Source organism: Sarcophilus harrisii, chromosome X (assembly GCF_902635505.1).
Source record: "Sarcophilus harrisii chromosome X, mSarHar1.11, whole genome shotgun sequence".
Classification (NCBI taxonomy): Eukaryota; Metazoa; Chordata; class Mammalia; order Dasyuromorphia; family Dasyuridae; genus Sarcophilus; species Sarcophilus harrisii.
The window spans coordinates 13,877,585-13,949,673 of record NC_045432.1 but is presented as its reverse complement, the minus strand read 5'-3'; positions in this window follow the sequence as shown (position 1 = coordinate 13,949,673).

Sequence of the window (72,089 nt, the reverse complement as noted above, 5' to 3'; positions counted from 1 at the left end):
GAGCAAAGTCAAGTAAGCACAACCAGGAAAACATCGTACATTATAACAACAATATTGAAAGGATGATCAACTATGAAGGACAATTCCTCGGATTAAGACAATGATCCAAGCCAAAGGAGGAAAATGGAGAAAATACTGTGAGGAAAATGTTATCCATCTCTAGAGAAAGAACTGATGAAGTCTTAATGAATATTGGAACACAATTTAAAAAAAAAACTTAAAAAAACCCAATTATCTGGGATAAGATTTGGCTCTCCACTTTTCTTTGGTGTTCTCACCCTTCCTGAGACGTCAAGGAGGGTTTGACCACCTGTGTTCTACTTGAAGCAAGGGATACTTACAGTAAAATACATTTACATATAGTACTTATAGTTAGCACTTGCTCAGTGTGATGTGATGATATAATGGTTCTCTAGTTGGCACATGATTAGTGTGCTGGAATGATGTAATCATACTGAGGTATTTAAGGCTTGGGAGGACTGGAAATAGAGACACTATGTCTTTGACCATCCTCGTGAGTCCCTGCCTCCTTTACTCCTCCACTAAGACCAAGGCTGGTCCCTAGATCCTCTGGAGAGCTAGTATGAATGGTATGTTTTGGCACCCAAATTTGGGGGCTCTAGAAAGAACACTACAGCCTGGCATATAGCAAATGCTTAATACATGTTGATTGACTAATTGGTCATGATATTAAGCAACAATAGCTGCAAATATTAATGCAAAAAATGATGAAATATATGAATTCCCTCAAAAATCTGGCAACATTTCCAAAAGATAACAAATGGCAATCAAGTTGGTAGCATGTTAGGTGATATGCCCTCAACCCCTCCCAAAATAATCCATGTAATTGAATATAAATTGGTATATTACCTTTAATGATACAAATTTCTTTTATTTTTTTTGTTAAAGCTTTTTTATTTTTCAAAACATATGCATGGAAAATTCTTTAACATTAGCCTTTGAAAAACCTTGTGTTTCAATTTGCCCTCCCTTCCTCCATGCCATCCCCTAGATGGCAAGTAGTCCAATATATGTTAAACATGGTAGAAATATATGTTAAATCCAATATATGCATATATATTTATGCAATTATTGTGCTGCACAAGAAAATCAAATCAAACCAGTAAAAAAGAAGAAGAAAATGCAAGCAAGCAACAACAAAAAGAATGAAAATGTTATGTTTGAATCATATTCAGTTCCCACAGTCCTCTCTCTGGGTGTAGATGGCTGTCTTCATCACTAAACAATTGAAACTGGTTTAAATCATCTCATTATTGAAGAGAGTCACGTCCATCAAAATTGATCATCATGTAATTTGTTGTTGCTGTGTATAATGATCTCCTGGTTCTGCTCATTTCACTCAGCATCTGTTCATGTAAAGTCTCTCCAGGCCTCTCTGAAATCATCCTGTTTGTTGTTTCTTATAGAACAATAATATTCCATAACACTCATATATCATAATTTATTCAGCCATTCTCTAACTAATGGGCATCCACTCAGTTTTCTAGTTCCTTGCCACTAGAAAAAGGGCTGCCACAAACATTTGTACACATGTGGGTCCTTTCCCCTTTTTATGTTCTTTTTGGGATACAGATCCAGTAGAAACACTGCTGGATCAAAGGATATGCACAGTTTGATAGCTCTTTTGGCGTGGTTCCATATTGCTCTCCAGAATGGTTGGATCCGTTCATAGTTCCAGCAAAAATGTATCAGTGTCCCAGTTTTCCCACATCCCCTCCAACATTTATCATTATGTTTTCCTGTCATCTGAGCCAATCTGAGAGGTGTGAAGTGCTATCTCAGAGTTTTCTTAATTTGCATTTCTCTGATCAATAGTAATTTAGAGAACCTTTTTCATAGAACTAAAAATAGATTCAATTTCTTTATTTGAAAATTGTCTTCATATCTGTTGACTATTTTTCAATGAAAGAATGACTTGAATCCCTAGAAATTTGAGAAAATTCTCTCTGTATTTTAGAAATGAGGCCTTTATCAGATCCTTAAAATTTTTTTTTATTATAGCTTTTTATTTGCAAAATATATGCATGGGTAATTTTTCATCATTAACAATTGCAAAACCTTTTGTTCCAACTCACCCCCCCCCACCTCCTCCCCTAGAAGGCAGGTAGACCAATACATGTTAAATATGTTAAAGCATATGTTAAACACAATAAATGTATACATATCCATAGTTATTTTGCTGCACAAGAAAAATCGGACTTAGAAATAAGGTAAAAATTACCTGAGAAAGAAATCAAAAATGCAAGCAGACAAAAACAGAAGGAGTAGAAATGCTATGTTGTGGTTCACACTTATTTCCCATAGTTCTTTCCCTGGGTGTAGCAGGTTCTCTTCATTATTGAACAAATGGAACTGATTTACTTCATCTCATTGTTGAAGAGTGCCAAGTCCATCAGAATTGATCATCATATAGTATTGTTGTTGAAGTGTATAATGCTCTCCTGGTTCTGCTCATTTCACTCAGCATCAGTTCATGTAAGTCTCTCCAGGCCTTTCTGAAATGATCCTGCTGGTCATTTCTTACAGAAAAAAAATCATATTTCATAACATTCATATACCACAATTTATTCAGCCATTCTCCAATTGATGGGCATCCATTCAGTTTCCAGTTTCTGGCCACTACTAAAAGGGCTGCCACAAACATTTTTGCACATACAGGTCCCTTTCCTTTCTTTAATATCTCTTTGGGATATAAGCCCAGTAGTAACACCGCTGGATCAAAGGGTATGTACAGTTTGACAACTTTTTGAGCATAGTTCCAAATTGTTCTCCAGAATGGTTGGATGCATTCACAATTCCACCAACAATGTACTAGTGTCCCAGTTTTCCCACATTCCCTCCAACATTCAGCATTATTGTTTCCTGTCATCTTAACCAATCTGAGAGATGTGTAGTGGTATCTCAGAGTTATCTTATTTTGCATTTCTCTGATTAATTATGATTTGGAGCATCTTTTCATATGGCTAGAAATAGTTTCCATTTCTTCATTTGAAAATTGTCTGTTCATATCCTTTGACCATTTGTCAATTGGAGAATGACTATCAAGTCTTATAAATTAGAGTCAATTCTCTATATACTTTGGAAATGAGGCCTTTATCAGATCCTTTGAATGTAAAAATGTTTTCCCAGTTTGTTGCCTCCCTTCTAATATTGTCTGCATTAGTTTTGTTTTTAACAAAAAGTTTTAAATTTGATATAATCAAAATTTTCTATTTTGTGATCAATAATGATCTCTAGTTCTTCTTTGGTCACAAATTACTTTCTCCTCTACAGATCTGAGAGGTAAATTATCCTATGTTCTTCTAATTTGTTTATAATATCATTCTTTATGTCTCGATCATGAAACCATTTCAGCGTTATCTTGGTAGATGATATTAGGTGTGGGTCAGTGCCTAGTTTCTGCCATACTAGTTTCCAATTTTCCCAACAGTTTTTGTCAAATAGTGAATTCTTATCCCAAAAGCTGCCATCTTTGAGTCTGTCAAATACTAGATTGTTATACTCATTGGCTATTTTATTCTGTGATCCTAAACTATTCTACTTATCAATTAGTCTATTTCTTAGCCATTACCCAATGATTTTGATGACCACTGCTTTATAAAACAGTTTTAGGTCTGGTACAGCTAGGTCACCTTTATTTGCTTTTTCCCCCATTATTTCCCTCGTAATTCTTGAGCTTTTGTTCTTCCAGATGAATTCTGTTGTTATTTTTTCTAGGTTAATAAAATAGTTTCTTGGGTGTTTGATTGGTTTAGTTTAGAATAATAGATTAGTTTAGGTAGTATTGTTGTAATGATGCAAATTTCACCCAGAAATTTAACTGCTACAAATAAATTACCATAATGAAACAAAAAAGCCCTACCATTTAAATCAGTAAATAGTTGGGTTTTTTGTCAAGTAGAGACATAGTGGCAAAAGACAGCACCTATTTAAAATTTAAATTTGCTTGCCGAATTCTATGGGAAAAGATTACAGAGATGATCAAAAGCAGTATTAACTCACAAAAGAGAGAGACATAGTGGATAGTAAAGCAAGTTTTGGAAAGCTTATGGAGAAAACCAACTAAGCAAAATCATCCCAATACAAATCATTTAAGAATGAAATTATTGGGAATAAAAGAAATAGAAAAAAGATGGAAAAATATGCCATGATTTTTTTGTTATAAACTCTTCACTATCAAGGAAATTGAAGTCATCATTATTATTATTTAGTCATATGAGGTTTTCTTGGTAAAGATACTGGAGTGATTTGCCATCTTCTTCTCTAACTCATTTTACAGGTGAGGAAACTAAGGCAAAAAAAGGTTAAGTGACTTGCCTATGGTCACACAGCTATTAAGTGACTATGACCAGATTTAAATTTATGAAGATGAGTCTTTCCGACTTCAGGTCCAGCTCTATCTACTCTATCTACTATACCACTTACATCATAATCCCTAATGGGATTATAGTAGATTTAGAAATGGTACTAAAGAGAATAAATAAGAGAAAGGCATCTAGATTATATCAAATGCTGTTGCTGCTGCTGCTGTTGTTATTGTTGTTGTTGTATTCAAACTCTGCATGACCCTGTGGACCATACTGTCCCTGGGGTTTTCTTGGCAAAGATACTTGAGTGGTTGGCCATTTCCTTTTCCAGTGGATTAAGGCAAAGTTAAATGACTTTCCCAAAAATCACACAGCTAGTAAGTGTGTGAGGCCAGAATTGAATTTAGGTCTTCCTGACTCCAGACCCAGGACTCTATCCACTGCAGTGCCACCTACTTCCTATATTAACTGTACATGGAGAAAATCCATGCTGAAAGCAACACAATTGTGCCAGTGTTGAAGGATTAGTTCATAAGGTATCCGTGGTAGGGAAGTTACCAAGTATGGAGGGAAAAAAAGATAAGACACTTCCCCCAAAAGAGGACTAAGAAGATATGAACAACTGTACTTTGTGTGTCCTTTCTTCATCTACATGCTGTAACAAGGACTCAGAACTACTCTTTCTGGTTCTAACCAACCAAGGTTTTGGCTCCAGACTCTTGTCATGTGTATATTAATCAAAATTAAATGACACATTCTGGATGATAAAGAGTTTCTTTATTGACTGCTGAGCTTAAAGAGTTGATACCGCAAGCCATCATTTAAAAGGAGAGACACAATTAATATTGATGTAAAAATTTTAAGTAAAATGTTAACAACAATATTACCACAATATATCACAAAGAAAAAGAAATGGAAGGTGTTGGAATCTTTACAAAGTGTTAAGCCATTAGAGTTGATAGAGACAATAATTATCTAATTTGGCATGGTTCAATATGATTGATTTGATCTTAGAAGGAGATATTTTGGGCCAGAACTTGAAACAAGGTACTAAGTACAACTGATAGAAAGGATGCTTGTGTTCACACCTTTAGAGAGCTCATAAGTATCTAAGTAATCAATGGAGTTCACACATTTGGGAGAATTCAGGGTTTAGAAAGAGATATCTGAATTCACACCTCCCTTAGGGCCAGAGAGTATGCTGGGAGATATCCCACAATCCCACTCTCAGAGAAGTAGCATAAATACAGCTCCAGTAAGCCACTCAAGAGAGTTTTTCTGGGGAACATCGACTGGGGTCGGAGACAGAGCACTCTGGGAGATACAGAAGTCTACTTGCCTCAGTTGGAGATTGAGAAGCCACAAGTCGGAGTTGAGCTGGAGACAATAAAGGACAAAGCTGCAAGATCTCTTGGAACCAAGCAGAGAGATAGGCCTCTGAGCTAACTGGGCTATATTGAAGGACACAATAAAAGTTCAGATCTTCTATCAGCTGGTTGCAATTTTGGAGTAATTATTTATTTCAACTGAGACTAAGGCTGCCTCCAGAAAACCTCTCCGAGAAACCTGCTTTCTCTCAGAGAGAACTCTTATTTTAAAGAAAAAAAAAACACCACAGGAAGGTACAAGCATAGGGAAAGGGGAAATAAAACTATCACATTTTGCTTATGGCATGATTTTTATCTAGACAATCCTAAGGAGTTGACTAAACAATAAATATCAAAAGAAACAATGAAAAAAATGAAAAGAAAGGGAGCCTATTAAGTAGTACTACTAGGGATACTACTAGGGTAGTACCAGATATCACCCTATAGCTTCAAGTGTCAAAATAATTTGGTACTGGATAAGAAATAGAATGGTTGATCAGTGGAACAGATTAGGTATATAATAGACAAAAGCAAATGAGCTCAACAATCTCATGTTTGATGAATCCAAAGATCTCAGCTATTGGAGCAAAAACTCATATATGACCAAAAAAGTACTGAGAATACTGGCAGACGCTAAGCATAGACGTTATCCCAACTCCCGACTCCCGACTCCCGACTCTAACCCTAAATGCACCTCCCGACTCCCAACTCTAAACCTCATGCCATAAAGCAAGATAAGCTCAAAATGGGTACCTGGTATACATAAAGGTAATATCATAAGCAAATTGGTGGAACAAGAAAGAAATAATCTATTGGATCTATGGATAGAGAAACAGTTTATGACCAAATAAAAGATAAAGAGATTCACGAGGGGTAAAATGAATAATTTTGATTATATAAAATTAAAAAGTTTAATTAATTACTAAATTTTTTTAAAAAATTAAAAAGTTTAATTACAAAATTGTTAAAAAGAAAGTTTTTAATAAATAATTTCCAGAGAAAGAAATCAAAGTTATCAACATCCTTCTTTACAATGCTTTAAATAAGTCATGTCCAGGGTGGAGCCAAGATGGCAGAGACGACACACATTTCTTTCTGACCTTCTCCTACAACTCTAAGACTAATTAGCAAATCCAGCCTCTGAATTAGCTGTAGACTGGCAGAACCCACAAATGTTGGGACTGCAACAAATAACCAGCAGAAGATAATTTCAAAGATCGCCAGGAAAAGGTCTGTTTCAATTGGAAATGGGAGGGAGGCAGCCAACACAAGCAGCTGAGCACAAATACCAACTCAGAAAGTGCAGAGTAGTCGGGGCAGTACACACTCCATAGGGTGATGCAATCTCTATGTGGCGATGCAGACTCCACGTGGCAGAGAATCTACAAGGAGGAAACAGACCAGAAAAGGTCCATTTCAATCAGAAACAGGATGGAGGCAGTCAAGCACAAGCAGCTGAGCACAAATGCCAGTGCAGACAATGCAGAGTCCCAGGGGTTGTGTGAACTCTACTGGGTGGTATAGACTCCATATGGGGGAGAATCTACAGAGAGGAATCTACAGTAGCAGTGTTGACTACTCTGTCCTGGCTGCAAATCAGTAGATCAGCAGAGAAGTTAGAAAATATCCAACACAAACACAAAGGTAAATAGTGAACCCTGAAACACCAGAATCTCACAGGACCTGGCCACACCCACCCAGCACTGGGAGTGAGTCAGCACTGACCCAGTGCAGCCGCAGCCATTTATAAAGAAGCTGCTGCTTGTAGAGGATGCTTGGAAAATTTCCCCTGCCCTAAAAGGAGACCTTAACTTTCTTAAAAATGAGTTAAAAAGTAAAAAAAAAAATTTCCCCTGCCCTAAAAGGAGACCTTAACTTTTTAAAAAATGAGTAAAAAAAAATAGACAGTTTTATGATGAAAGAGAAGAACAGATACCAAACCCTGATTAGACTAAAGGCAGATTGTCTCCAGATAAAGCCCAAAAGGTGATATAATCTGGTCCCCATCACATAAGACTCTCCTAGAAGAAATTTTAAAGGATCTTAAAAGAGAGCTAGAAGAAAAATGTGGAAAAATGAAAACTTTGCAAGAGGGTTTGGAAAAGGCATATAACTCATTAAATGATAGATCTGATAAAATGGAAAAAGAAAACAATTCCCAGAAAACAGAATTTGTGAAATAGAAAAAGAAAATAACTCCTTAAAAACAGAATTTGTAAAATGGAAAAAATGCCATAGAACAAAACAACTAATTTAAAAATTTAATTGGACAAATACAAAAAGAAGTAAAAAAAAAGTAAATGAAGAAAATAATTCACTAAAATTCAGAACTGAACAAATGAAAATGAATGACTCAATGAGACAACAATCAGTCAAGCAAAACCAAAAAAATGGAAAAAAAAAGTAAAATACCTAATTGGGAAAACAATTGACCTGGAAAATAGATCTAGGATAGACAATATAAGGATTATTGGACTCCCTGAAATCCATGATGAAAAAAAGAGCCTAGACACTATTTTTCAGGAAATCATCAAAGAGAACTGCTCAGATGTCATAAATCAGAAGGTAAAATTACCATTTTGAAAAATTCACCAAACACCTCCTAAAAGAGACCCCAAAATTAAAGCCCCAAGTAATATCGTGACTAAATTTCAGAACTATTGAATCAAGGAAAAAATATTACAAGCAGCCAGAAAGAAACAATTCAAATACCAAGGAACTATAATAAGAATTACTCAGGACCTAGCAGCTTCCACTTTAAAGGATAGAAAGGCCTGGAATCTAATATTCCAGAAGGTGAAGGAACTTGGAATGCAGCCAAGAATAAATTACCCTGCTAAACTGAGCATTTTCTTTCAGGGAAGAAGATGGACATTCAGCGATACTGGTGAATTCCATTGATTTTTGATGAAAAGACCAGAGCTAAACAAAAAATTTGACCTCAAAATAAGAACCCAAGAGAAGCATAAAAAGGTAAAAAGAAAAAAAAACTCTTGAGAACTATTTCTGTGATGGATATACATAAAGAATATATGTATATTCTGATTTTACTGTTATAATATAAAAAAGAAACTAGAGGTGGAAAGGGGATTGTAACGGAAGAAAAGGGGAAAGTGGAGGTAAAATGAGGGAAATTGTATCTCAGGAAGAGACAAAGAAAACCTATTATAATTGAAGGAAAGGAGGGAGGGTGCGAGACTTACATGAATCTGTACAAAATGAAATGAGCAGAACCAGGAGATCATTATACACAGCAACAACAAGATTATATAATTAACAATTCTGACAGACATGTCTCTCTTCATCGAGATGATTCAAACCAGTTCCACTTGTGCAGTGATAAAGAGAACCATCTACACTCAGAAAGAGAACCATGGGAACAGAGGGTGGACCATAATATAGCATTCTCACTCTCTCTGTTGTTATTTGCTTGCATTTTCTTCTCAGTTTTTTTCCTTCTTTCTTGATCTGATTTTCTTGTGCAACCAGATAACTGCATAAATATGCATACACATATTGGATCTAACATGTATTTCAACATTTTTAACATGTGTTGAACTACCTGACAGCTAGGGGAAGGGGGGGAAGAAGGGGAAAATTTGCAACAAAAGGTTATGCAAGGATCAGTGTTGGAAAAATTACCCATGCATATGCTTTGTAAATAAAAAGCTTTAATAAAAAAACAAGGGAGGGTGAGGAATATTGTGTGAAGCTTATTCTCATCAGATTTGGCTCAAAAAAAGAATATTAGATATATTTGATTTCACCAAGAAACTTCTCTCATCTTATAAAAAAGTGGGAGAGGAAAGGCAAAAAGGTAAGGGGTAGGCTAAAAAGAAGGGAAAATAGAAATAATAGGTATAAGAAAGGGGGAAGGTGTCTAAAGGGGGAGAACTGCTTGAGACAAGTAGTGCTCATAAGTAAAATACTGGAGAGGAGAGAAAGGGGAAAAGGAAAGAGAAAAGTATAATTTGGGGTTAATATGATGGTAGGAAATGCAGAATTACTAGTTTTAACTGTAAATGTGAATGGGGTGAACTCTATCATAAAATGTAAGTGGTTACCAGACTGGATTAAAAGTCAGAATCCTACAATATGTTGTTTAGAAGAAACACATTTAAAGCATAGTGATATACACAGAGTAAAGGTAAAAGTCTGGAGCAGAATCTATTATGCTTCAGGTGAAGTAAAAAAAAGGCAGGAGTAGCCATTCTGATCTCAGATCAAGCAAAAGCAAAAATTGATCCAATTAAAAGAGATAAAGAAGGAAACTATATCTTGCTAAAAGGTATCATAGATAATGAACAATATCAGTGTTAAACATATATGCACCAAGTGGTGTAGCATCTTAATTCCTAAAGAAGAAGTTAAGAGAGTTGCAAGAAGAAATAGAGAGCAAAACTATAATAGTAGGAGAGCTCAATATTCCTCTCTCAGAACTAGATAAATCACAAAATAAATAAGAAAGAAGTTAAAGAAGTAAATAGAATACTAGAAAAGCTAGATATGACAGATCTTTGGAGAAAATTGAATGGAGACAGAAAGGATTACACTTTCTTCTCGGCAGTTCATGGAACCTATACAAAAATTGACCATATATTAGTACATAAAGACCTCAAAATCAAATGCAGAAAGGCAAAAATAGTAAATGCATTTTTTTTCAGATCACAATGCAATAAAATTTACATTCAATAAAAGGCCAAGGGAAAATAGACCAAAAAGTATTTGTAAACTAAATAATCTGATCCTAAAGAATGAATGGGTGAAACAGCAAATCATAGACACAATCAATAATTTCATCCAAGAGAATGACAATAATGAGATAGCATACCAAAATTTGTGGAATGCAGCCAAAGAGGTTATTAGGAGAAATTTTATATCTCTAGATGCTTACTTGCATAAAATAGAGAAAGGAAGATCAATGAATTGGGCTTGTAACTAAAAAAGCTAGAAAAAGAACAAATTAAAACCCCCCAATCAAATACCAAATTTGAAATTCTAAACATAAAAGGAGAGATCAATAAAATTGTAACTTAAAAAAATGATTGAAATAATAAATAAAACTAAGAGTTAATTTTATGATAAAACCAAACAAAATAGATAAACCTTTAGTTAATTTGATTAGAAAAAGGAAAGAGGAAAATCAAATTGTTAGTCTCAAAAATGAAAAGGGAGAACTTTCCACCAATGAAGAGGAAATTAGAGTAATAATTAGGAGTTACTTTGCCCAACTTTATACTAATAAATTTGACAACCTAAGTGAAATGGAGGAATACCTACAAAAAATATAGATTGCCAAGACTAACAGAAGAGGAAATAAATTATTTAAATAATCCCATTTTAGAAAAAGAAATAGAACGAACTATTAATCAACTCCCTAAAAAAAAAATCCCCAGGACCAGATGGATTTACCTGTGAATTCTACCAAACATGTAAAGAACAATTAACTCAATACTATATAAATTATTTGAAAAAATAGTTTATATGAAGGACTCCTACAAAATTCCTTCTATGACACAGACATGGTACTGATTCCTAAATCAGGTAGGATGAAACAGAAAAAGAAAATTATAGACCAATCTCCCTAATGAATATTGATGCAAAAAATTTAAATGAAATATTAGCAAAGAGATTACAGATAATCATCCCCAGAATATCACATCATGACCAAGTAGGATTTATACCAGGAATGCAGGGCTGGTTCAATATTAGAAAAACCAAATTACCAAACACCATACAATTATGCAAGTGATACACACTCTCTGTTGTTATTTGCTTGTATTTTGTTTTCTTTCTTTTCCTTCCTTCTTGATCTGATTTTTCTTGTGTAGCAAGATAACTATATAAATATGTGCACATATATTGGATTTAACATGTATTTCAACATATATTGGACTGCCTGTTAGCTAGGGGAGGGGGGAGGGGGAAAGAAGGGAATGTTTGGAACAAAAGGTTTTGCAAGGGTCAGTGTTGAAAAAATTAACTATGCATGTGCTTTGTAAATAAAAAAAAATTTTAATGCTGTAAATAAGCAATAAATAGAGAAACGCAAATTACAACAACTCTGAGGTACCACTTTATACCTTTCATATAGGTTCAAGATGATAAAAAAAAGAAAATGACAGATATTTGGGGGTAATGTGAGAAAATAGTTATTCTTGTTCACTATTACTGGAACTTTAAAGTAGTCCAGACATTTGGAAAGCAATTTGAAACTCTAGACAAAAGACTTAAATTGTGTGTCCCACATCATTCTCCAATTGATAAATGGTTAAAGGATGTTCAATTGTCTGAAGAGACAATTTTCCGATGAAGAAATTAAAGCCATTTTTAGTCATATGAAAAAATCCTCCATCACAGCTCTGTCATACCAGTTCACACCTATCAGATTAGCTAAGATGAAAGGAAAAGATAATGATAAATGCTGGAAGGGATGTAGGAAAACTAGGACACTAATGCATTGTTCATGGAGTTGTGAATTAATCCAACCATTCTGGAGAGTAATTTGCAACTATGCTCAAAGGGCTATAAAACTGTGTATATCCTTTGCTCCAGCAGTGTCTCTACTGAGTCTGTATCCCAAATAGATCATAAAAGAGGGAAAAGGACCCACATGTACAAAAATGTTTGTAGTAGCTCTTTTTGTAATGGCAAGCAATCAGAAATTGAGTGAATTTCCATCAATTGGGAAATGGCTGAATAAATTATGGTATATGAACGTAATGAGATATTATTTTTCTATGAAAATTGATGGATAGGTTGACTTCAGAAAATCCTGGAAAAAGTTACATGAACTGATGCTGAGTAAAGTAAGCAGAACCAGGAGAACATTGTAGAGTGAGATTATGTGATAATCAACTATGATAGATATGGCTCTTAGCAATAAATTGGGAAAACATTTTTATACTTAAGGGTTCTGATAAAGGCCTCATTTCTAAAATAATAGAGAATTGACTCAAATTTATAAGAATTCAATCCATTCTTCAACTAATAAATGGTCAAAGGATATCAACAGACAACTTTCAGATGAAGAAATTGAAACTATTTTTAGTTATATGAAAAGGTGCTCTAAATCACTATTGATCAGTATTTCTGTACATCACTAACAAAGTCCAACAGCAAGAAATATAAAGAGAAATTCCATTTAAAATAACAGTTGATAGTATAAAACATTTTGGAATCTATCTGCCAAAGGAAAATCAGAAAGTATATCAACAAAACTACAAAACACTTTTCACACAAATAAAGTCATATCTAAACTATTGGAAAAATGACAAGTGCTCTTGATATAACATCAAGCAAATATAATAAAAATGACAATACTACCTAAACTAATCTATTTATTTAGTGTTATACCAATCAAACTCCCAAGAAACTATTTTACTAACTTAGAAAAAATAACAACAAAATTCATCTGGAAGAACAAAAGCTCAAGAATTACAAGGGAAATAATGGGGAAAAAAAGCAAATAAAGGTGACCTAGCTGTACCAGACCTAAAACTGTATTATAAAGCAGTGGTCATCAAAACCATTGGGTACTGGCTAAGAAATAGAGTAGTTGATCAGTGGAATAGATTAGCTTCACAGGACAAAATTGTTAATGACCACAGTAATCTAGTGTTTGACAAACCCAAAGACCACAGCTTTGGGGATAAGAATTCACTATTTGACAAAAACTGCTGGGAAAACTGAAAACTAGTATGGCAGAAACTAGGCATTGACCCACACCTAACACTTATACCAAGATAGGTCGAAATGGGTTCATGATCGAGACATAAAGAATGATATTATAAATTAATTAGAAAAACATAGGATAGTTTACCTCTCACATCTGTGGAGGAGAAAGAAATTTGTGACCAAAGCAGAACTGGAGATGTTATTGATTATAAAAGAGATAATTTTGATTATACCAAAGTTTTTGTACAAACAAAACTAATGCAGACAAGATTAAAAGGGAAGTAATAAACTGGGAAAACATTTTTACATTCAAAGGTTCTGATAAAGGCCTCATTTCTAAAATATATAGAGAATTGACCCAAATTTATAAGAAATCAAGCCATTCTCCAATTAATAAATGGTCAAAGGATATGAACAGACAATTTTCAGATGAAGAAATTAAAACTACTTCTAGTTATATGAAAAGATGCTCTAAATCACTATTGATCAGAGAAATGCAAATTAAGACAACTCTGAGATACCGCTACATTCCTCTCAGATTGGCTAAGGTGACAGGAAAAGATAATGACAAATGTTGAAGAGGATGTGGGAACTTGGAAACTTATACATTGTTGGTGAAGTTGTAAAGGGATCCAACCTTTCTGGAGACTTATTTGGAACTATGCCCAAAGGGCTATCAAACTGTGCATACCTTTTGATCCAGCAGTGTTTCGGGACTTATATCCCAAAGAGATCTTAAAGGAGGAAACAAGACCCACATGTGCAAAAATGTTTGTGGCAGTCTTTTTTGTACAAAGTAGCAAGAAAATGGAAACTGAATGGATGCCCATGAGTTGGAGAATGGCTGAATAAATTATGGTATATGAGTGTTATGGAATATTATTGTTATGTAAGAAACAATCAGCAGAATGATTCCAGAGAAGCCTGGAGAGACTTACATGAACAGATGCTAAGTGAAATGAGCAGAACCAGGAGATCATTGTACACGGCAACAACAAGGTCCTATAATGATCAATTCTGATGGACATGGCATCACATGGACATGTGATGATTCAAACCAGTTCCAATTATTTAGTGATGATGAGAGCCATATACATCCAGAGAGAGGACTGTGGGAACTGAGTGTGGTTCACAACATAACATTTTCATACTTTTTGTTGTTGTTTGCTTGCATTATATTTTGCTTCTCCTTTTTATACTGGTTTAATTTGACTTTTCTTGCGCAGTATGATAATTGTATAAATATGTATGCATACATTGGATTTAACATATATTTCTACCATGTTTAACATATATTGGGCTATTTGCCATCTTGGGGAGAGTGTGGGGGAAGGGAGAGAAAATTGGAACAAAGGTTTTGCAAGGGCTAATATTAAAGAATTGTCCACACATATGTTTTGAAAAATACAAAGCTTTAATGAAGAAAAAATAATTTTAAAAAATTAAGTTCCTTCCAGTGCTAACATTTGGTGTTCTTTTTTCTAAGATCTCTTACTCTTAAAAAAAAAGTATTACTCCAATGTTTATTATTGAATAGAGACAACTCAGATTCCTTAAAGGCCCAGAATTGGATAGGAAAAAAACCAAACTGGATTGCACTTAGAAAACTCTGTGTCTTTTCTTGACCAAGGAACACATCCTTTAATTCCCAATATTCTTATGTAATGCCACAGTTTGTAAAGAATAAAAACTGGAGGGTAATAGAAAGGGGCAGGGTATATTTAAGTAGTCTATAGAATATAACCAATGAAGACATCTGGGCAAGAAATGGTGAAAGACACTACCAAGAAATGGCTGATAAGAAAAAGAGGCCAGTTATGTCACAAGACAAAGTAATCTTGTTATTATATAAATATATATATATATATAAATACATATAAAAATATATGAATTATATATTATATAAGTGTACCCCCAGATATGACTCTCTGTGTTGGTAGCAATATCCTAACCCTTGCATCCATACAAGTTAGGCTAAGTTTTCTTTAAAAGACTATCCTTGGAGTGAAATGAGCAGGAACAGGAGATCATTATATACTTCAACAACAATACTTTATGATGATCAATTCTGATGGATGTGGCTCTCTTCAACAATTAGATGAACCTAATCAGTTCCATTTGTTCAATAATGAATAGAACCAGCTACACCCAGTGAAAGAACTCTGGGAAATGTATGAACCACAACATAGCATTTCCCCTCCCTGTTTTTGTCTGCCTACACTTTTTGATTTCCTTCACAGGTTAATTGTACATTATTTCAAAGTCCGATTCTTCTTGCACAGCAAAATAACTTTATGGACATATATACATATATTGTATTTAACATATACTTTAGCATATTTAATATGTATTGGTCTGCCTACTATCTGAGGGAGGGGGTGGGGCGAAGAAGGGGAAAAATTGGAAACAAAAGGTTTTGCAATTGTCAATGATGAAAAATTACCCATGCATATATCTTGTAAATAAAAAAGCTATAATAAAAAAATATTAACAGGAAAAAAAGACTATTCTTGATTCACTTCCTGAGTGATATCATGCCTGAGTAAAAGAGGTGGGGAGATAAGGGGTCTCAGATGATTGCCTGGTAAATTAGCTGATAGGCTGGTCATGCCTCATTCTGCTGAATCAACTTCAGGTGTCCTCAATGGAGATCCTTGTTGAATATCCTTTTCCTGTTTTGGCTACGTAAATTTCCTTTTCTTAACTATTATGAGTGAATGAATGAGTAAAATAAGAAATAAATATGAATGAATAATAGAAGATAGATAGATAGATAAGATAGATAGATAGATAGATAGATAGATAGATAGATAGATGGATAGATAGGATATTATGGCCAGATTCTCCAGGTGTTATGATGCGATTCCACTAACGAATGGTAAAGGAAAGGTCCTTCTGTACCCCACTTCCATGCCCCATGTTGCCTGGGCCTCAACTAGGGAGACTTTTTCCAGGGGTTCCTGTCTGCTTTTTAATGCACACTTGTGAGTGATTTTTATGGTTAGCTTTTCTTTTGTGTGTAGGAATAAAATATCTGTCTCATATTCAATTCATATTGTACATTGAATCCTTTTAAAAAAAAATCTTCTTTTGGAGTGCCCCACAGACTTGTGAGCTATGTGCTAATTTACTATAATTAAATATCATCCTGGGGTTGTTAGGGTGAGAATTTAATGAGCATGAGAAAAGAGATCCCCCTCTTACCAGACAAAGCTCTACGAAAATGAAACTGGTCCAAATTACATGGGTAGGTACAAGGCAGAGAAGGGTATTATACCCCAGCCCTTGTAAGCCCAGGTCAAGGGCACATAAATAAAAATACTAAACAAACAAATTGATAGATAAATGCTAAATTCAACATTTATGAGAATAATATGCACATAAATTGGAGACATCGTTGATGAGATATGGAAAAGAGGCTTTCACTAATAATATTCCACAGTGGACTGCATTTTTACTATCCTATGAGCGATTGAAAGATGCTGAAAATACAAAATCCTGCTGTGCCTATCCTTTCTGGGCTATAAATGAAGATATCTAACTTAATAGACACAAGCATTTAGGCTTATTCTCGTGAAGCCATCAAAATTACTAAAGATTTTTCAAATGATACAACAATAGAGACAACTTTGGTATTCCTTTGACCATAAATATTAGGTGAGACGCAAAAGAGGAAGATGTATGATCACCAAATGTGATCTCCCTTGTGACTGAAGAAATCCATCTCTAAATCTGAGTGAAAGAGAAATGAAACCAAAGAGACATCAAATAAGGTTTCCTAAACACAGAATGGTGACCTTATGGGAGACCATGGACAAAAGTCACAAAAGATCATGGGCATGAATAGGTTGTGGCCTTCATCACTGTAAGGAGATTCCATTACAATAAGGTCATAAATCCATTTCAGTATTGCAGATACCAATACCCTTCCAGGCCAAATAGTTTGCACCTCCTATCTGGAGTCTGGACCAGTGGACTATTAATTGTAAGAGAGCTAAAAGAGACCTCGACAGAGTCCCCTGCTCTTTCCAAAACCAAATTTGAGAGTTCTCTAAGACAATAGTGCAAATAAACAGAAAGTTGGAAAATAGGCCACACCATAGAGGAATTTACTAAAGTGAAATTCTTAAAGAGAAAATTGAAGAGGTCTTTGGAACGCTATCAGACTATAAAGTGTTAGGCAGGGGCAATTCCCTGTTAATCATGGCATGTTCCGGCTGTTGTTCAGGGACTACTGATCACCACTGAGAAGGAAAAAAGTGGTGAAATAGGTTCAAACTTCAGAGAGCAAAGATAGGGCTAAACAGCATATGGCTGTTATGATCACTTTGAGAAATATTGTTTCACACATTCAAGTGTCTCCCTTACACAAGAAGTGTTAAGGAAAGTTGTGCATCCTGCTGCGTACAGCATGAAAAGGAAGAAATTGAAAGAGGGAAGACATTAATATGGGTTGGAAAAGCCTTTCTATAGAAGATAAGATTTTAGTTGCAACTTAAAGGAAGCCAGGTATGTGCTTCTACAACACATGGCAGTAATGATGACAAAGATAAAGAAAGTACCTGGATTAGGCCAACTCTACACAAAGATTTAAGCTGGAGGTGACGACATTTCAAACTGGAAGACCATGAATTTGGTTGGTTTTAAAAAATATATTTGGGTAACTGAATTTCAAAGTAGTTGATTTCCTCTGTAATCTTATGTATTTTATTTTATGCATCTAAAAATGAGATTCTGAGAATGACTCCACATTTTCATCAAACTAATTGTCAGAGGAGTCCAGCACACAAACAGACTAAGATTTCCCCACCCACACATTAAAAGAACTTTTCCAACAAGAGAATTTTATGTGATTGCTTAGGGACCTCTCCAAACTTTAATTTCTAACTGAATACAAATAAATACCTGGAAGGAGATTTCCATAAAAGGAGGCAAAAAGTTTAGGCAATGATTGCTGGATTGAAAGGGAAGACAAATGTGATGTATTACTTGTTGGCAGGTCTCTAATGAAGGTGGAGAGGGTCCATTACCATTTTAAAACCAGGTTTGTCAAGTCTTTTTCTCCCATTGAAAGTAATTACAAATTGGCCTCGGGAGGAGTAATGGGTAACGGAACCAGAGTCTGTTCCATTGCTAATTTCTCTGGTGGCATTACTGGCGAGGCAGTTCTACCTCAAAATATTTCTAAAAATATCAGTGATATAATTATACAAGACCCTAAGAACATTTCTGGGTGAGCTTCAAAATTCCAAGCAGGGGAAATAACTTTGATTTCATGGCAAAATCAGGTGACATTTAAGTTAAATGGCAAAGGATTTTTCAGTGTTCAATACAATAAAAGCCATTGCGGGAAGATAAAATACTCAAATGGGCCTTTGATCTCATTGTTGTGGACATTCTCTCCACTGATGCAGATCACAGAGGACAGAAAAGAAGGGAGGAAAGAATAAGCAATTAAGTGCCTACTGTTTATCCAGGTACTGTGTTAAATGCTTTAGAGTTACTATCTCATTTGATCCTTAGAAGAACCCTATAAGTTAAGTGTTATTATGTTCCCCTTTATTGTTGGTATTTTAAAATGTGGGGCTTTGTTTTTGGAAGAAATTTGGAGTCATTAAAAAAACTTTGTAGATTCCAAAAGATACTACAACCAGATCTCTTCCTGCTGCCTCCTTCTGGGTCCCCCAGACAAAAATATCAATGGAAAAATTGTAAAAGGCTGTCCATTCAATAGCATGTGATAATCTGGGCAATAGATTTTGCCCATCTAGCTGTTTTTTCCCCTTTGTGGATGGTCAAGTCATCTCTCTCGAGTGGTTATGAATCTGCAATCTTTGGAGACTTGATGCATCCAATCCAATGTTTAATGTGATTGCTCAGGGGCCCACACTAATGGGAATATCTGAAAGATCACATTTTTGTGGGGGATTTTTTGTTTTTTTATTATAGCTTTTTTTTTAATTTTTAAAAATAATTATAACTTTTTATTGACAGAACCCATGCCTGGGTAATTTTTTACAACATTATCCCTTGCACTCACTTCTGTTCCAACTTTTCCCCTCCCTTCCTCCACCCCCTCCTCTAGATGGCAGGCAGTCTTGTACATGTTAATATGTCACAGTATTTCCTAGATACAATATATATGTGCAGAACCGAACAGTTCTCTTGTTGCACAGGGAGAATTGGATTCAGAAGGTAAAAATAACCCGGGAAGAAAAACCAAAATGCAAACAGTTTACATTCATTTCCCAGTGTTCTTTCTTTGGGTGGAGCTGCTTCTGTCCATCATTGATCAATTGAAAGTGAGTTAGATCTTCTCTTTGTCGAAGAAATCCACTTCCATCAGTATACATCCTCATACAGTATCGTTGATCTACTTTTTTTTAACATCAGTGAGAAAAGTGTATCGGTCAGCAGTTGATGTTCCTTTGATCACCTATTTTAGTCTTAATAAGATCCAAGATTTTGCTATGAGACTCTATTATCTTTTCTCTCTCAATACTCTCAAAATGTTGTCATCTCCAATTTAGATTTTCTTTATTTAGAGTCAGTCTAATTCAGATGCTTTCTCTATCTTTGTCAACATTATTACCATTTTGACCTTTTCATAAGCACATTTACCTGGCTTCCTTTAAGTTGTAATGAAAATCTCATCTTCTATAGAAAGCCTTTCCCAACTCCTCTTAATAGAAATACTTTTCTCTTTTAGTTACTTCTTTTTCATCCTGTTTCATCTGTTTATACATATTTGCTTGTTTGCTGTCCTGATTAGATTAGGAGCTTCTTGTGGCTAGGGACTGTCTTTTGCCCTTTTTTATCCCCAGTGTTTAGCACGATGCCTATTACATAGTAGACATTTAGTTTGTGAACTAACTTCATGTTAAAATCCAAGAATAGTATATCAAGTTTCACTTAATAGTAAAAAAAAAACTGTACTTTAAAAATCTTTGCAATAATCAAATCAATACTATCATTGTGACTGCCCAATGGCTTCTCTTACCAAGCTAGATTACTTCTATGAACCCCACTTTCTTAATGTGATCTGTAGCCCTCTGCATAGTTTATATTTTATATTATGTTTTATATCTGTCTATATGTTGTTTTCTTCAAATGGAAAATAAGCTCCATGAGGTATGAGAAGAAATGGACCCCAGATCTCAGAAATGAGGAACCATGCCAGAATGGGATTTTGAGCAGGAACACAATGAATCTTAGTGCCCTTCTTTGTGTGGAGTTAAGAAAAAAACCCAGCTTTGGGTGGAAGCAAGGCCATTTCTTGACCATTATCTAGGGATGCTAAAATATAGGAGATGCTATCATTAGTGCCCTGAGCAGATACTGAGTGTCTCTCCCAGACAAGTTTCTGCTGGGGCAGGTGTCCTAAGGCCAGAGATGTGAAAAGTAGCTATTGCTTGATTCCAATTTTACTGAGTTTGGTTCCTTTACAGAGGCCAGCCAGAGTTACTTTGTGCATGTTCAAGGCTTCTGGGGCAGAGGTCCCTTCTTCTGCCTTTTTATGTTTCAGAAAATGAATGGCAAGGCCATTTGCAGATCTAGTTAGGATTGCCAATCAAGAAACTAATGAGGAACTAGTTCTTGCCCTATATTATGCCCTACTGCTCTCTAATCCTAATAAATGCTTATTGACTGATTAACTTTAAGAAACAGTAGTGAAGAACAAAAGAAAATGAGGGTGATTATATCCAATTAGGGCATTGTACCAATTGCAAGTGTGATTTCCATTTCTTTGCTGAAGGATTGTTAAACAACAGAGAGAAAAGATGTTTCTATCTCTGTCTCTTTGCCTCTGACTATGTTTATCAGTCCCTTTTCCCAGACACCAATGTGAAGATGGGAGGTTCAACATCTTCTTGAAGATTCTCCTCCAGCCAAAAGAGGGAAGGAGACATTGAGAAGGAGACCTAGAAAAGGCCAAGGCCTCTACTTCTTCTCCAGGGAATGTCCTTATTGCTCCAGTCTTTCAGATGGGCTTCTACCTAGCTTGGTAATTTGTAGATATCCCTTGGGAAATAATCAGGTTTCCTTAGCCTATCCAATACTATGTGTCTGCAGTATCCCAGGTCAAAGAACTTTTTGTGCTTAGTCAAAATTCTAAAGTCACATGGGGTGGAGGGGAATGGCTTCTACTGACTTGTTTGGCTGGCTCTTGCTGCTATCCAAAGTGATCTCACCTCTACTTGAAATTCACCTGCTTCTTAGCTTTTGTTATGGAAAGAGGAGGACTCTTTCATAAGTGATGTTGTTGATGGTGGTCAATGAATCACCTGACCTCAGTTCAATACCTGTTTTCTCATTGTTTTTCTCTATATAGTAATAAAATAATTTTCATATGCATTGTCAGTTGAAGACATATTTTAAGTAAGACATGAGTAGCAGCCAGTTTCTGTGTATTTTTGGTGACTAAGGCATAAAAAACAGTACAATCCTAAGATACATTGGAAATGTCATCTCTAATTTTTGGTAAGGAAGAAATTGATCTTTGCCAAATCCAAATCCCCCAGAATGTTGTTTTTTTGGATTTAGAGCATGGTAATATGTCAATCTTTTTATATTATTTTTTTCAAATCTCATCCCTTCTCTTCCGGAGACTGTAATTTTTTTTTCATAAGCAATTTAGTCTACTCAACTGATCTTTAAGGAACAAAATTAACAAAAAGCTTTGTGAAACAGAGACATTATATTGAAGGTCCATCTATACCTCTAAAAATGCCTGCCAAGCAATTGGCCACGGTGATCATAAATCCATCACTGTAAAACCTGGGAGAGACCAAAGCAGCTTCCTGAGAAAACAGGTTTATTAGACTTTTCATTCAGACAAGAAAGAAAAGAAGAAAGAAAACACACTTCAATCTAGATCCAGACCCTCCTTGCCAAGGTCTTAAGCTACAAGGGAGTTTTTCACCTGATGGGACTCTGTATCTTGCTTCTTTATTGAGAATGACCCCTATGATTTTAGCTATGCTAAAATGGGAACTGAACTCAGTACAATTTAACAATTCAACTCAATACTTACTAAGCACCTACTGTGTGTAAAGTCTACTAAAAGGCATTTTTAGATTCAGGATTTTCCTTATAATTGGTTGGCATACCTGAGGATATTTTGAGGATTTATTTAACAGGGGAAAGAATATTGATACCACAAGACCCAAGTTAGAAAGTCAATAGGTGTGTATATGTTGTCTCAAATCTGAATAGAAAAAGAAATTAAAACTTAGAGAGAAATATAAGAAATTCCTGAAAAATGTTCTTTTCAGTACATGCTGAAGCACTGAAAATTCAACTCACAGATGGGTAGATAAGGATATTTTTCACTTTTTTTTTCATATAATTAACCTCCAATATTGCTAGTCTTGGCACAAAAGCCTCCCTGTGCAGGTGGAAACGAGGGGAAAGGATTTTCCCTTCTGTGGTTTTTGCCTCATGACAGATCCTGGAAGATGAACAAAGAATGGCCTTGGGAGAAGTGGGACCCTTAGACAAACATGATCTCCAAAACCTTCCATCCCCTGTTACAAGCAGGAAGCTGAAGCTGATTGATTTGTTCCCACTTTTAAAGTAGGAGTCATCCGATGGTTCCGTGTTCAGGTTGAGTAGGACAGTCTTCTTCCAGCAATGAAAAGAATAAACTTGTGTGAATTGATATTTCCTAACTTTTTTCATCCTTTATTATGCAAAATTACTCTTGCTTTTAGATTGTATAAATATTCATATTTTGTTGGCAAAAAATTAACATGTCTTCAGCATTTCTTGTGAAAATAACCTATGTAATTACCTATCTATCTAGGTGCTTTTTCTTGCTCGCTCTCTCTTCCCCCTTCCCTTTTCCCTTTCCCTCTCCCTCTCCCTCTCTGCTTCATTTCTCTCTCTCTCTCTCTCTCTCTCTCTCCTCGCTCTCTTCTCTCTCTCACACACAAAACATCTTTTCACTTCTCTTAATTTTAATTTTTCCTTGTAGTTTTGTATTAATTATAATCTTGATTCTAACAAGTATTGGTGCTTTGATTCTTCTCTCTCTCTCTCTCTCTCTCTCTCTCTCTCTCTCTCTCCCTCCAACTCTGTGTCTCCCCTTCCCTCCTTCTCTCTCAATCTCTCTGTCTCTGTCTCTACCTATATATTTCCTCCTGTCCACCCCCTGCCACTTTCAATAAGGAGTGGAGTGGGACTGCATTGCAAGTTCAGACCACGGGGTGAGCAAATGCCCAGAGGCAGAAAAAGTTGCAACAACTTGAGAGGATGGCAGAGTGGGCCAGTTTGGCAGGACTGGGGTTTACACAATGTAAGACGAAGTTGTAAAAGGCTAAGGCCCTTTTTGAGTCCCACCTGTCCTTATGATTTGTCTCTGCACAAATCTGTATATCCATTTACCTTGGTATTCCTATATGTCAAATAAGAAGAATTCTATTTACCCCAGTCCCATATCATAAAACCATATGAAGATGCATAGGAGAGCAGCTTGTTCTTCTCATTCACCTCCTTGGAGACGTTTCTTCCATTTCATCTAATATAGAAATACCTCACATGTATATAGCGCTTCATAAGCGGCTTTCTTTCCTTTGGCCCACAGAGGTGGGGAGTCATTCCCACTCTTTTACTTATTTTCAATCTCTCCCTCTCCATTGATTCCCCTCTCTATTGTCTACAAAGATGCCTATGCTTCCCCATCCTAAAAAAGAAACTGTTGATTGATGCTTCCATCCCTGTTAATTAATTACCCTATATTTCTTCTGTCCTTTGTAGCTGAACTTCTCCAACAAACCATCTACACTAGGTGCCTCCACTTTCTCTCCTCTCACTCTCTTTTTAATCCCTAATAATTTCTCTTCTGATGTTATCATTCCACTGAAACAACTCTCTCCAAAGTTATTGATGATCTCTTAGTTGCCAAACCTAATGGTCTTTTCTCAATCTTCATTCTCCTTGACCTCTCTGTTACCTTTGATATTGTGGGTCATTGTTTTCTCCTTGATATCCTCTTCTCTCTAGGTTTTTGGGACACCCCTCTCTCTTGGGTCTCCTCCTCTTTCTCTAAAGGGTCCTAATCTATCTCTTTTTCTGGATTGCTTCCAAATCCCACCTTCTAAGTAGAGGTGTCCCTCAGGGTTCTGTCTTAGGCCCTCTTCTCCTCTCCCTCTCCACTACTTCATTTGGTGATCTCATTAGCTCCCATGGATTTAATTAACAGTTTTATGCTTATGATTCTCAAATCTACCTTTCCTGCTCCAATTTTTTGGCTGATTAATATCACATCTCCAACTGCTCTTCAGTTGTCAAGCTGGTTGAGCAGTAAACATCTGAAACTCAACATGTCCATCCAGAGGGGAGCTCAGTATCTTCCCCCCCTAACCTCCCCCGCTCCTCCCGCTACCTTCCCTATTATTGTACAAGCCAATACCATCCTTCCAGTCTCCCAGGCTTGTAACATAGGAGTCATCCTGGACTCTGCACTCTCTCTCACCCTCCATAGCCAATCTGTTGCCATGGTTACCGATTTCACCTTTGCAACATCTATGAATGCAACCTCTTTTCTCCTCCCACACTGCCACTATTCTGATGCAGACCCTCATGCCCTCACTTCTGGCCTGTTTCAATAGCCTGTTAGAGTTGGGATGAGGGAGGTCTGCCCGCCTCAAGCCTCCATCCTCCATTCGGCCACTAAAGTGACTTTCCTGGTCTCGATTTGATCATGTTACACACAACCTCCATCCACCCACACATTCAATAAACTTCAGTGACTTTCTCTGAGATTAAACACGAAATGCTCTGTTTGACATTCAAAGACCTTCATAACCTAGCCCTTGTTTGCCTTTCCATCTGTCTGACACATTATTATCTGACACATACTCTTTGATCCGGTGACCGTGGCCTCCTGTCTAATCCACAAACAAGACCCTTCATTTCTGGGTTCCGGCATTCTCTTTGGCTGTCTCCTCTATCTGGAATGTTCTCCCTTCTCCTCTCTGGCTACTGACTTCCCTGAGTTCCTTTAAGTCTTAACTGAAATCCTACTTTCTACAGGACCCTTCTTCATTTCAATACTTTCTGTTAATTATTTCCAACTTATGCTATATTTTTATAGCTTGCTTTGTATATATTCATTTGTATTTTGTCTCCTACGTTACAGCGCAAACTCCTTGAGGGCAGGTATTGTCTTTTGCCCCTTTTTGTATCACAGCACTTAGTATGGAATCGGGCACATGGTAGGCACTTACTACATACATATTGATTGATTGAAGATCACAGGTCTTTAAAGATTCCTTTAGATATATACATTCAGCATGTTCATCTAAGCCAATCCATTACATTGTAGTGCAGGAAACTCAAGGCCAAACAGTCACTTAGGCAGCCAAAAGCACAGCCAAGATCAGAACATGGATCCTGAGGCTACAAATCCAGTGGGTTTTTCCACTCTATTACAGCCACCTTTATTATTTCCATTTTACAGTTAGGGAAATTGAAAAGACCGAGTAATATTCCTTCATTATAACCATCCATTTTCATTAATAACGATGCCTTTGGCGGAACAGCCAACATTAGGCAACTTGGAACAGTACTATTTAAGTGTCTGACATATTTATCAATTAGAAAAGGTTGGGTTAGTGTTCCATGAATCAGACTTACAGGAAGCAATTCAATCAAACATTTATTGAACACCTACTATGTGCCTGTCGTGCTCAAGATACACAACTAAAAATGAAACAGTTCCTGCTCTACACAGATAAGCACTTGTACAATCAGCATGTAAAAATATATAAACAAAATACAAGTGAATTTAGAAAGGGGCAGCACTAATTCATATCCAGGGAAGGGAAAAGATTACTCCATTGTTTTGCTTTTCCTCTTTCATTTGTTCTTTTGGGGACATAGCTGACTCCTGTGGTCAGCTAGTGGGTCCCAAGTGTCTGTGATGCCATCAGCCCATGAGCCCACCTCAAGGATTTATATCACGAAGGTCTTTGGCTTCTGCAACACAAGCTTTCTTGAGCACTCTAAAGGGTACTCAGTAAATATTGACAGATACTGATACAATCATTTGGGACAAGATTACTATGTTACTGGGATTCTAGTACTTTCCTCAAAGTCACTTCTATGATTGTTAACTTTGTAGCTCCCTGACTTCTTCAGATATTTAATTTTTTCTGACACTCCTGAGCAATAGGGACCAATCAACCTCATCAGGAGGTGGGGGGAATCTCATCAGTGGGGTAACCTTTGAGCACAGATATTAGTCATCACTTTGGCAATAAAAAAGGGGGCAGATTAAAAATCAGCTCTAATTTAGAATACCAGGAAGTCTCAGCCAGATTTTTTTTTCTGCATTAAGTTGAATTATCTTCTCTGATAATGTGCTGACCTCTTTAACAAAAATAAGCAGTGAGACTCTTAATCAGTTAATTTAAAGTCAAGAGTGAGACAAGAGGTTCCTGCTTTGTTTCCTAAAGGGGAATGTCATCTCTGCTCTAATGCCGTTGTTTACTGTTGCTAAATTCTCTCCATTGGTAATATGGCTAATGTAGAAACTTGAGGTGGCTTTATTTGCAGTTGGAAATTGAATTCCTACTGTTCTTATTGGGTTATCTGGAGGTTATCTTGTCATCTCTATTAGAGAACTTTTTTAAAGTTTGATTTAAAGAGTACAGGGAGCAAGCTCATCAAGGCAGCCTCCATCAGCATCAGCATCAACATCCCAATTATCATCTGCATCAGTACCAGCATCCTCATCAGCATCAGCCCCACCATCAGCTAGCTCCGCATTAGTCTGTAGTGTTTGTGAAAGGGCACCCTCCTTGAAAAATCCAATTAGTGGTGTGGATTTCCAGTAAATGGTTTACCTGGGTGCACTGACAAGCCCTTGAGCTATTTCTAAACATCTTTCCCCCTCCTAATATGAAATGAGTGAGCTGTGTTTTCAGACCGGCTTCCGTCTATATTTGGTCAAGCCTCCTTAAGCTGTGGGCTGGGCAGCAATTGGCAGGTAATGTAGAAACAAGGGACTAGGTGAGCATTGTTCTCATCTACTGATCAATAAAGCCACTTCTGGTAAAGGACAATCAAATTTGGGCTTCTTCAGCTAATTCTGAACTCACTTTATGGTCATTAGTTTGGGTTGAATGTCTTATGCTTATCAAATGAAAAGGAGGAAATGGGGAAATAGTGAGAATTTAAACTCCAGAATGAAATGTGAAAAATTGTGTCTTTAATCCACCAAGGGAAGCTTTGGGCAAGCCTCCTAATGTCTGTGCCTAAATTTCTCCATCATTTGAGTGGAAATAAATAGTGCTAGCCTAGTTGAGGGCCATGAAATCCTGAAATAAAGACACATCAAATGTCCAGAACCATCCTGGTCTCCAGCCTACCTTTCCAGCCTCCTTTGTTACTCACCTTCCCAGCCTAGCCAATCTGGTCTTCTTGTTGTTCCTTAGACGTGACCCTTCATCTCCCAACTTCAGACTTTTCATTGACTGTCCCAGATGCTTGGAATATCCTCCCTCCTTCTCTCTACCTCTTAGAAACCTCTAGCTTCCTTTAAAACTCAGTTCAAGTTCTGTGTCTTACATGAAACCTGATCCCTCCTCCCCAAGTTACCTTGCAATTATTTGAATGTATGTTGTCTCCCTTCAATAGAATGAAAATTCCTTGCTTTGAAGGACGGTTCTCTTTTGTCTTTGAATCCCACATGTGATAGGTGTTCAAGTATTGCCCTCATGGAGTTTACAGACTAGTGGTGAAGGATCTTATTTCCAAATGGCCATAATTCATAATAGCACAGAAGTATATCTGAAAGGTACAAACAAAATGCTAGGAAAGGCTTGAGGGAGAAAAGATCATTATTAACTTAGGGTGGAGATAGAAATCTAGTCTTTCCTAAAGAGTTGACATTTCAGTTGACCTTTCAAATATATAATGTCAGGAACCATGGTGAGGCATTATCGGGAATGGTATCTGCAAAAATATGGGAAATTGCGGGATAGCTACAGGAGGCAAAGTCTAGTTTGGCTGGGGCATAGAATATGTGGAAATCATATGAGTAAGACGAGATGTGCCTGGAAAGGGAGAATGCTACCAAATAGTCGAGGACCTCAAATGCCAAGTAAAGACGAGTGAACTTGGCGGACAAAAGGGAATCACTGAAGATCACAGATACAGAAGTTGAAAACAAGCCACACTTGCTCAACACTTACAATATGCTGCTGGTGTTTAGATATACTATTGCACCCCCAATTTAGACACACTGATACTTTCATTCCTTGGCAAGCTTCTCTATAGAAGATGATATGCAGCCAAACTTTCTTTTCTTGGCAAGCTTCTCTCTAGAGGATAGTACAGCCAATTATCAGTTAGTTAAAAGTTCTTACTTTCTAGTAAATGTGTATTATTGTCTCAAGATCAAAACCAGTTGAGGAACTAGGCCTCCTTCCTCAGAGAGTTTTCTTAGAATCTTTTCAATACCCCCACCAAACCTGGTGCCCAGCATGTCTTGCCAATGGCAAGGCCATGATCCAGGATGGGCACCTTGCTATATGAGCAAGGAAGGCAGCCCACCCACTGTGAGTTGCAAACCAGGAACTAGCCAGTGGGGTCTGCCAGTGTTAACTAAGCCAAATGATTCTACTTCCATTGTTGTTTCTGCTTGTCCAGAACACCTTTCACCCTCATCTCTGCCTATGCAAATCCTCCCTAACCTTGCAGAATCAGCTCCAGATCTTTTTTTCCAAGCATCCTTTCCTAGATAAGGCTGCCTGACATATCCTTCTCTCAACTTCAAGATAAAATTACCCATTGGGTAAAACACAGACTCCTTGAGTTGGGCTTTAAAGCTTTGGTTGAGACCACATTGTCAACCTTTATTTTATCCCTCCCTGATTCATCCTTAACCTAAATGAGAAAATAATCTTCCTAATACAAAGGTCAGACTGCACCACTTGCCTGCTCTAAAACTTTCTGTAGCTTATAGGATAGAGTCCAAACCCCTCCTTGCCATGTTTCAGACCTCTCTTCTGCCCATAATCCACCCCATGCAATCTTATGTCATACTTCCTTCTGTCACGTATTTTATGGTCTGTCCAGATGAAACAAGTTGGTCCCTCATCCTTTTCTGCCCTAACCTATCTCCATAAACATATCCAAGCCATACTATGGATCTGGGAAGCTCTCCTATTTCCTAAGCACCTGATAAAATCTTTCTCTTCCTTCAAGGCTCAGATCACCGAGGTGGTCACTGCCTCGATCAGAGTTCTTAGTCTTTCCAAGTTGTCACAATGCTGTTGTTACTATTGCTTTCTTGGTTCTGCTCATTTCACTCAACTCATAAAAGTATCCCTAGGTGCTTTCATTGGCTTCGTGGGTCTGGCTAAAGGAAACATCTGGGTTCAGGAATTTTGAGAAAATTGATACTTAGAAAGATAATATAATTACGAACTTTATTATTAGGAGACACAGCAAGTAAGTAAAACAAAGCATGTATACATGCAGTGTGACAATATAAAGAGGCACAAGTTTGTCCCCACATGCAAGCAATTCACCCCAGCTAGAGGGATAGGGAGATATGTTGGGGAGGGAGCACACTCCAAGTTGAGGTTCAGAAGGCAAAAATATATATCCTAAGGATGGGTTTGGTAGAGAACAGGTAATAGGTGCTAGATGTGGGTGGAGGCATTCCTAATCAGACCCATTTGTAGTAGAAAAGTTTTCAAGTCACAGATATATCCCAGGCTTGGGTAAAACTTTTGAAAAGAGAGTTTTTTTTAATTGGGACCACAAAATGGAGGGAGGATCTAATGTTAACTAAGACAGCAGGAGGACAATGATTCAAGGCACCAGCAGCAGGTCAAGAGTCGATCCCATCAAAAAAGCTGCCAGCCATTTCCTCCTGACACAAAGTTAACAGTGAAAAAGTGCAACTTTTTCTGTTTGTTTGTTTGACCCATGTCTGTTTGACCAAAAGTATTTATATTTATATGTATTTCTATGGACATTAGGGTTAGTTGTCCTAAGGAACTCCATATTGGAGTCAGATCATAAATATATTAAACAATAGTTTTGATATAAAAATATAAAGTTTACAATTACCAAGTTTTTTTTTTCTGAAACCCATCCCCATTATCATTTCTTACAGCACAATCATTTTTCATCACATTCATGTGCCATTTTTTGTTTAACCATTTCCAAAGTGATGGACTCCCCCTCAGTTTCCAGTGTTTAGTTATCATAAAAAACTGTTCTAAATACTTTTGGACATGTGTAACTCCATTATACAGAAGGGGAAACTGAGGTCCAGGGAAGGGAATTGAGTTTCCCAAGATGACACAGGCCATAAGCATCAGAGCCTGGATTGAACAGAAATCACTGATTCCAAGGTCAGGGGTCTGTCCACAGTCTCATATTATCTCTCATAGTTTCATAGTTGATAGTTTCTTACAGTATTTTGTCAGACTCATTCCTTTGCCACTGTCACCATCTGGTTTTATTATACTTGTATATATGTTCCACATTCCTCTCACTCCTTGAGAATGTAAACTTCATGAGGACAAGGACTCTTTCCTTTTTCTCTGGATCCCCAGCCCAGTGTCAGGTTTAGCTCCAGCTAAGGACAGGGACTTGTGGTTTCATTTGCACAGGGGAACTCTTGGGTGAAGAGATTCTCTCTCAATGCTTAGAGTCTTGGGCAGTTACTGAGAACACTGAGATGTTACTTTGCTAGCACAGGGTAAGTCCCTAATTGTCGAATTTAATTTTTCATTTTTATGGGCCTTGTCTATGGCAGGGACTTCCTGTTTCTAGAGTCTGAATTTATGCTTAGTTATGGGTGGGCATAAAGATTGGTTTGTTGAAAAATTAATAGATTAATTGATTACATCCATAAGTGATAAGTTCTGAACTTCTAAACTTTCAACTGATTAAAAACAAAACAAATCAAACTTAGGCAATTAAGTAGTTCAGTTCAAATACTATTTCAGAGACTTTGTAGATATGTGACTCTGGGAGAGTCATTTCACCTCCATTTACCTCAACTATAAAACAGGATTGATATTAGCACCTAGCTCCCAGAGTTGTTGTCAGGATCAAATGAGATAATATTTTTAAAGTGCTTAGCATAGTTCCTGGCCCATAGTACGTGCCATAGAAATGCTAGCTATATTGCTATTCTGTGGTGTTGCTTCAGTTGTGTCTGGCTCTTCGTGACGCCATTTGGGATTTCCTTGGCAAAGACTTTGGAATGGTTTACCTTTAATTCTTCTGCTCATTTCACAGAAGATGAAACTGAAGCAGACAGGGTTAAATGACCTGACCAGAGTTGTCACACAGCTAGGAAGCATGTAAGGCTGAATTTGAATTCAGGTACTCCTGATACTATTCTATCAATTGCAGCTCCATCTAGCTGCTCATTATTATTATTAGTTGATCTAGATATGCATTACTTTGACAGGACTAGTACAAGAAACATTATGCCATGGATCTGGTTTTGCAAAATCAGAATTTAAGATATTATAGTTGCTAGAAGCAGTGATGCTTGAGTGCCTCACTTCTGTAGCTTGTGATCCCACTGAGAAGGGGCAAACTTTAAGTTGAAGCCAGCTTTAATGCAACAGTTTTTTCAAGCTAACATGTTTTTACTTAAACAAGAATTAGAGAGGGCACTGAGAGAGAAGTCTGGGGGAGTACATAGGGTCCTCTAGCAGGGCTTCTTAAAACTTTTTTCCACTAGTGACCCATTTTTGCCGGAGAAATTTATACCAACTCTGGGTATACAGATAAATAAAATAGGTAGACAAATCAAACATTTACTGATAATAAATTATAATTTCACAACCCCACATTTAGTTATGAGACCCCATATTGGGTCAAAAACCACAGTTTAAGAAGCTGGGCTCTGTGGCAAGACAGCAGGCAGTCATTCTGCTGAATGACTGGAAGCAAATTGCTTCATTCTAGGAAGCCTGAGTTCCTCGATTTGGTAATCTCAAGACCTGTCCTTTCTCCCCCAAGAGTTGGAAAGGCACACTGTCTGAACTTTAAAGTGTTAGAGAAAGGTGATATCATCATTGTTTTACAGTCAAAAACATAATTGCATTAATAAGTTTTATTTGTCTCCAGCTTAAAAGTTTTTTAATGGGGGGGGGAATAAAAGAATACATAATTAGAGCAAGTTTAAGGAAATCCTTAGGAATAGTAAGATACATTTGGGCTCTGCCCTCAAAGAGCTTACAATCTGTTGAGAGAGATAAACATAAAATAGATAGGTGATTAATTGGTGGGGAGGGGTGCAGAGACATTAGCAGCTGGAGGAATCTGGACAGGCAAGCATCATGGAAGAAATGGCCCAGCTTGAGCTGAACATTGAAGGAAACCAGTTCATGCTTGATCTGAGCCCTGGAGCATCCTAGGAACTAACACTTTGCCTCTGTCTTTGGACAGATCCCTGCCCTGTAGTCTCTGGGCAAGGCAGATGACAGAGCTTCTACTTCTCTATTCATTTCTCTCTGGCTGGGCACCTTGCCATTGCCTCACATTTCATCTCAAATTGAACATTAGTTTTTTGTTTCTTCGAACTCACATCAATCTGGAGATGATTTTGTCTCATCCTTCAACTTTCCTCATTTTTCATCACCTCTTTATCTACAGCCAGAAGGAGAGACAGAGACAGAGACAGAGACAGAGACAGAGACAGAGAAAGAAAACAAAGAGACAAAGTGAGACACAAAACAAGACAAAGACAGAGAGCCAGAGAGACTGGGTGAAAGAGAGACAGAGACAGAGAGTCAGAGACTGAGAGAGACACATTCAAAGAGAAATAGAGACAACATAGCCATACTGGGGATGTCTAACTTTGTTAGTAGAAGCCCCTTCTTCAGTAATCAAAGAGCCCACTCCCCAGTTTTTGACCTTTAGCTATTGGCCTTTGGGAAGCCTAAATTCTCTCTCTGAATATTCATATCAAATAGTTCCTTAGCAACTGTTGCCTGCAGGATTACACAGACTTGCTTCTGGGACAGTTTGAGGCAACTGAAATATCTGTCAATCTAGAAAAGCATCACCAAGCAAACACATTTTCCATTATGTTTAACAGAGAGAGAAAATGGTTTCACCCCAGGCATTCAGTTACCTTTCTCACTGAAACGAATGGTGTTAGAGTTAGGTAAGGCTACCTACAGGGAACCAAGGAGACAGATAGGCAGGCCCCCTACTCTAAGTAAACTTCTTGTTTGGAAAGTTGAGTTTACAAAACATCTTCACCAATTTTGTCCTATGGAAGGATTTACTGAAAGCTTCCTATAAATAGGGCTTTTTTTTCATTTCCCTCCACATAATTTCCAAATATATTTGTCTTCTTCCTCCCCAATGAGCCTTATAACAATTAATGAAAAAAGAGCAAAATAATAAGCACTTCAATGAAAACCGAACAGTGAACTTAATCCAACTGTATGTAAGGGTTCTGTATCCACAGTCCACCATTCTGTTGAGAAGAGAGGAAATGTAGAATTTCTCATCTCTTCTCCAGGATCAAGTTTTGTCATTATAATAAAAGAGTCTTCCCTTTGGAGGGGGCTTTGTTCTTCCTGTTTATATTATAGGAGTCATTGTGGATCTTGTTTCTCCTGTTCTATTTACTTCACAGTAAATCAGTTTTGATGTCTTCTCATACTTCTCTGAATCAATTTTGTTTCTACTCACAAAACAATATGCTATTGCATTACTGCACCACAACTTTCTTGACATTCCCCAATCAATGGGCATTTTATGTTTCTGGTTATTTGCTACAAAAAATGGTGCTGTGAATGTTGTAAGGTATTTCTTTCTGACTTTGATATTCTTTGATATCCCACACAATGGGATCATTGGCCCAAAGGTGTGGTCACTTTACTCATTTTAAAAAGCATAACTTCAAATTTCTTTCCAGAGTGGTTGGCCATTTGGGCCCAACCACTCTGGGCCAATTGACTCCACCAATTGGCCAATGGCTGCACCAATAAGACTTCTAACTTATTGCAACCCTCCAACATTGATTACTGACATGTTCTATCCTCTTTGTCAACTTATTGGTTATAAAGGGAAGTCTAAGATAGAAAAAGAGCTGGACCTGGAATCACAGGAATAACATCTAACTTTGAATCCTATCTCTGTCATTTCCCACCAGAGGCTGGTAGATGTTGTGGTAAGATCTGTGGGTCTAGAGTCAGAAAGACCTAAGTTCAAATACAGTCTCAGACATTTTGCAGCTGTGTAACCCTGAACAAGTCACTTGACCTCCATTTCCTCAGTTTCTTGAACTCTAAAATGGGTATCATAATACATTTTTGTGAGGATCAAATGAAATAATATTTGCAAAACATATAGCACAGTGTCTATCATAGTGCAGGTGTTTAATAAACACTTGTTTCTTTCCTTCTTTCCTTCATACAAGTGTAATATTGGGCAAGTCATTCCCCTTCTCTGAACTTCATTCTCCTCTTCTGTAAAATGAGAGAGATGGGTTGACCTCTAAGGTCTCTCCCTTCCAGTTCTAAATATGTGATTTTTGTGTGACTTTAAGCAATACCTTTGACATTCTTGGGTCTCAGTTCCCTTATCTGTAAAATGAGGAGGCTGAGTCTGGGGGCGGGGGGGGCAGTCTGAGAAAGAGACAGAAGGAAAGAGAAAAAGTTAAGATTTGCATTCTCTTATTCTTGATGCTTTGGAGCAATCTGAATATGTAGTCAGGTCGGGAAACACAACCAGCCTACCCTACTGCTTCTTAATGATTTCAGTGGCTCCTCATCCCCACCCAGAGGGGGGGAGTGGGAAGAGGAGAATCTGAATCTGCTTTCCAGAAAGGGGATTCCCACAGACTTCCCCAGGATCTCATCCCTTTGTGCAAACTGAAGCCCGTGTGTGGTTACATATATAATCTGTGCTAAAGAATTGGCGCCAGTGCAGGCCAGATCTTGAAAGAGTATTTCAATCTGCATGGTTGAATGAGGTTCTGAATCAGCCAAAGGGAATCTCAAGGTCAATTCCTACCTGAGGAATTTCTGGAAATAGCTTTGTATGGGAAGGAGGGCATTGGAGTGGTAGTTTCCTCCTCTGTGAAAGGAGGGGGTGGGACTCAATAACCTCGGAGGTTCTAGATATCAGCATATCCTTGCCTTGCAGTCTAAAACACAGAGCATCCCATCTGGAAGGAATCTCAGAGAACCTGCTCATTTTATAGATGTGGAAGTAGAGAGACAGAAGATAGGCCAAGTTTGTTGGAATGTCCTAGAACAAGTATCAAGCAGAATAACATGAATTTGATGGGAGAGGGAAACAAATGACCCAATGGTAAAGAAAAGGGAAGATCAGTGTTAGTGTTGGTTAAGGACACAAAAATCATGCAAAGTTTCACCCCAACCCTCAAAGGCCCTAGAAATTCTCACCTGGGGGGCAACTAGATGGCGTAATGGATAGAGCACAGGCCCTGAAGTCATGAGGACAATGGTTACCATTGGACTTTAATCATTCCAGTCCTTCTACTTCATTTAGTCCAATAAGCCACTCCTGTCTGCCCTAGAATCTCAGAGCTTTGTACTCTTGTTTTCACCAATTTCAGTTCTGTACTTGCCATCAGCCTATACTCCCATTCACTGATATTTTGCTGTACCTGGATCTCTCCCACTGTCTCCTTTCTCCACTCCAAGATCATTGAAAGAAAATGATCATGGTCCACTAAAAGGCTTGTTTCCCAATGTGGTGATAGTTGTTTTGGGCTAGAGTAGGGTCCCCCTCATCAAATGTCTTCAAAATGAAGCTGACCAATCACTTTTTGCTAGTGTTTAGGGTTGATATAGGATATAGGTACTTTAGAGCCCATCCATCTTGGTCTCTTTATTTTGCAGGTGAGGGAATAAAGCTATGACTCATGCAAAATCATGGCAAATAGTAGAACTTCAGAATAGAACACAAGTTTTCCTACTTCAGCTACAGAGTTCTTTTACTATATACTGCTTTCTGTTGGAGAGGGTATTCTTGGGCAGGTGTGAATTAAACTTAAAGGTTTCTGAGGGACCTTTCAAATTGGGTATTCTGTGATTCTTTATTGAACTCTTCTAGCCTTTTTCCTCTCTCCTCAAAGCTGTAGTAATATCCCTTTCAAAAGGTAATCCCACCAACTTCTTGCAGAAGATCAAGACCCCCTAACTTGAGGATCCCCATCTTCCCTCTTCCCCATCTCACTAAGTCTCCATCTCTGCAAGGTGAGACTCTAAGTTGTGATACTGGTTTATAGTCATTTCTTCCACATTGCAAATATTAGGGGCTCAGCTGAATAAAAAAATTTTGACCCTCCCTTCACATGGAAGAAGTCTGAATTTGTTCTTTTTCTTTTAAGCGATATTTACAGTATCTTATTGTAAAATTTGGGTTAAATATTTGGTCATAGACCATGTGTAGATCAATGTAAAAATACCATATGAAAAAGAAATTTAAATACTAAATATGAAAAATTTTTAAATGAAAAAAATTGAGGAGAGCACTGAATAACATAAATAACAAAACATATGGAAAAATAAGAACTGAGTAGCATATTGAATGTGTCTTAAATGTCCGTATTGCCCCCTGCTCAAAAAATTGAATAAGAGATGTTGTGTTAGGTAGCATAGAGAACTTTAATGCCTTCAACATAAAATTCATAAAGTTGTATTTCATTTCTTATGCTGACCATGATATATGAGAATCATGATGGGGAAAATCATAATGTGAAGGGGATAACTGCAAAAGAAAATAAAGCAAAGATTTATTCAGCTAAATAAATGGTATTCATTTCAGGATGGCTCTCTTGGGAGTACACAAAGATCCTTCAGAGTATCTGTAGTTCTCTGCAAACTGCCTTCAAAGAACTTCGATCTCAGGCTTTTGGATCACCTCAGTGGGGTCACAACATTTGTCCTTTGAGAACAAATTTGTAGGTATATAAAACTCAACATGTCACTAACAGAATTCATTCCATTCCCTCCCAACTCCACCTCTGCTTCTAATTTTCTTATTAATGCAGATAGCACTACCATCTGGTCTCGCAAATTAATAATCACAGTGTCATCCTTGACTCCTCAGCCTCTTTCATCCCACATATCTGGTCGTTTGCCAAATTTGCTGTTTCTACTTTCACATTTCCCATATTTGTCCCCTTATCTCTACTCACATGGCTGCCATTCTAATTCAGACCGTCATTACCTCTTGCCTGTATCGTGGCAATAGCCTCCTAATTGATATTATAGTCTCCAGTCTTTGCTCACTTCAGTTTATCTTCCCCACTGCTTCCTAAAACTCCCCACTTCAATAAATATCAGTGGCTCCTTATTATTTCAAGAATCAGATGTAAGCTCCCTTGTTTGGCATTTAAAAACTTTCTCAGTGTGGCCACAACTTAACTTTCTGACCCCTTAACATCCATTGAAGTCTAGGCAAATGACCTTTCAACTGTTTTAAACACAGAAAACTCATCTTTTTATGCCTTTTCACTCACTGTTCCCCATTGTCTCAACCCCATCTCTTAGAAGTATTAGTTTCCTTTTAAGATTCAACTTAAAATGCCACCTTTCACATGAAGTGTTTCATGATCAACACTCACCAGCCTCAGATGCTAGTGATTTCCTCCCAAAATTTCCTTGTATCTATTTTCTATATGCCTATATTGGCATCATCTCTTCCAGTTAGATGGTTAGCTCCTTGAGCCATGGACCATTTTGCTTTTATTTCTGTACTCCTGGAGCCTAGTTATGTGTCTGGTTCATATTGTTGTTTAGTCATTTTTCAGTGACCCCATTTGGGTTTGGATTTTTTTTTTTTTGCAAAAGTATTGGAATGTTTTGCCATTTCCTTCTCCAGCTTTTTTACAGATGAGAAAACTGAGGCAAACAGAGTCAAGTGATTTGCCTGGTGTCACACAAGAAGTGTCTGAGGCTGGATTAGAACTCAGGTCTTCCTAACTACAGTCTTGGCACTCTCTCCACTGTACCCCCTATATGTCCCAATAGCTTGGCCCACAACAGAGGCACAATAAATGCTTGTTGCTTGATTGATTGGTGGCAGAAAAAAGCCGTTCTGATCGAATCAAGTAAATGAAACATAGAATCACACTACATAATGCTATTTGCCGCCAAATGCATGGTATGACTATAAAGCAAGGATTTCTTGCATGGCTCATAAACCAGCCCCGAAGATCATTCCCAAAGAAGAGTTTCTGAAACATTGATAGAAAAATCCTTTCAATGAATGAACTTCCCTCTAAGGTGTCTTCTTGGAGGACAACTCTTATTTGGATTTGGCATGGTTTTTTTTTTTTGGTTTGTTATTTGGAAGGGTTTTTTTTTCTCAATTCATGTAAAAAAATTGACATTCAATTTTTAAAGTTTTGTTATTTAAATTCTCTCTCTCCCTCCCCACTCCTTGAGAAGGCAAGCAATTTTATATAGATTATGCATCTGAAGGGACAGCTAGATGGTGCTGCAATGAATAGAGTTCTTGGTTTAGAATCAGGAAGACTCACCTTCCTGAGTTCCAACCTGATCCCAGACATCTATGTGATCCTGGGCAAGTTATTTTACCCCGTTTGTCTCAGTTTCCTCATCTGTAAAATAAACCGGAGAAAGAAACAGCAAATCACTTCTGTATCTTTACCAAGAAAACCCCACATGGAGTCACAAAGAATTGAACATGCCTGAAAAACAACAATACATATGAAATCATGCAAAACATATTCCTATATTATCCATGTTGCAGAAGAAAACACAAACAACCTCCTGAAAAATAAAGTTAAAAAAATAAGCTTTGATCTGCATTACTCCATCAGTTCTTTCTCTGGAGGTGGTTACCATTTTTCATCAGGAGTCTTTTGGAATTGTCTAAGATCATTGTATTGCTGAGAAGAGCTAAATTATTTTCAACTGATCATTGTAGTTTTGCTTTTACTGTGTACAATGTTCTCCTATTTCTGCTCACTTCACTTTGCATCAGCACAATTCCATCACAATCCTCTATCTTCATTTATTTATCATGACCCAATTGGTGAATATCCCCTCAATTTTCAATTCTTTGCTACTGCAAAAAGGGCTGCCATAAATATTTTATACATATATGTTCTTTTTCTTTGATCTCTTTGGGATACAGGCATAGTCATATTGCTGGGTCAAAGGGTATACAGTTTTATAACTCTTTGGGAACAATTCCAGATTTTTCTTCAAAATGGATAGATTGGTTTACAATTCTACCAACAGTGTGTTAGTGTCCCGATTTTTTCACATTCCTTCCTACATTTGTCATTTTCCCCTTCTATCACTTTAAATAATCTGGTATGTGTGATATGGTATCTCAAAGTTGTTTTAATTTGTATCTCCAATTAATAATGATGTGGAGCATTTTCTATGAATATATTACATATGTGTATATATAATGTATGTATCTTTGATTTTTTTTCCTACAAAAAATGCCTCTTCATATCCTTTGACCATATATTAATTAAGGAATTATTTATATGCTTGTAAACTAGATAAAAACTCTCTATATGTTTAAGCTATGCCTTTATCCAAGACCATATGGCCTATAAATGTTTTCCCCAATTTTATGCTTTCCTAATCTGGGCTACATTGGTTTTATTTATACAACCCCTTTTTAATTTAATGTAATCAAAATTACCCATTTTTCATACAATAAAATTTAAAATCTTGTACTGCTGCATCTCCTTCCTTTACATTTTTTCACTATTTCCTTTGATATTCTTGATCTTTTGTTCTTTCGAATGAATTTTGGCCTTTTTTCCTAGTTTAACAAAATAATTTTTGGTGATTTAATTGGGATGGCACCAAATAAGCAAACTAATTTAAGTAAAATTGTTATTTTTACTATACTGGCTTGACTTATCCCTAAGCAATTAGTATTTCTTCAATTACTTAAATCTGATTTTACTTATATGACAATTTTTTTATATTGTCTAGGTTATTTTAACTGAACTATCTCTTTTTGCTTTGTTGGTGATATATAGAAATATGGATGATTTTTATCAGTTTATTTTATATCCTTAAACTGCTAAAATTATTGTTTCAACTTTCTTAATTGAATCTCTAGAACTTTCCAAGTTACCATCATATCATCTGAAAGAGGAGATAGATTTATTAGTTCATTGCCAATCCTGATTTCTTCAATTTCTTTTTCTTCTCTTATTGTATTTCAGATATGATATAGAATAACGTTGGTAATAATGGGCACCCTTATTTCACTCCTAATCTTATTGTGAAGTCTTCTGGCTTATCCCTCTTAGAGGTAATGTTACCCAATAGTTTAAGGTAGATACTTCTTATCATTTTATTTATTCATTAATCTATTTAGTTTTCAACATTCATTTTTGTCAGCTTTTGAGTTCCAATTTTTTTCTCCTTTCTTCCTTTACTTCCCCCCTCTCCAAGATAGCAAGCACTCTGATGTAGATTATATATGTACAATAATTTTACACATATTTCCATACTGGTCATTTTGTGAGAGAAAAATCAGAACAAAAAGAAAAAAAACTATGAGAGAGAAAAAACAAATAAAAATGGTGAAAATCGTATGCTTTGATCTACATTCATTCTCTATAGTTCCCTCTCTAGATGCAAATGGCATTTTACATTCCAAGTCTATTGAAATTGTCTTGGATCAATTTATTACTAAAAAAGAGTCAAGGATATCATAGCTGATCATCAAATAATTTTGTTCTTATTGTGAACAATGTTCTCCTCCCATCACTCAGTATCAGTTCATATAAGTCTTTCCAGGCTTTTCTAAAATCAGTCTGCTCATCATTTCTTTTATTTTTAAATTGAATAGTATTTTTATTTTTCCAAATACATGCAAAGATAGCTTTCAACATTTACTTTTGCAAAACTTGTATTCTTAATTTTTCTCCTTTTCTTCTACACTCTCCTCCCAAGACAGCAAGCAATCTGATATAAATTAAACATGTGCAAGTCTTCTAAACATATTTCCATATTTGTCATGATGTGCAAAAAATAAATCAGATCAACATGGGAAAAAACATGCTGATCATCATTTTTCTAGGATAACAATATCCCACTATATTCATATACTATAACTTATTCAGCCATTCCCCAATTAATGGGCATCCACTCATTTTTCAATTCCTTACTACAACAAAAAGAGCTGCAACAAACATTTTTGTTCTTTGGGTCCATTTCCCTCTTTTATGATGTATTTGGGATACAGACCTGGTAGTGATACTGCTGGATCAAAGGCTATACACAGTATTATAGTCCTTTGGACATAGTACCAAATTGTTCTCTAGAATCGCTGGATCAGATTATAATTCCACCAACAATGCATTAGTGTTCCAGTTTTCCCACATCCCCTCCAACATTTATCATTATCTTGTCCTGTCATAGCCAATCTGAGAGGTGTGAGATGGTACATCAGAGTTTTTTTCAATTTGCATTTCTCTAATCAATAACAATTAGAGCATTTTTCATGTGACTAGAAATGGTTTTAATTTGTTTGTCTTGATATTGTTTATTTATATTCTTTGGCCACTTATAAATTGAAGAATAGCTTGTGTACTTATAAATTTGAGTCAATTCTCTATATATTTTAGAAATGAGGCCTCTATCAGAACCCTTGGATGTAAAATTTTCCCCCATTTTTCTGCTTCCCCTCTAATCTTGTCTGCATTGGCTTTGTTTGTACAAAAACTTTAATTTAATGTCATCAAAATTATTCATTTTGCATTTCATAATGTGCTCTAATTCTGCTTTGATCCTAAATTCCTGTAGAAGGCTAGATGGATTGCAGAGTGCTGGAACTCTGAAAAGGTGTACTTGAATCTAAGACAGCAGAGTACTTAAGGCTAAATGCCTACTCAATGTGAGATAATGGTTCTATAAACATATACTTGGATGATACGGTGATGATGGCTCTCCTCACCATTGGCACCTGCTGAATGTGTGGTGGTGAGGTAATCGTAGGGAAGGATTGCAGGGCTGAGGAAGAGAGTCAGAATCTCTCTGCTGCAGCATGCTTAGCGGGGAATACTTCAGGCTCCAGACTCCAGAGTCCAGGATCCATCTTTGATGAGCCACGTGAGTCCTTCACTTCTCCTAAAGACCAAGGACTTTGATTGATCCTGACTCTGACTGATCCTGAGACCCTCCAGAGAGTTAGCCTGAACATTACAAATTCCTCCCTTCTTTAAAAATCTTTCAGGTAAACCACCCCTTGCTCTCATGAACCCATTTCAATCTTCTCTTGGGACAGGGTGTGAAATGTTGGTCTATCCCTAGTATCTGACAAATATTTTTCAGTTTTCTGAGCAATTTTTGTCAAATAGTGGGTTACTGTCCCAGAGATGCTTCTTACCATTTTAAGGAATTCCTATTTTTAATAGGAATGAGCATTGTATTTTCTCAAAAATAAAATCTGCCTCTATTGATATGTTTATATGATTTTTGTTACTTTTGTTATTGATGTAATCAATTATGTTAATAGTTTTCCTTATGTTGAATTGTTATGATTCTTACAAGGTGCTAAGTCAGTGGAACTGATAGAGACAATGGTTGTTCAGCAGGGTGCTTAACAGTTCTCTAAATGTACTTAGTACTTATTAAGAGTTCCACAAGAATCACACTTTTAAGAGAACATATATAAGCTAGGAGCCTCAACCAGGATGCACTTAGGCAAGCCCACAAACCCACTCTCGGAGGTGGAGTCAGATTCATTCCAACTTCCACCTTTGTGCTGGCTGGAGACATTCAGAGGAGGAGAGGCTAAAGCTGGCAGAGGCAAAGGACTAGTAGTAAGAGCTCTGGGAACCAAAGAGAGAGATAGGCCTCTAAAAAAGCTAACTGGGCCCAAGAAAGGACAAGACTTGATGGACACAGTAAAGGATTTGGACTTTAACTCCTGGCTGCATTTGAGCTGATAATTATACTGAACTGAAAGGAAGGCTGCCTCCAGAAGCCCCCCAAGAAACCTGCTCCCAGAGAACTTTATTTTTAAGAGAAGAATATTACATTGAATCAACCTTGCATTCCTGGTATAAATCTCACTTGGTCATAATGTATATATATATATATATATATAATCTTTGTGATATATTGTTGTAGTCTGTTAGCTAGAATTTTATTTAGGATTTTTGCATCAATATTCATTAGTGGGGAGGTGGAGTGCAGAGCCAATATGGCAAAGAGAACAGGTGGGGCAGAGCCAAGATGGCGGAGAGTAGTCACGTTTTTATCTAAGCTCCTCTTAGTTTCCCTTAGATCAACAACAGATCAAGCTTCTGAACTGATTTGGGAGTGACAAAACTCACAAATATTTGGAGTGTAAGAAATTTCCAGAAGAAGAAACCTTGGAAGAACTTCAGAAAGGGTTCATTGCAATTATGGGAGAGGCTGCCAAGCACAGACACATGCAAGGAGCCTGGGGCAGGGATCCAAGGCTCTGTGGTGTCCTGGCACTGGGGAATTTACTGAAAGTCTCCTAGGCTACTCTGTCCTGGTTACAAGCCAGTATATCAGTAGATTAGCTGTGAGACACACAAAGAAAATACAAAAGATTAATAGTAAACCTCTGAAACCCAAAAAAATACAGGACCTGGCCATGCCTACTCAGCACTATAAGTCATTTACCAGCACTGGCCCCAGGGCAACCTAAAGCAGCTGGTGCCACATTGCCAAAATACTTCTTAGGTGAAGTTTTATAGGTCAAGATGCTTACTTCCATATTATAAAATAGAGAGAGAGAATCAATGAACTGGACTTGCAACTTAAAAAAGCTGGAAAAAGACAAATTTAAAATGCCCAATTAAATACCAAATTTGAAATTCTGAAAATAAAAGGGGAGATTGATAAAAACTAAAAATAAGAAAACTATTGAACTAATAAACAAAACTAAGAGTTGGTTTTATGAAAAGATCAACAAAAAGTAAACTTTTAGTTAATTGGATTAGAAGAAGGAAAGAAGAAAACCAAATTGTTAGTCTCAAAAATGAATAGGGAGAACTTTCCACAAATGAAGAGGAAATTAGAGCAATAATTAGGAGTTATTTTGCCCAATTATGTGTCAATAAATCTGATAATGTAAATGAAATGGAGGAATGCATACAAAAATATAGATTGCCCAGATTAACAGAAGAGAAAATAAATTACTTAAATAGTCCTATTTTAGAAAAAGAAATAGAAAAAGCTATTAATCAACTCCCCAAGAAAAAATCTCCAGGGTCAGATGGATTTACATGTGAATTCTACCAAACATTTAAAGATGATTGATTCCAATCCTATGCAAACAATTTGAAAAAATAGAGAAAGTAGGAGTGTTACCAAATTCCTTTTATGATACAGATAAGGTGCTGATAGCTAAACCAGGTAGAGTGAAAATAGAGAAAGAAAATTATAGATCAATTTCCCTAATGAATATTGATACAAAAATCTTAAATAAAATATTAGCAAAGAGATTACAGAAAGTCGTCTCCAGTACAACATACATGATTAAGTAGGATTTAGCATAATTGACTTTATCAATAAACAAATTAACAAAAATTATATATATATATATATATATATATATATATATATCATATATCCCAATAGAAGCAGAAAAAGCATTTTATAAAATCCAACATCCATTCCTATTAAAAACACTAGAGAGTATAGGAATAAATGGACTTTTCCTTAAAATAGTCAGTAGCATCTATTCAAAACTATCAGTAAGCATCAGTGTAATGGGGACAAACTAGAACCATTTGCAATAAGATCAGGGGTAAAACAACGTTTCCCACTATGGAAATTTCTCCTAGGAGAGCCTTGTGTGATGGGGCTCAATTTATATCACCTTTTGGGGCTTCATATATAGACAATCTGCTTTTTAGTTTCCTCAGGGTTTAAAATATGTTCTTCTCTTTCACCATAAAAATTGTCTATTGTCAGATTTTTCTTTGCTTTTTTTTACTAATTTTTTTAAAGTTAAGGTCTGCTTTTAGGGCAGGGGAGGTTTTCCAAGCTTCCTCTACAAGCCATGGCTTTCTCTACAAGCAGCAGTGGTTGCATTGAGCCTGTGCTGACTCACTCCCAGTGCTGGGTGGGCATGGCCAGGTCCAGTGAGATTCTGGCATTTCTGGGTTCACTATTTACCTTTTGTGTTTGTGTTGAAAGTTTTATAACATCTCTGCTGATCTACTGGCTTGCAACCAGGGCAGAATAGGCAACACTGCTGTAGATTCCTCCTCCTAGATTCTCCATCATGTGGAGTCCACACTGCCCACCCCTCTTCCCTGCCATGCTATCTGTACTGGTATCTGTGCTTAGCCTGCCTGAGATTGGCCCGCCTCCCTCCATTTTCCATTGAAACAGACCTTTTCTGGCGATCTTCAAAATTATTTTCTGCTGGTAATTTGTTGCACTCCCAATATTCATAGATTCTACCAGTCCAGAACTAATTCAGAGACTGGAGGGTTATCGGAGAAGATCAGAAAGAACCATGTATCCTCTTTGCCATCTTGGCTCCACCCCTGAAACTCAGGTGAGTAATTTTATCTTCTTCTCTTTTTAAAAAATACTATTAACTGCTGCTTTTCTATTTTATTAGGTTTTATTAATAATGCCAATTTCTAGTTTTATTTATTAATTCAATATATTTTCTTATATTCATTTTTATTCATCTTTTAATTTTCAGGATTTTCAATTTTGCATTTAATTGGGAATTTCGAATTATTTCTTTTTTGAGTTTTTTAAAATTTCATAGGCAATTAGTTAATTAATCTGTTTTCCTTTATTTTATTGATAAAAGCATGTAGAGATATAAATTTTCTTCCGAATATTGCATTTACTATATCCAGTAAGTTTTGATATGTTGTTTCATTATTACTATTTGGTTTAATAGCATTATTTACTGCTTCTATAACTTGTTCTTTAATCCATTCATTCTTTAAATTATTTAGCCTCTAATTAAGTTTTTATCTACAAGTGTTATGGCCTACTATATGGTCAGTTTTTGTAAAGGTATCATTGACCTGCTCTTTCTTTAGTTTATTGATGTAAACTATATAAACTATTATATTTAGATAATCCCCTTTGGTTACATCCCATAAATATATCATGTTGTCTCATTGTTGTCATTTTCTTTAATGAAATTATTGATTGTTTTTAGGACATCTTCTTTGACAGACTCATTCTTTGGGATTAGATAATTCAGTTTCAAGTTAATTTTTAATATGTTGCAACAGCTCTTATTGAATGTAATTTTTATTACATTATGATCTGAAAATTATGCATTTAATGTTTCTGTTTTTCTTCATTTGGTTGTGAGGTGTCTATGCCTTAATATACATTGTCATTTTTTGTGAAGATGCCATATATAGCTGAGAAAAAGCTGCTCCTTTCTATTCTCATTCAATTTTCTCCAGAAGTCTTATGTCTAATTTTTCTAAAATTCTATTCATCTTCTTAACACCTTTCTTGCTTGTTTTATAGTTAGACTTATCTAATTCTAAGAGGAGAAAGTTGAAGACTCCCATTAGTTGAATTTTACTATTTTCTTTGGAAACTCATTTAAATTTTCCTTTAAGAATTTGGATGGTATGCCATTTGGGCATACATGCTTAATATTTATATTACTTCATTTACTATGGATACTTTTTTTAGCAAAATGCAATTGTCCTGTTTATCAATAATTTTTCTGAGATCATGATTGCTTTTTAAAGAAAAACAAACAAAAAACCACAAATGAAGCAAGATAGATTTTCCTTCAGCCTTTGTGTCTCTGTTTCAAATGTATTTTTTTTAAACAACATATTGTTGAATTCAGGTTTCTAATCCTTTCTTCAATCTACTTCTATTTATGGCTGAGTTCATCCTATTCATAGTCATAGGTATGATTACTGTGTATTTCTCTCTATCCTATTTTTTTCTTTTTATCTTTTTTCCCACTTTTTTTTTTTGTTTTTTGTACATTATTTGTTGTTGTTCTTTTTCAGTAGTATCCAACTCTGCATGACCCATTTGGGGTTTTCTTGGCAAAGATACTAAAGTGGTTTGAAATTTCCTTCTTCAGCTCATATTATAAATGAGGAAATTGAGTGTATTGACTTGCCTAGAGTCACATAGCCAGTAAGTATCTGAGGCTAGATTTGAATTCATGTCCTCCTGACTCCAGGACTGGCACTCTATTCACTATGCCACCTACCTGCCCTAACCTAAACCTAATCATACTCTATATAAGTTCTCTAATATAATTATAATAATATAATATAATAAATTCTTTAATATAAATATGTGCTATTTATATATAAACAATAATTCTGATGCACATATATTACATAATAATGTTTATATATACATATATATGTTAGTATATAGCTAGCAAGTATCTGAGGACAGATTTGAATTCAAGAAATTGAGTCTTCCTGACTCTAGAACCAGCCACCTAGCTGCCCCTTCTTTTTACCCTACCTCTCCTTAAAAGGCTGTTTTGTTTCTGACTATTGCCTTCCTTAATCTATCCTCATTTCTATCATCCTACCTCTTATCCCCTTTACTTCCTACTTCCTTGTAGGATAAGATAGATTTCTATACCAAAATGAATGTGGAAAGTTGTTTCCATTTTGAACTAATTTCAATAAAAGGTTGAAGTATTGCCTGCCATCTCACCCATTTTTCTCTCCATTGTAAAAACTTGTCCTTTCACATTTTTTTTATGTGAGATAGTTTTTCCCATGCTCCCTCTCCTTTCCTCCTTCTCCTAATACATCTTTATTTCTCACTCCTGCATTTTATTTTTTTTAATCATCTCATCACAGTCAACTCACACCCTGACGTCTGTTTATGTAGACTCCTTTTAACTGCCCTAATAGTGATAAAATTCTTGGAAGTTATAAGTATCACCTTCCCATGTAGGAATGTAAACAATTTAACTTTATTTAATTCCTTATGATTTCTCTTTCCTATTTACTTTTTCATGCTTCTCTTGGTTCTTGTATTTGAAAGTCAAATTTTCTATTTCATTCTGGTCTTTTCATCAGGAATGATTGAAAGTTTTCATTTCATTAAATATCCATTCCCTCCTCCCAAAGGACTATAATCAGTTTTGCTGTGAGATGATTCTTAATTATAAATCCTTGCTCTTTTGCATTCCTGAATATAATGTTCCAAGTCTTCTCCTTATTTAACATGGAAACTTCAAAATCTTACATGATCCTGACTGTGACTCCATGATATTTGAATTGTTTCTTTATGGCTGTTTGCAATATTTTCTCTTTGACCTTGGAGCTCTGGGATTTGACTATATTATTCCTGGAAGTAGGTGAGGGGTAGATTTTTTTCAATTTTTATTTTACTCTCTGGTTCTGGAATATCAGGATAGTTTTCCTTAAATTATCAAATTATCTAAACTGGATCTATTTTCCATATCAGTTGTTTTTCCACTTCAACATTTCTTCTCTTCTAATTTTTTCATTCTTTTGATTTTGTTTTATTGTTTCTTGAATTCTCGTGGAGTTATTAGATTTTATTTTCCTGATTCTACTTTTTAAGGAATTCTTTTCTTCAGTGGTTTTTGTACCTCTTTTTTCATTAGATCAATTCTGCTTTTTAAGGAGTTCTTTTCTTCAGTATTTTTTTTTGCCTCTTTGTTGTTGACTCTCTTTTCATAATGTTCTTAGATCACTCTGATTTTTCCTAGTTTTTCTTCTACTTCTGTTATATAATTTTTGACATTCTTTTTGAGCTCTTCTAGGAATTCTTTTCAGGTTTGTGCCCATTTCCCAATCTTTTCTTCAGAACTTTTCTTATAGCTGTTTTGACATCATTGTCTTCTGAGTTTGTGTCTCAATCTTTCCCATCACCATTATGGTTCACTCCTTTTTTCTTGTTGTTTGCTCACTTTTCTAGCTTATTTTTTAATATGTTATTTAAAAAAAAGAAAGAAAAGAAAAGGAATACAAAACAAAACCAAAGAAAACATTGCCATGTGCCCAGCAAAACATTAAGGAGATTCAAAATATATAACAATGAATAACCAGTTCAAGAAAGCATATTTATTAGTAGAAAATAATATATTCATGAGTGTCCATATTTTCTTTACTTCCTTGTAAATTGTTCTTTTGTTCTCTGTTGTGCATCTTTTTTTACTTTACTCTTTTTTCCCTTTTCATTCCTACCTGTTTCCCCCAGCAGGCTATAGTTAAGAAAGGATATATTTATGTATACATATATGGAGATATACATTTACATACACATACACATACACACACCCCTGCCTCCCACATATACAAATACATATCTTTCCTATTTCTGCTGACTCTTTGCTTTAATTTTGCTCCTGGACTTGCCTTACTATTACTTAACCTACCTGCTCCATGAATCCCTCCTTTGCCTTCTTCCCTGCACCCTTCTCTTTCCGTCCATTATCCCTCCCCTCTTATTTCTTTATAGATTTTGGAGAGTGCTATACCCTCCATAGTATATATGTAGTGTTGTCCATTTAACCCATTCCCAATGTGAGTAGGTTTTCAGAACTATGAGTTCTCCTCCCCACCTCTAATTCTTCTGTCTCTATTCTTTCTCTGCACCTCATTAGTATAATATGATCACTATTTTTACCTTAACTCTGCCCTAATCTTTCTTTTGAGCTACCTTATATCAATCTTAAACATATAGTATACATTTAAACATAAACAGTGTCTCCATGTTAAGTTCTTTGAAACTGATCTTCTATACCGGTTCTTATATGCTACATTTTCTATTGAGTTCATGTTTGGTTGATAAAAAATCCTGAAAATCTGCAAGTTCATTGAATATCCATTTTTTCTCATTAAATATTATGGATAATTTTGCTGGATATGATTTTTTGGCCAGAGGCCTAGTTCTTTTCATTGTTGGTAGATAAGATACCAAGACCTGCAATCTTTTATTGTGACTGATTTTATTGTGCTGATAATTCCTGTATTATTCTAATGGTAGCTCTGGTGTATTTGAATTGGTTCTTTCTTATTTCTTGCAAATTTTTTTCTTTGATCTGAGGGTTTCAAAATTTTTTAATAACATTCCTATGAGTTTTCTACAAAGAATCTCATTGAGGTGGTGATCAGTGTATTTTTTCTATTTCTACTTTCCCCTCGTGTTCTACCTCTCCAGGACAATTTTCTTGAATTATTTCTTGCATTATTGTGTCAAGGTTCTGTTTTTGGTCACCACTTTCAGCTAGTCTAATTATTCTTATATTTTCTCTTCTTGAGCTGTTCTTCAGATCTGTTGTTTTTCTTAGAAGGTGTTTCACATTCTTTTCTATTTTTTCATTCTTTGTAATCTATTTTGTTATTTCTTGGTCTCTCCTAACTTAACTGGCTTTCCCTTGCCCAATTATAATTTTCAAAGAATTATTTTTCATCTTTGAGACTCTGTATCTCCTTTTCTATTTGGCTAACTTTTTTCTTGTTGTTCTTGGATGATTTTTTTTGGTTTTTCCTCAATGTCTCTCATTTGATTTTTAATTTCTTTTTTGAGTTCTTCTATAAATTCTCTCTGAGCAGGAAACCATTTCACATTACTCTTTGGTGTACAGGGAGCTTTTTTTTTACTTCAGTGTCTTCCTCTGAAAATGAACCCTGGTCTTCCCCATTCCCATAGTAAGTTTTTTTGGTTGAGTTCTTTCTTCTTTGCAGGTTTGTTTTTTTAATAAGAAGTAGTAATGTAAACACTTCTAATCATGGGATGGGGGAATGGTGCCTCTAGCTTTATTTCACCTCTTCTATCTTACCTGGAACCCTAAACCATTAGCTCTCCCTCCTGCAAGTGCCCACAGCCAGCAGCATCCCTGCCTGCCTACTTCTGCACTCTCCGTGTGCTAGTTCCTTCTCACCCAGCACCATGTCTACAGCACAGCTGGACCTGATGTTCCCAATCAACTGAGGTTCCTTTAGTCTTCCTGGACTCAGACCCCAGACTCCCTCATGCTGCTAAGGAAGTAAAAATTTTTGTGATTCCTCCTGAGGATCACTATTCTCCTGTTTTCTGGTTTTTACTGATGAAGGAACTTTGTCTTCCTGTAGTCATACCTGTTAACACATCTATAAGCCCTTGAAACTGTGATTTGAGTCCCACTCTCCTGTAGTTGCGTTAGTTCTCCTTTCTGCCTTGGAACTGAGACCAGGACCCACATGCAAGCTCTTCTCCACCCTCCAACTAAGATCCAGAACTGCATAGGAGCAATGCAACAGGGTCCTGAACCCAGCACCAGCAAAGAGTTCTCTGAAATCTCTTTCTAATCAGTTGTCTGATCCCCTAAACATCTGTGGGCTAAGAAGTCCTGAAGCTGCTGTTAGCAACATCCAAAGCCTATTGTTGATGCTGCTACAGCTTGGCTTGTGCTGAACTCTGAGCTGACTAAAAGATTTAGGGGCAAGAGGTCTTCCTTTAAAACATGACAGGGATATAATAGTAGTCTACAAGTAGTTAAATAATTGTCTTGTGGAAGAAAGATCAGACTACTTCTTCATGGCCCCAAAGAGCAGAACTGGAATCAGCAGGTGAAAATTAGAAGAAAGCATATTTTTGTTCAATATGAGTAAGAACTTGCTAACAATTAGATTTGTTCAGTATTCCTCCCTCCAAGTACACTGAAAATACTAGAACAGAGCCTGGAAACTTTCTTATTGGCAATGAATTTTTAGAGGGGATTCATGCCTCAAGTGGTAATTGGCCCAGACAATTTCTTAGTTCTCTTCCAACCAGAAGAGTCTATTTCATTATCATCCTCTGTCTCTCTAATAGTGCAGCCAAGTATGATTCTATAGAAGGTCTCAATGAAGATTTGATAGGTGGGTTGTGACTGGAGTTTCTCTGTATATTCATATTGCCACAGTGGGGATACACTGGCTGAATCTTCTGAGAATGAGCAGGAAAGGGAACATTAACTGTTATAGTGATTTGGTATGTTGAGAACTCCCACATATTTGGATCTTCTTTTTTAAAACTGAATTTTTCTTCAACTGCTAAGACTTCAAGGTTTAATTAATTTAATTAGAGGTAGGCACAAATGTAAATTTATATAGAGAGCCCAATATCTACCTAAATAATCAGAGTTAATGCAACTAAACTCATAACTTTTCATCTAAAATTAATTCTTTACCAAAGAATGTGAATAGTTCTTAAAAGAAAAACTACAAACTATTAACATCACAAAAGAATGTTCTAAATCACTAATAGTCAAAGAAATGCAAATCAACACAACCTTGAATTTTCATTTCATACTCAGCAAATATTGTCACAGACAAAAGATGATAATAGTCACTGCTGGAGAGGTGGTAAAAAGATAAACACTAATAATTGCTAGTGAAACTTTGAATTAGTTCAACCATTTAAAAAAGCAGTTGGAAATTATGCAAAGAAAGTGACCAAAATGTCCATACCCTTTGACCTAGAGATTCTATACTCTAAAGATATTATTAATACGAAGAAAGTCCTTATGTATATCAAGATATTTATAGCACCACTTCTGTGATAGTAAAGAATCAGAAACAAAGTAGATGTTTATCAATTAAGAAATGGATAAACAAATGGTAGTACATGGATGTAATGTAATATGGTTGTGCTGGAAGAAATAACTTGTGTGATGAATACAAGAGAAGTTTCTATATATATTATATAAAACAATGACTACAATAATGTCCATGGAAAGAACAACAATACAACTGAAAACGGATCTTGCAAAATTGCAACGAACCAGTATGAGCTAAAAGAAAAGAAGAGAAGATGGCTCCCCTTATTGTTTCTGCAGAAGTGCAAGATCCATAGATGTAGGACATTGCAGATATTGCCAGGTTTTTTTTAATGTTTTAACCAGTTTTGCAGATTTTTTCTTTAAAACAATAATCTTTGCTATATAGGGCATCTTTCTGGGAGGGGAGAAGGTAAAGAAGAAGAGAAGAAATGTAAATGATATAAAAGCAATCAATAAAAATCTACTTGGACAAAAAACATAAGCTTCTTAGAGCAGAAGAGTAGGAAAACTTAGATGGCCTTTGAGGACCATTATAACGCCTCCTAGGCTTAAAACAAACAAATGATTTTTAACAGGGAATTAGAAGTTCACATAATGTCAAAATTAGAAAGACTCTTATTGTTAAGTCTTTTTCCACTCATTTTCCTGCTCTCCATAACCCCATTTGAGATTTTCTTGGCAGAAATACCACATAATAGCAGAGATATTATTTGAACTCAGATACTTTGATCTCAAATTTGATGTTTTTCCCCCTTTGGGCACAAAATGTGTATATCCTAACTTCCACAAAGAACTCCGCAGGCAAATTTTCATAATACTATGGTGCTTCTCTTAACAAAATAGTCCTATCTTCCCCCTCCCTGAGCACTGAGGACCAAAGGTATGGGGGAGGGGGGAATTGCTCTACCCTGGCAGAATGATTCACAAAAATTCATGGGTCAGTTTCTTTTTAGCATATCCCAAACTGGCGAAAGCCCAGAGCTTGAGTACAGGAAGGCAGTGTTTCTGGTGTGTCTCAGGTCTAAAAATAACCCCTCTGTCTGCCAGCCAGAGTTACTAGAGTGTGACTTTCCAGTAGTCAGCTATTCAGTTTTGACCTTCGAAACTGTGTAGAGTCTGGTCCATTCTTGCTTTTCACCTTTTTTAACTGATGGCTACCTAATAGGGTGGAGGGAGGGATAATTAAAGAGACAGACTGAGACTGGTAAGGAATATGTACAGTGAAATATCCAGGAGGTACTATACATGGTAAGGTCCTTCGCTCAGACAGAGGTAATTTGAAACTCCCTTGCCCAATAGCTTAGATGGAATGGGTACATTACAGCAAGAGCTTCCCAAAAGACAATAGGGATATGGGCCAATGGAAAGGGAACCTGGGGGGAGAAGTCTGAGACTGTTTCACTTCTTCTTTTATCTAAAATCAACAATAAAAAAAAAACTTTTCCAAAGATAAAGTTGAAAACTTAAAGATTTTGGAATCACAACACAGAATTGTGGAGTTGAAAAAAGCCTCAACTTCCATCTAATTCAATCTATACCACACACCCCCCAACAGTTATCACTATCACATTTATGATGTTTGAAGACTTCCAATAAGGAAGGACCTCCTGCCCCTAAGACACATACACAGAGAACCTCTAAAGAAGCCTATTTCATAGCTCTAATTAGTAGGAAGTTCTTTGGTTGGTTTTCTCCCTGATATCAGTTCTAAATGTGTCTCTTTGAAAATTTATTGCTTCCCATTCTGCCCTTTGGGGACAAATAAAATGAGTGAAAACTACCTTCCATGTGAAAGCTGGGTAATTTCTTGCAGATGGCTATCACGTGTCCCCTCTTGGTTCAGGTTAAACATCCCTAGTTCCTTCAATTGATGTTCACAGAGAATGGCCTTGAGGCCTTTCACCATGGAATCAGAGACCTACAGCTGGAAAAGACCTTGGAGGTTAGCTACTGTAATCATCTCATATTACAGATAAGGAAAGTAAGGCCAATGAAATCACACATCTAATAAAATAATAAGCACCTAATACTAAGTATCAGAAGCAGAATTGTGAAACCCAGTTCTCTGACCCAAGAGTCAGGGGTCTGTACTAGTATTCTAAACATTCTTTAGCCTATCAACAAGCTTCTTAAACTGGTGCCCAACTAGAGTCTGACTAGAGTAGAGTACAGATTTCTCTGTACGCACCCTAATTCCTGGAATCTCTGCCTCTCTTAATGCAGTCCAAGATCACATTGGGTTGTTTTAGTTGCTATATTATACTGTTGATTCCTTTTGAGCTTATAGTGTGCTAAAATCCTCAGATCTTTTTCACACAAATGTCATCTAACTATCTCTCCCATCTTCTACCTGTGGAGTTGATTTCTTTGAACCCCAATACTGTTGTTGTTTAATTATTCAGTCACATCCAACTCTTTATGACCCTATTTAGGGTTTTCTTGGCAATAAAACTGGAGTGGTTTGGCATTTCCTTCTCCAGCTCATTTCACAAATGAGAAAACTGAGGCTATGAAGGGTTAAGTGACTTGCCCAGAGTCACACAACTGGTATTTACTAGTTGTCCAGGCTAAGGCTGGATTTGAACTCAGGTTCTCCTAACCCCAAGATTGGCACTTTATCTGCTCTACCACCTAACTGTCCTAATCAACATAAAACTTTATTTACATTTAGATCCATCAAATTTTTTTTGAGACTCAGCTCCGTGGTCTGAGCTGCCAAGAATTTTTTTTAATCTCAAAAACTACCTAATGTTTTTGTTATCCCATGCAGTTCTGTGTCATCATCAAATATGGTATGGCATTTATGCTTTTATTTGGTAAGGCAGTGATTTTTTTTTAACTTTTTGCTCTTCCAACTCCTTTATGCTCTTAAAAATTATTGAGAACTTCAAAGAGCTTTTGTTTATGTGGATTATAGCCGTTTACCACATTAATGAAAACTGATGAATTTTTAAAATGTGTATTCAGTCATTCATTTTAAATTATAATAAGCTATAATAAAACAACATATTTTTATGAAAAATCACTATATTTTCCAAAATGAAAATTTAGTGAGAAGGGTGACATTGCTTTACAAATTTTGGCAAATTTCTTTAATGTGTGGCCTAAGACAAATGGATTCTTATATCTGCTTCAATCTCTCACCATTTAACCAACCTCAGATGATACTTTTCCCCTCCAAAACTCATTAGTCCATGCTTCTCCATTTTTCAATTGTGAAAAACTTTTTTCAAATACTTTCCCAAACTCTAAGTAAACTATATTTCCCAGATATACCAGGACAGTAACCATGTCTCGGTGAAGCCATACTGTATCTTTGGAGAGCCATATCCTTTTCTAGATGCTAGCCATCTCTCTAATAACACTAATTTGAGAATTTTATTATGGATCAAAAGAACAATATTTGTCCTGCTCCAGTCCAACATCACCTTTCATCTTCTCCATGATCTTATAGATACCAGCAATAGTGGCTCATTAATCACATTTGCCTGAAAATATAGTTCATTTAGGCCAGATGACTTGAATTCATCACCAACAGGCAGGTGGGCATGAGAACCCTGGGAGGGGCTGCACAGCCCTTCTTATCCACTAGAGAGCGCTAGTTCTTGCTTCCAACACAGCTCTCATAGCCACAAGTTGGGCCACTCACAGGCCAACTTGGATGGAACAGAAAGGCATTCTAAGGGAAAGAACAGAGATGACATGTCCCAAGAAAGTTGAACCACCACCACCTTCAGTCCCTGGTGTAAACAACCAAGAACTTTGAAGCCAAGAGCTTTTGGAATAGCAATGTTTCCATATCAATATCCTTAGGCATCCTCTTGGGAAACAAGCACTGTAATGGATCCTGACAACTGATCCTGCAGCTGATGTAGTCACAGTTACTAAAGACCCCAAAAGGAAAGTTCTTGTCTCAAAGTCCTTGGCACTATCAAAGTGTTCAACATTAGAAATGGGCATAGTTTTATCAATGAAAATGCCATGAAAGATCTATGTTGCTGCTACAGGCTAAAGACAATGGGGCTTTTCCATCCAACTTGCAGCTGAAACCTTCCATATGTGTGCTGCCTCCCCCATTGAGAGTAGGGACTGGCTGGCTTTTTTATCAGTATCCCCAATGCTTAGTACAGTGATTTGCACATAGCATTTAATAAATGCATTCATTCATTCATTCATTCATCAAGGACAATTAGATATTCCCTTTGTTCTTGCTCAGTTATTTCAGTCATGTTTGACTCTTCATGACCCCTTTTGGGGGTTTTCTTGGCAGAGATATAAAGTGGTTTCCTATCTCCTTCTCTGTAATGGGAGCCACCTGCTAGTGACTGCTGGAGATCTAATTCTGACCAGTAGAATAGATCCCTTCATGTGAGAGGAAGATAATGCTACAAGGAGACTTATGTATGAGTATACCTGGAGGTTCTATTCTAATTCTTCTTTTGTTCTCTCTCAGCTCCTTCTAGATAATCTCCTCAGTTCTCATGGATCCAATTATCACCTCTACACAAATGACTCCCAGATCCATCTAGCTCTAGGCTCTCTCTTGAACTGCAGTTCTATATCACCAATGGCCTATTGAACATCTCTATCTGGATATCCTATACACAACTCAAACTTACCTTCCTCAAATTAGAACTCATCGTCTTTTCTCCCAAAGCCATTCTTTTTCCTAACTTCCTTATTTCTGCTAATGACACAATCATCTTTCTAGTCAACCGGGTTTTCAATTTGAAGTCTTCCTTGAGTCTTCACCAATCGTCACTCCTCCTTCCCAATAAATTGTAAAGTATCTTTCAGTTCTACCTTCACAATATCCCTCACCTTTGTCCCCTTCTCTCTATCCACACAGATGACATACTAGTTCAGGCCTCTATTGCCTATTTCTTGGGCTATCAGGCAGCAAGTGTTTATGAGAAGCTCACTGAGTTACAATGCCACAATCATCTCCTAACATGCAATTCCATAGAGTTGCCACACTAATTTTTCCAAAGCCTAGATCTGATCATGCTATTGCCCTGCTCAAGAAAATCTCTTTTACTTCTAGAATAAAGTACAAATTTCTTCATTTGACTTTTTAACCCTTCACAAAATAGCTCCATTCCTACTGCACATGATTCTTGGTTCTGGACAAAATGGCCTACTTATTGTAACATCTCCCACCTCCGTGCCTTTGTACAGGCTGTCCTCCATGCCTAGAATGCACTACTTCCTCATCTCCACCATATAGAATCCTTCCTTCCTTCAAAATTCATGTCAAGTACCACCTACTGCAAGAAGCCTGTGCAGTATGAACAAGAAGAGAAGGAGGAGGAGAAGGGGAAGAAGAAGGAGGAGAAAAGATGATGATAATGATAAAGAAGAAGAAGAAAGAAGAAGAAGAAGATGAAGAAGAAGATGATGATAATGATGATGATGATAGAGGAAAAGGAGAAAGAGGAAGAGGAGAAGAAGGAGGAAGAAGAGAAGAAAAAGAAGAAGAGGAGAAGGAAGAAGAGAAGAAAGAAGAGGAGAAAGAGGAGAAGGAGGAGGAGATAGAGGAGGAGAAGAGGAAGGAGTAGAAAAAAAGAGGAGGATCAAGAGGAGGAAAAGGAAGATGAAGAGGAGGAGGAGTAAAAGGAGGAGAAAAAGAAGAAGGAGAAGGAGGAAGGGGGAAGAAAGAGAAGGACCAAGAGGAGGAGAAGGTGGAAGACAAGGAGGAGTAAAAGTTTAAGAACAACAAGAAGAACAGCAAGAACAAGAATAAGAAAAACAAGAAATAGTAATAGTTGTAGCAGTAGTAGTAATAGTAGTAAGAGAAGGAGGAGGAGGAGAACCCTATGCTGATTCTCCCAGTCACTGCAATTTTGTATTGCAATCAATAACCATCTCCTAGCTGCCCAGTGCCAGGCATCATTTAAAGTCTAGGACTACAGAGATAAAAATGAAAGAGTCCCTGTTCTCTGGGAGCTTATGTTCTATTGGGGAGATGACATGCACATCAATACTCAAAAGAAGACCCCTTTGAGAAAAATTTCAGCCCATCTCTGGTGCCCATCTTGCCAACTCTTCTGATAATCATCTCCTCAGTTTGCCAGGGGCAGGGATGGCTGTCTAGCCCATGGGCTACATGTCTTCCTCACTTTCTTTGGACATAAATAGGATGCATATAAAATAAGCCCAAAATACATTATTTGGAGGGAGCTGAAAAGACTTCCTGTAAAAGGCATAATGCAATAGAGTTTTGAAAGATCCAAAGTATTGTAACATCAGAAGGCACTGCAAAGGGCGGGCATTGAGGAATGAAGTGGATCGCTACCATATCTACTTAAATAGAATGGAAGTTCTTTGGTAGCAGATAAAGCTGCATCCTGAGTACTAAGCATAGTACCTTTTCTGCCAATAAATCTGATACTCTAAGTGAAATTAATGAACACTTTTTAAAAATTTAGATTTTCCAGATTAAAAGAGGAGGAAAGAAATTATTTAAATGCTCCTATTTGAGAAAAAAAATGAAAAAGCTACAGCTCCCTAAGAAAAATTCTCCAGGGCCAGATGAATTTACATGTGAATTCTACCAAACATTTAAAGAACAATTAACTCCAATACTATATAAACTATTTGAAAAAACAGGGAAAGAAGGAGTCCTACCAAATTCCTTTTATGATACAGATATGGTGCTGGTACCTAAACCAGGTGTGGTCAAAACCAGTTTCTCTAATGAATATTGATGCAAAAATCTTAAATAAAATATTAGTAAAAAGATTACATATACCAGGAATGCAGGGCTGGTTCAATATTAGGAAAACTATTAGCATAATTGACTATATCAATAAACAAACGAACAGACATCATATGATTATCTCAATAGATTCAGAAAAATAATTTGACAAAGTCTAACACCCATTCCTATTAAAAACACTAGAGAGCATAGGAATAAAAGGAGTTATCCTTAACATGATCAATAGCATCTATCTAAAATCATCAGCAAGCATCCATATGTAATGGGAATAAACTAAAACCATTACCAATAAGATCAGGGGTGAAAAAAGGTTGCCCATTATCACTATTATTATTAAAGATTGTATTAGAAATGTTAGCTTTAGCAATAAAAGAAGAAAAAGAAATTAAAGGCATTAGAATAGGTAATAAGAAAACAAAATTATCATTCTTTGCATATGATATAATTGTATACTTAAAGAATCCTAAAGAATCAACTAAAAACTATTAGAAACTATTCACAAAGTTGCAAGATACAAAATAAATCCACAGAAATATCAGCATTTTTATATATTACCAACAAAGTCCAGCAGCAAGAGATACAAAGAGAAATTGCATTTAAAATAATTGTAGATAATATAAAATATTTGGGCATCTGCCTGCCAAGACAGAGTCAAGAACTATTTGAACATAATTACAAAATACTTTCCACATAAATAAAATTAAATCTAAACACCTGGAAGAATATCAAGTGCTCATGGGTAGGACGAGCTAATATAATAAAAATGACAGTTCCACCTAAATTAATCTACTTATTCAGTGCCATACCAATAAAACTATCAAGAAATTGTTTTGCAGAGCCAGAAAAAATAATAACAACGTTCACCTGGAAGAACAAAAGGTCAAGAATTCCAAGGGAATTAATGAAAAAAAAAATTGCTAACGGAGGGAGATGACCTGGTACAGCTGTACCAGACCTAAAACTATATTATAAAGCAGTGGTCATCAAAACCATTTGGTATTGGATAAGAAAAAGAGTAGTTGGTCGGTGGAATAGGTTAGGTTCATAAGATTATTGAATCAATGACTATAGTAATCTAGTGTTCAATAAACCCAAATACTCCAGCTTCTGGGATAAGAACTCACTATTTGGCAAAAATGCTGGGAAAACTGGAAAATAGTATGGCTGAAACTAGGTGCTGACCAACACCTAACACCCTATACCAAAATAAGATCAAAATGGGTTTATGAGTTAATCATAAAAAGTAATACTATAAGCAAATACTATAAGCACTGCCACATCCCCTAACTGAAAAAAAAAAAAAAACAAGCAGGCAATAAGAGTTGAGAAAGAGATTAAAGGAATTAGAGTAGGTAATGAGGAAACCAAATTATCACTCTTTGCAGATGATATGATGGTATACTTAGAGAATCCCAGAGATACTACTAAAAAGCTATTAGAAATAATCCACAACTTTGGCAAAGTTGCAGGATACAAAATAAATCCACATAAATGATCAGCATTCTTATATATCACTAACAAAATCCAACAGCTAGAGATACAAAGAGAAATTCCATTTAAAATAACTGTCGATAGTATAAAATATTTGGTAATCCATCTGCCAAGGGAAAGTCAGAAACTATATGAGCAAAACTACAAAACACTTTCCACACAAATAAAGTCAAATCTAACCAAATGAAAAAAAAATATTAAGTACTCTTGGATAGGTTGAGCAAATATAATAAAGATGACAATGCTACCTAAACTAATCTATTTATTTAGTGCTATACCAATCAGACTCCCAAAAAGCTATTTTAATGACCTAGAAAAAATAAAACAACAAAATTCATCTGGAAGAACAAAAGGTTACGACTGTCAAGGGAACTAATGAAAGAAAAATCAAGTGAAGGTGGCATAGTTGTACCAGATCTGAAACTATATTATAAAGCAGCAGTCACCAAAACTATTTGGTATTGGCTAAGAAATAGACTAATTGATCAGTGGAATAGATTATGTTCACAGGACAAAATAGTCAATAACTATAATTAGTGTTTAACAATCCCAAAGACCCCAGCTTTTGGGATAAGAATTCATTGTTTGACAAAAACTGCTGGGAAAATTGGAAATGAATATGGAAGAAACTAGGCATTGACCCACCCTTTACAATGTACACCAAGATAAAGTCAAAATGAGTTCATAATCTAGGCATAAAGAATGAGATTATAAATAAATTAGAAGAACATAGGATAGTTTACCTCTCAGATCTGTGGAAGAGGAAGGAATTTGTGACCAAAGAAGAACTAGAGATAATTATTGATCACAAAATAGAAACCTTTGATTATATCAAATTAAAAAGATTTTGTACAAACAAAACTAATGCAGACAAGATTAGAAGGGAAGCAATAAAGTGGGAAAACATTTTTACAGTCAAAGGTTCTGACAAAGGCCTCATTTCCAAAATATATAGAGAATTGACTCTAATTTATAAGAAATCAAGCCATTTTTCAATTGATAAATGGTCAAAGGATATGAACAGCCAATTTTCAGATGAAGAAATGGAAACTTTCTAGCCATATGAAAAGATGTTCCAAATCATTATTAAATAGGGGAAAGGCAAATTAAGACAACTCTGAGATACCACTATACATCTGTCTGATTGGATAAGAAGACAGGAAAAGATAATAACAAATGTTGGAGGGGATGTGGAAAAAATCAGTGGCACACTGATACATTGTTGGTGAAATTGTGCGCGAATCCAACTATTCTGGAGAGCAGTTTGGAACTTTGCTCAAAAAGTTAGCAAATTGTGCATACCCTTTGATCCAGCAGTGTTTCTACTAGGCTTATATCCCAAAGAGATCTTAAAGGAGGAAAAGGGACCCACACGTGCAAAAATGTTTGTGGCAGCCCTTTTTGTACTGGCTAGAAACTGGAAATTGAATGGATGCCTATCAATTAGAGAATGATTGGGTAAATTGTGTATATGAATATTATGGAATATTATTGTTCTGTAAGAAATGACCAGCAGGATGATTTCAGAAAGGCCTGGAGAGACTTACATGAACTGATGCTGAGTGAAATGAGCAGGACCAGGAGATCATTATACACTTCAACAACAATATTATATGATGATCAATTCTGATAGACATGGCTATCTTCAACAATGAGATGAACCAAATCAGTTCCATTTGTTCAATAATGAAGAGAACCAGCTACACCCAGCAAAAATCTATGGGAAATGTGTACGAACCACAACATAGCATTTCCACTCCTTATGTTGTTGTCCACTTGCACCTTTGATTTCCTTCTCAGGTTATTTTTATCTTATTTCTAAGTCCAATGTTTCTTGTACAGAAAAATAACTGTATGGATATGTATACATATATTGTGTTTAACATATAATTTAACATATTTAACATGTATTGGACTACCTGCCATCTAGGGGAGGAGGTGAGGGGAAGGAGGGGAAAAGTTGGAACGGAAGGTTTTGCAAGGGTCAATGCTGAAAAATTATCCATGCATATATCTTGTAAATAAAAAGCTATAATAAAAAAAGAAAAAAGAAAGAAAGAAAGAATACACATAGGGAAGTAGAAGCCAGGGAAGGGCATGCTCTGTGTTCTGGAAAGTTTCTGGCATGTTGAATTCAATAAAAGCAAAACCATAGATTCTGGGGGAAAAAAAACAAAAAGAAAGCACTCATAAAGCTTGTATGGTCTAAAAATACAATATTCCACTTGGGCTACATCCAAGAACATAAGGCTTATTCCGCGTTTTAATACTATCACCTCTCTGGCAGATAGTGGGTCTTCTGGAGTTATGATTGGTCATTGATTTTATCAGAAATCTTTCACTGCATTTATCTAAAATCTTGACAAAAAGTTATTTTTCTTTATAGTTGGTGAGTTATGGAGGGTTTTACTCACTTTGCCCTTCATCAGTTCATAAAATTATTTTCATTTCCACAGAAACTATTCAGTTCATCATTGCTCATGACACAATAATCTTTCATCATTATCTTTATATATCATAATTTGTTTAGTCCTCAGTTGATGGACAAGCCCTTAGCTTCCAATTTTTTGACATTAAAAAAGAGCTGCTAGATATATTTTTGTAGACCTGTGTCCTTTTCCATTTTGATTTCTTGGGGATTCTAAAACTAATTACTAGTAATTTAGTTGGGTCAAGGGCGATTTAGTAAAGGGCAGAGCTTAATGACTTTGGGGGCATATTTCTAAATTGTTTTCCAGTATCACTGGACAAATTCACACATCGTCCAATAGTGCATTAGTGTACTTGTTTAGCTTCTACAACATTTGTCATTTTCTTTTTTTGTTTATTTTGTTAATTTATAGGTAATAGGTTTCTTTAATGTGCATTTCTTTAATTATTAGAATATTTCATATGACCTTTGATAGCTTGCATTTCTTTCTTTAAAAATTCCATTTGACTAATAGATATTATGGAATAATTAATGGAATATTATGGAATAGTTCTTAGTCTAAAAAATTTGAGAAAGTTCTTCCTATATCTTTGACATGAGATCTTTCATCTGAGACACTTGATGCAAAGATTTTTTTCACCATTACCCATTTTCTTCTAATTTTAAGTGCGTTTGGTTTTGTTTTTTACAAATGCTTTAAAAATGTTTATGTAATCAAAATATTGTCCATTTTGTCCCCCATAAACCTCTCTATCCCTTATTTAGCCATGAACTCTTACCATGCTCATAGAGTTGATAGATAACTCTTCCTTCTTCCTCCAGTTTGTAATATGTCACCTAATATGTCTAAATCAAGTATCCATGTGGAGCTTCTCTTGGTATAGGATGTGAGATACTGGTTTATATTTAATTTCTGCTAGACTGTTTTCCAGTTTCTCCAAAAGTTTTTGTCAAATTATGATTCTTAACCCAGTGACTGGAATCTTTGACTATTTGTTTCATTATATTGGGTACCTAATATATTCCAGGATCAACTTCTCTCTTTTTTAACCAATGGAAAATTATTTTAATGAGTACCATTTTGCATTATAATTTGATATATGGTCCTCATCCGCCTCTTCTTTTTCTACTTTCCCCCCTTCCTTCTTTTGATATATATTTTTTCATTTTTTTGGTTCCTTAAGATGATTTTAATTTGTTTTTTCCAGCTCTATAAAATAATCTTTTGGTGACTTGATTAGTTAGTCTAACACTAAATAAATAAATTATTGTAAGTAACATTTTCTTTTTATTATATTGGCATGATCTACCCATAAGCAACTACTACTTCCTCAGTTGTTTAAGTCTGCCTTTATTACTATAAATAAAAAAAAGTTTTTTAGTTGGTTTCATATAGCTCTTGGGTGAGTCTTGGTAGAAAGACTCCTGAGTATTTTATACACTCTCTAAGTGTTTTAAATAGAATTTTTCTTTCCATCTCTTCCAGCTAGATTTTGCTGATAACAGAAATAGTGATGATTTGTGAGGATTTATTTGATATCCTACAACTTAAATGAAGTTACTAATTGCTTCAATTTTTAGTTGGTGTAGTAGGATTCCCTAAGTCATTATATCATGTGCAAAAAGTGATCATTTTATTTGCCCTTTGCTTGTGCTAATTATTCCCTTGATTCTCTTTCTTGTTTTATTGCTATAACTAGCATGTCTAGTACTCTACTAAAAAGGGAGTGATGGGCTCCTTGCTTTACCCCAATTTTACTGAAAAGACTTCTGACTTTGTTCTATTACATTTAATTTAGTCTTAATTAATTAATTTAATTATTTACTATACTTGAGGAAAGGTCCATTTATTGTTATGATCCGTAAATTTTTTTTAGCAGAAACCAGTATCGCTTTTGTGAAAAGTCTTTTCAGCATGTACTGGCATAATCATGTGGTTTTTATTATTCATGTTATTAATATGGTTTACTGGTAATTGAAGTATGGTTTTTTCTTCCTCTTCATGTGTCTGAATAGATTAAAAGATAGCATGAGAAAATATTCTAGGTTTGATCCTAATGACCCAGGAGTAGAAAAAATTCTTGAAATTGTACTTGATGATCAATGCATGGTCGGATATCAGTAAGAAGTTACAGAAAGGGAAGTCAGAGGTTCTTGAAAGACTCCCATCCAGAACCCTAAGGGGCCTTACCAGGAAGCTGTTATGTTCTTAATAGACACCAGGGCATCAAGATCTTCAGTAGCCTCTTTGCCTGAGGAGGTTAAATTGTCTAAGGAGACCCTGGTGATTTCTGGGGTTAAAGGAGAAAATTTTCTTGTACCTATTACCGACCATGTCCTGTAAAATTTATATAGGAAAAAGGGAAACATTGGGCAGATTTCTGCTCATCTCTGAAGCAGGAGTTAACTTGCTGAGGAGAGACTTAATAGCTAAACTAGAAATTGTGTTGATTCCACATGGACCCAGATATATACTCCAGTAGAATGGCACTAATGAATGAGGAAGAGCAGACTAGGATAAACTCTGAGGTCTGGGCAGGACCTGACAATCCAGGCAGAGCAGACCTAGTACTGATAAAAATCACATTGGAAGACCCTAGGGAGGTGGTAAGAGTCAAACAATACTCAATTTCCCTATAAGGAAGGAGAGGTTTACAACCTGTGATATAAGATTTATTGAGAAATGGACTAATAGAACCCTATATTTCACCTTTCAACACACCTATACTTCAAGAAGAAGGATGGGAAATACAGGTTAGTTCAGGATTTGAGGGAGATTAACAAGATTCTGTTACCATCCCATCCCTTGGTTATGGACCCATACACCATTCTAGGCCGGATTCCTAGTTCTGCTGAGTGGTTCAGTGTATTGGACCTGAAGGATGTCTTCTGAAGCTGCCCTTTAGAGGAGAATAGTAGAAATTTCTTTGTCTTTGAAAGAGACTGAAAGAAAGCAGCAATGGAGGTGATATGTTTCACCCCAAGGCTACACTGAGTCACCAAATTTGTTTGGTCAAATCCTTGAAAATTTCATGGGAGACTTCCAACCAGTAATGGGAACTTGGGTGTTCCAGTATGTAAATGATCTACTAGTAGTGGGGAATACAAGGGAACACACTGGTAGTTGTACCATAGATCTATTAAATTTCCTGGGAGGATTGGGGTTTGGAGTATCAAAAGAGAAATTGCAGTTTGTGGAGAGGGAGGTGAAATTTAGAGCATTGGCCCCTGCCAGAATTGAGGGAATATTACACATATCCAAACCTAAGACAAAGAAAGAGCTACATCTGGGGTTAGTTGGATATTGTTGGGCATGGATAGCTTCTTATGCTGCTATCACTAAAGCACCTGCCAGAGGAAAGTCCCAATTCTATCATATGGGATCCAGAGAGGATCAGAAGTTTGAGGACTTAAGGCCTTTGTTAATTTCACCACCTGGACTGGCTCTCCCCATCTTGGAAAAACCTTTCCATCTGTTTGTTTGTCAATGTTGAGGGGAAGGGGCAGCTCTGGGAGTTCTTGCTCCAATAAGAAGGGGGAAGAGAAGACCAGTGGCTTTCCTTTCCAAAGGATCCTGTAGCCAAAGGATGGCCGGCCTGTGTACAAGCAGTAGCTGCTACTGCTCTCTTGTAGAAGAGAGATGGAAGCTCACCTTCGGAGGCAGTCTTATAGTGAGTGTCCCCCATCAAGTAAGGACAATACTAAACCAGAGGGCTGGAAGGTGGCTCACAGATTCCAGAATGTTGAGATATGAGGCAATCCTATTAGAAAAGGATGATCTAGTAATCACCCAAGATCATAATCTTGATTCTGCCTCCGTTTCATCCCCTGGACCAGAACCATCAGCCAGAGAGGAACATTGTTGTTTAGAGTTCATTGATTTCCAAACAAAAGTAAGAGAGGATTTACAAGAATCCCCAATTCCTGAGGAAGTAAATTGGTTTATAGATGGCTCTTCTAGCGTGGTATAGATGGAAAAGGAAAAATGGGTTTGCTATTGTGGACAGAGATAAAAATTCCACTGTTACCAAGGGCCATCTGCCTGCCCATTGGTTGGCTCAAACTTGGGAACTGTATGCCTTAAATCAAGCACTGAAGTTATTGAGAGACCATGATGGGAACATATACACTGATTCGAAATATTCCTGGGTTGGGTGCATATATTTGGAAAAATTGGGGAAGACCGAGGGTTTGTAAATAGTAAGGGTAAAGAGCTGATCATACACTAGTCAGAGAGTTACTAAAAACATTCTGACTCCTAGGAATGCAGCAGTAATACATATAAAGGGACATCAGATGGGAAATTCTTCTGAGGCAAGGGGAAATAGATTAGCAGATGAGGAGGCCAAGGGAGCTGGAGACCAGGAGATTACTCAATATAATGGCCTTGGTACCTGTACTTCCCCCCCAGTTTTTCCTCTCACAATTTTACCCAGAGGAAAAAGAGAAGGCCTCAACTCTTGGAGCAGTTGAGAGCTTGGAAGGACGATGGCTCTTACCTGATGGCAGAGAGGTACTGACCAAAGCAAGTATGAGGCAGATCTTTTAGCAACTGCACCGGGGCAGCCACTGGGATGTCCAAAACCTGTGTGATGCTGTGCTGACAAGGTATGTTTCCCCTGGCCTATATAATATGGTCCGACAACTGGTGGACGGCTGCCTTGTTTGTTGAAGGACTAAGAAAGCTGCTCAACGCCGGGTCCTGAAAGTATTGCAGACTCTGATTAGAGCCTTAGAAATCACTTGGGATCTCCACAACCTTGGCATCCTCCCTCTTCTGTGATAATAGAAAGGATGAATCAAGAAATAAAATGGCAGCTGACTAAATTATCTTTAGAGATCCAACTACCTTGGACTAAATGTCTTCCTCTCACTCTGGTTAGAATCAGAACCAAGCCATGTAGAGATATTGGACTTTCACCTTATGAGATATTATACGGTCACCTTTTCAAGGCTTATCTTATGGGAAACTGGGACCCTATTTTAGAGACATGGGGTTTATTTCTTAAGAGATATCATTGGTACAACACGTACAAGAACTACAACAAAAAGGGCTGATAGCTCAGACTCCTCCTCTGGGTTTTGATCTGATGCTAGAAAAATGAGAAGCTGACTCCATTCTGGGACAGACCTTACCTGGTGATACTGATGTCAGACACTGCAATTCGTACCCAGGAACGAGGCTGGACACACCATACCAGCATAAAAGGACCTGTGGCACCACCTTTATCGTAGGGGACAGTTGAAGATAAAGGAGACCTCAAATTACATTTGAGGAGGAGGCCTCCACTGAATGGGAGCACAATCTCTGAACCCAGTGCATTGTGATTGTCAATGTATTATTCTTCTTGTTACTTTTTCTCTTTTTTCCTACATTAACCACTTCAGGCCCCTTTGCCTGTTTGGAGCTGATATAATTTTCCTCCGGGAATTCCACCTGAACCTTGCTGTGTAATAATAGTTGAACCTCATGAGGCTTTCCCTGGGCTTTGGGTTAACTTGTTTCCTCATGATGGTCATGGTAGTTATAGAGACCAGACCTTATGAGAACCAATTCCTCTTGCTCATGCAGAATATAGGAAGGACTTTTAACTTATCAAATTGTTGGGCCTGTGGTGAGCCCCAGCAACTGAGCCAATGGCCAGGGGTACCTGAGCCCTTAAGCCCAGCCTGGCTCCTCAGTACCCGATCCCAAATTCACAACGGGACTGGTTTCTGGAACTTAGAAGAGAAACACCAGTGGCCATTGAAAGAAGACAGGAAAGGGAAATACAGCTTAAATCAGACAGGATGAGGTTTGAAGCTGGGAAATTGTGTATGTGAATGGATTTATTCAAGAACGGACGTGAAGCCAAAGACAATTGATTGTAAGGAAATGTCTAAATATTGGTGAGACATAGAGAGGAATCCACAATCGAAACGTGGGGAGCACTGGAAAAGTTGTACCTTGGACGCTCTCCCAGAAACAGGAGGAGAACAAAGATATTGCTATGGACAGGTTACTACTGCTGAGTGTAATGAAACAGAGTGGGATGTATTAAGTTGTATAAAAGAGAATAAGAGGAAAAGGAACATATATAGTGGGTACAGTTATCAATGGGGTTGATACAATGCCACCCCTGGGGGACATGGAACTTTGTTCCCCACATTTGGGAGTACCTCCAACCTAACAGATCAGTGGCCAGTTGCCAATTGTAGTTGGAAGAAGGAAAAAGGATTATGGAAATGTCAGGATGTCACCTTTGTGGGGGAAGGTCCCCTAGGGATGAGAGACCAAAAAATATTACCCTTTTAGAAGGAATACGTCAGACATATTCTCAAGGGAACAACCTGCTCTATAGGGCCACTATTGGATCTGTGGATTAACTGCCTATTCTCACCTACCTCTTAACTGGCAGAGATCTGTTATATTGGACTAATAAGGCCAAAATTTTTTCTTCTTCCTGAACAGGCAGACAAAATATTCAGGGATTCAACTACATGATGATCTGAAAGAGGGAAATGGAGATTAGATGCCTCCATTACCCAGACTGATGGTGCAAATGGTTGGGGTGATACCTGGCCCCCATAAAGAAGAGTTAAAGAGTATGGGCCAGCCAGCTGGGCTCAAGATAGAAGCTGGGGATATAGAACCCCAATATACATGTTGAACAGGATAATTAGACTTCAAGCAGTTGTAGAGATTATTACCAGACAACTAAGGCGCTAGATCTTTTGGCTGACCAAGCTACTCAAACCAGAGAAGCCGTTTTACAGCACAGACTTATGCTGGACTATTTGTTGGCTGAAGAAGGGAGGGGTTTGTGTGAAACTAAATTTATCAACATGTTGTATAAGGACTGATGACAATGGGAATCTAGTAAAAGAAATCACTAAGAACATCAGGAAACTAGCTCATGTTCCTGTACAGATCTGGACCTCACCATTCAATACTTCCTGGTGGTCCTGGTTTGGGGAAAACTGGTGGAAGCAGCTTCTTTGGTTTGGCCTTATAACTCTTAGTGGAGCTATATTACTCCCTACCTGAATACCTTGTTTGATCTGATTGTTAACTAGAACAGTCCAAAACTCATTACCAGAATGATTAGGTTGGAAGGGAAAGCTGAAGGGTCTGCTAGATTGATGGTCTTAAAAGGACAAGGGCAGGAGCTAGTGGCCCAAGAAGACTGACAGGAGCCAGAAGAGAATGAAGAATTAGATAGGGAATGAGAAGTTATGTTACAAAAATTTGAGGAGATTTCAGTGGACAAATCAGATGGGGGACTGAATGAGATGGAGTAAGATCTCTCAAGACAGTTGAGAAAATCGAGTAAGGCTTCACCCACTCCCAGAGTTGGTATAGGCCTGAAGGTAGTCCTTGGATGTTGATGGTTTGTATCACTAGTGTGCTCTTCTTCCATGACATCATTTCCTTCCTACCTCAACCTAATATGGGCAGCTATGCTCTTATTGGCCAAAGTTCAATTTCCTGGGTAGTTCCCGGGTTTAGAGTGTAAGACCTTCAGCCAATGAGGATGAGGGTCAGTGGTGGGAGGCGTTTTTCCATTAGGGACTATTTAAACTGCTGACCTGTCTTTAAGGTGCCTCCTCCCTTTGATTGCTTGCTCAACTAGAGTGATGCTGGCCCACTTCTCAAAAGTCATTTTGCTCCTAGATATATCTCCAGTTGTGTTTTTTTTTTAAATATGGTGGTCACTCACCTCTCTGAACCATACAACTAGATTCCACAGAGGAGGGCCTAGTCAACTGTCAGTGGGGCCTAAACCTTACCAGCACAATTGTCCCTTCTGGATTTCACTTTCCTTGAAACGAATCCCAGCTTGTCCTTATATCATATAATTGAACAAGATCCTACAGTTGATCCAGGGAATATGATCTGGGGGCCAACAGGGCCCTGCCTCCAGTCCTTCTTCTCTCCAGTCTATCCTCCAAACAACTGCCAAAATGACATTGCTTAAACCAAGGTCTGACTAGGATCATCACTTGCTCAAGAAGCCTAAGCAAAGGTCTTTAAGCCAGAGTACATAGAGTACTCCTAAGGGGTCCATGCATGGGCTTTGGGGGTCCATGAATTTGGATGGGAAAAATGATATCTTTGTTTTCACTAACCTCTAATTGAACTTTAGCATTTCCTTCCATTATGAATATAAGCTAAAAACATGATTTGGAAAAAAAGTCCATAGAGTTCTCCAAGGAACAAAAGGATTCCAGAAGCTTTCTGTTATCTCTAGGAGAAATTCCTCCATTTGGCACTTAAACTCCTTTTTATCTGCCCCCAACCTATCTTTCTTATGCTTATTATATATGACTACCCTCCATGAACTCTATGATTTAGCTGCTGGCCTTCTTGCTCTTCTCAAAAATGGAACTCCTTGAAACAAGATTGCCCACTATCAATATTATTATTCAATATTGTATTAGAAATGCTAGCCTCAGCAATAAGAGTTGAGAAAGAGATTAAAGGAATTAGAGTAGGTAATGAGGAAACCAAACTATCATTCTTTGCAGATGATATGATGGTATACTTAGAGAATGCCAGAGATTCTACTAAAAAGCTATTAGAAATAATCCAC